Below are 60,948 nucleotides of genomic sequence, written 5' to 3'. Positions count from 1 at the left end.
TTATATATAGTGATCATATCCTCTTATATATTTATATATAGTGATCATATCCCCCTTATATATTTATATATAGTGATCATATCCCCTTATATATTTATATATAGTGATCATATCCCCTTATATATTTATATATAGTGATCATATCCCCTTATATATTTATATATAGTGATCATATCCTCTTATATATTTATATATAGTGATCATATCCCCCTTATATATTTATATATAGTGATCATATCCCCTTATATATTTATATATAGAGATCATATCCCCTTATATATTTATATATAGTGATCATATCCCTTATATATTTATATATAGTGATCATATCCCCTTATATATTTATAAATAGTGATCATATCCCCTTATATATTTATATATAGTGATCATATCCCCTTATATATTTAAATATAGTGATCATATCCCCTTATATATTTATATATAGTGATCATATCCCCTTATATATTTATATATAGTGATCATATCTCCTTATATATTTATATATTGATCAGTTGCACCAAGATACCCCCTGAGTGGCACCAGGAAAGCCACTTGCCCAATCACATGGCAGTTTAGGTGAGTGACAGTTGCTAAGTGGTTACTCATGTGTCTGTGGCTCTGTAGCTGGTCAATTAGAAGAAGAAGTTTGGGGAGACTGTATGTTCTGAGCTCCACCCAATAAATGATAAGTAGGCGGGGAAGTGGAAATGCAATATCCCAGCAGCAGTACAACGCATGTATTTACCCTGCAGCTTCCCACACACCCAACCGACCAGACGTAGCAAGTGTATCCCCCAGTTATGGGCAGCCCTGCACCCCTCAATTCACTTTCTCCCACTCCCCACCTTCCCCTCAGCACCCAGGCCAAAGAAACAGTTAAGCGGATACAGCCGAGTAACCCTGACAAGACTTCCAAACTGCTCAAATCACATGCAGGACTCACTCGCAAGCAACTCCCAGCAACAACTCCCAGCAACAACTCCCAGCAGCAATGCTCCAACTTGTAGTGAGAACGTTCCCATAAGGGTAGGGGCAGTTAGAGGAGCAAGTGCATATGAGCCTCTTTGGTTTGACACAGGGAAAAGGATTGAGGAAAAGGTTAGTGTCACTAGTAGTGCCCCCCAGTAAGTAGCATGTGGTACCCCCATTTGGAGCCCAATGTTGCCAGTCATTGAGCCCAGTTTGCCTCCATGGGGCAGTTTCGATGTATTTCTACCTCTCTAGATTGGGAAACGAAGGCGTTGCCAGTGTATGAAGTGTTTGTGCCAGAGCCTGGTACTGACTGGAGTTCATCACAACACTTGGGAGAAAGGTGGGAGCAGCAGCTGGAGTGCAGTACACTAGAACATTGTATGAGACAGATATGAACCCAGCGTATCCCCCACTCTCATCAGCCCCCGCACTGTATTATACTGGTCATTATCCTTCCATGTGCCAGTGTGGGGGCTGAGGTCACTTACTCCATCAATACAGTCAATAATACAATATATAATACAATATATCATGTTCAGAGCTGCAGACAATTGCAGTAAATATTGAGTGACAGTTGTATAGATGTCCTGTGCAGTCAGCTAATAAAGCTTCTCGTGTCTCCCTCTTGTGGCTCTCGCAGGTACTGCAGTGTAAGAAGAGGAGGAAAGTTCTGTCTCACCTGCAGCTCCTGAGGCCTCATGTTCTCTGATCCACATCTCCAGGCTTTTCATCTGCTTCATTGATAATAGGGATTCCCCCATGACTTTCACTCAATTCCACAATTACTTGTGAGCCCCTGAAATGAAGGGATTGTGCTAAAGGGCCGGACTACATTGGGCGATTCAGCCGCGATACAACGAGTTGCACAAAATCGTAGACGTCACGTTGGATGCGACGGAAACAGGGGTAAGTAATTCAATTGTCGCATTGTGCGACGCTGCAACACTGCCGTTACTTACCCTTGTTTCCGTCGCATCCAACGTGACGTCTACGATTTTGTGCAACTCGTTGTATCGCGGCTGAATCGCCCAAAAGCTTTAGTTCATCACATGTTACACAATCTTTTTATTCAACCCACTGAATTAAAGCTGAAAGTCTGTAGTTCAACTGCATCTGAGTTGTTTCATTTCATTGTGCTCATGTACAGAACCAACATTAGACAAAACTCCCCAAATATTTATAGACCCGACTGTAAGTCATAGAGGCAACATATACCATCACTGAGTCTCCAGCACCCGCCCCTACTACTCTTCTCTCCCCACATCACTTCCCTCTATATACACATCATATACTTACTTAGTATTACAGGACTAGTATTACAGGACTAGTATTACAGGACTAGTATTACAGAACTAGTATTACAGGACTAGTATTACAGGACTAGTATTAGAGGACTAGTATTAGAGGATTAGTATTAGAGGACTAGTATTAGAGGATTAGTATTAGAGGATTAGTATTAGAGGGCTGGTATTAGAGGGCTAGTATTACAGGGCTAGTATTACAGGACTAGTATTAGAGGGCTAGTATTACAGGACTAGTATTAGAGGATTAGTATTAGAGGGCTAGTATTAGATGACTAGTATTACAGAACTAGTATTACAGGACTAGTATTAGAGGATTAGTATTAGAGGGCTAGTATTACAGGACTAGTATTACAGGACTAGTATTACAGGACTAGTATTAGAGGATTAGTATCAGAGGGCTAGTATTACAGGACTAGTATTACAGGACTAGTATTACAGGACAAGTATTACAGGACTAGTATTAGAGGGCTAGTATTACAGGACTAGTATTAGAGGATTAGTATTAGAGGGCTAGTATTAGATGACTAGTATTACAGAACTAGTATTACAGGACTAGTATTAGAGGATTAGTATTAGAGGGCTAGTATTACAGGACTAGTATTACAGGACTAGTATTACAGGACTAGTATTAGAGGATTAGTATCAGAAGGCTAGTATTACAGGACTAGTATTACAGGACTAGTATTACAGGACTAGTATTACAGGACTAGTATTAGAGGATTAGTATCAGAAGGCTAGTATTACAGGACTAGTATTAGAGGACTAGTATTACAGGACTAGTATTAGAGGGCTAGTATTACAGGACTAGTATTAGAGGATTAGTATTAGAGGGCTAGTATTAGATGACTAGTATTACAGAACTAGTATTACAGGACTAGTATTAGAGGATTAGTATTAGAGGGCTAGTATTACAGGACTAGTATTACAGGACTAGTATTAGAGGGCTAGTATTACAGGACTAGTATTAGAGGATTAGTATTAGAGGGCTAGTATTAGATGACTAGTATTACAGAACTAGTATTACAGGACTAGTATTAGAGGATTAGTATTAGAGGGCTAGTATTACAGGACTAGTATTACAGGACTAGTATTACAGGACTAGTATTAGAGGATTAGTATCAGAGGGCTAGTATTACAGGACTAGTATTACAGGACTAGTATTAGAGGATTAGTATCAGAGGGCTAGTATTACAGGACTAGTATTACAGGACTAGTATTAGAGGATTAGTATCAGAAGGCTAGTATTACAGGACTAGTATTACAGGACTAGTATTACAGGACTAGTATTACAGGACTAGTATTACAGGACTAGTATTAGAGGATTAGTATTAGAGGGCTAGTATTAGATGACTAGTATTACAGGACTAGTATTACAGGACTAGTATCAGAGGATTAGTATCAGAAGGCTAGTATTACAGGACTAGTATTACAGGACTAGTATTAGAGGATTAGTATTAGAGGACTAGTATTACAGGACTAGTATTAGAGGATTAGTATTAGAGGGCTAGTATTAGATGACTAGTATTACAGAACTAGTATTACAGGACTAGTATTAGAGGATTAGTATTAGAGGGCTAGTATTACAGGGCTAGTATTACAGGACTAGTATTAGAGGATTAGTATCAGAGGGCTAGTATTACAGGACTAGTATTACAGGACTAGTATTACAGGACTAGTATTACAGGACTAGTATTAGAGGATTAGTATCAGAAGGCTAGTATTACAGGACTAGTATTACAGGACTAGTATTAGAGGACTAGTATTACAGGACTAGTATTACAGGACTAGTATTAGAGGATTAGTATTAGAGGGCTAGTATTAGATGACTAGTATTACAGGACTAGTATTACAGGACTAGTATCAGAGGATTAGTATCAGAAGGCTAGTATTACAGGACTAGTATTACAGGACTAGTATTAGAGGATTAGTATTAGAGGACTATACAGGACTAGTATTAGAGGATTAGTATTAGAGGGCTAGTATTAGATGACTAGTATTACAGAACTAGTATTACAGGACTAGTATTAGAGGATTAGTATTAGAGGGCTAGTATTACAGGACTAGTATTACAGGACTAGTATTACAGGACTAGTATTACAGGACTAGTATTACAGGACTAGTATTAGAGGATTAGTATCAGAGGGCTAGTATTACAGGACTAGTATTACAGGACTAGTATTACAGGACTAGGATTAGTATCAGAAGGCTAGTATTACAGGACTAGTATTACAGGACTAATATTACAGGACTAGTATTAGAGGACTAGTATTACAGGACTAGTATTACAGGACTAGTATTAGAGGGCTAGTATTACAGGACTAGTATTAGAGGATTAGTATTAGAGGGCTAGTATTACAGGACTAGTATTAGAGGGCTAGTATTACAGGACTAGTATTAGAGGATTAGTATCAGAGGGCTAGTATTACAGGACTAGTATTACAGGACTAGTATTACAGGACTAGTATTAGAGGATTAGTATCAGAAGGCTAGTATTACAGGACTAGTATTAGAGGGCTAGTATTACAGGACTAGTATTACAGGACTAGTATTAGAGGATTAGTATTAGAGGGCTAGTATTACAGGACTAGTATTAGAGGGCTAGTATTACAGGACTAGTATTAGAGGATTAGTATTAGAGGGCTAGTATTAGATGACTAGTATTACAGAACTAGTATTACAGGACTAGTATTAGAGGATTAGTATTAGAGGTACAGCGTACTAGTATTACAGGAACTAGTATTACAGGACTAGCTATTAGAGGAATTATTATCAGAGGGCTAGTATTACAAGGACTAGTATTACAGGACTAGTATTAGACTAGATTAGATTAGTATCAGTAAGGCTAGTATTACAGGACTAGTATTACAGACTAGTATTAGAGGACTAGTAATACAGGACTAGTATTACAGTACTTAGTACTTACTAGACTATTTAGAGGGCTATAGTAGTTAGATGAACTAGTATTACAGGACTAGTATTACAGGACTAGTATCAGAGGATTAGTATCAGAAGGCTAGTATTACAGGACTAGTATTACAGGACTAGTATTAGAGGATTAGTATTAGAGGACTAGTATTACAGGACTAGTATTAGAGGATTAGTATTACAGGACTAGTATTAGAGGATTAGTATTAGAGGGCTAGTATTAGATGACTAGTTTCATACCTCCCAACTGTCCCTTTTTCGGAGGGACAGTCCCTCTTTTGACAGCTCAACCCGCAGTCCCTCATTTGTACTGGAAAGTCCCTCTTTTCTCTGCACTGAACAGCCAGAAAAAGAAACAAAGTTTCTCACTTAATTGGCTTTTAGCAGAGAGACCAGAACAGCTAACAGGTGCAAATAAGATACTTTGTAACAATTTTGAGACACAAAAACACAGTTTAGATAAGGAGAAATATTTTCAAACTTTCATAACCTGACAAATTTTGTAAAACAAACATGGTAATTAGGGGGTGTGGTCACAGAAAGGGGTGTGGTCAACAAACTGCTGCGCTACATGTGGAAAAATTATTTTTGTCCCTCTTTTTACTTCCAAAATGTTGGGAGGTGTGTAGTATTACAGGACTAGTATTAGAGGACTAGTATTAGAGGATTAGTATTAGAGGACTAGTATTAGAGGGCTAGTATTAGAGGACTAGTATTACAGGACTAGTATTAGAGGATTAGTATTAGAGGACTAGTATTAGAGGGCTAGTATTAGAGGATTAGTATTAGAGGGCTAGTATTAGAGGACTAGTATTAGAGGACTAGTATTAGAGGACTAGTAAGTATTACAGGACTAGTATTATAGAGGGACACGGGTTGGTGGCTCCTCATGTATAACTGCCACACACTGAGCCTCACTCACAAGCACAAATGCTGTACAATTACCTCACACAAATAAATGTGACATCACATAGTAACTCAGCAATGACTGACAGTTGCCTCGGATACTAGCATGGCCGTCGGCTGTTTATAAAGAGGGCACGTGGGAAATGTAGCCGATACACGGCCAAGAAAGCTCCATCAGGCAGGAGTACTAACGTGGCCGGTTTCCGGGTGTACAAAGATGGCGTTGCAGCCGCTTCCAGATCGAGAAGATGGCGTCGTCCGTTGTTTGAGTGGTGCAGGAGTCCCAACATGGCTGCGCTTCCGGTTCGGAGGAGGTCTTACCAGAGCGATACGGTCTTTGGCCCCTTCCCCCACTCAGCCCGTTCACCCGTCAGCGCGCCGCGCGTGACGTCACCTACCCGCGACGAGCTCCCTACAGACGCTGAACATAGAAAAGCGCGAGTCCCGGAGCCTGGGAAGGGGATGAGAGGGCACGGGAGAGGCTACGGCTGTTATTATCCGGACATGTGCGGGCTTTGTACTTCTGTGGGACCCGGGCCCTCCTGTGGCCCCTCATTGTTTGTGTGTGTGGCCCCTGATAAACCTCTCTGTCCCCTCACTGTCTCTCATTCCTCTGTATCCCATGATTCTCTCTCTCTCTCATTCCCCTGTATCCCATGATTCTCTCTGTCTCTCATTCCTCTGTATCCCATGATTCATTCTGTCTCTCATTCCTCTGTATCCCATGATTCTCTCTGTCTCTCATTCCCCTGTATCCCATAATTCTCTCTCTCTCATTCCTCTGTATCCCATGATTCTCCCTGTCTCTCATTCCTCTGTATCCCATGATTCTCTCTCTCTCATTCCCCTGTATCCCATGATTCTCCCTGTCTCTCATTCCTCTGTATCCCATGATTCTCTCTCTCTCATTCCCCTGTATCCCATGATTCTCTCTCTCTCATTCCCCTGTATCCCATGATTCTCTCTCTCTCATTCCTCTGTATCCCATGATTCTCTCTCTCTCATTCCTCTGTATCCCATGATTCATTCTGTCTCTCATTCCCCTGTATCCCATGATTCTCTCTGTCTCTCATTCCCCTGTATCCCATGATTCTCTCTGTCTCTCATTCCTCTGTATCCCATGATTCTCTCTCTCTCATTCCCCTGTATCCCATGATTCTCTCTCTCTCATTCCTCTGTATCCCATGATTCTCTCTCTCTCATTCCTCTGTATCCCATGATTCTCCCTGTCTCTCATTCCTCTGTATCCCATGATTCTCTCTCTCTCATTCCCCTGTATCCCATGATTCTCTCTGTCTCTCATTCCCCTGTATCTCATGATTCTCCCTGTCTCTCATTCCTCTGTATCCCATGATTCTCTCTGTCTCTCATTCCTCTGTATCCCATGATTCTCTCTCTCTCATTCCCCTGTATCCCATGATTCTCTCTCTCTCATTCCTCTGTATCCCATGATTCATTCTGTCTCTCATTCCTCTGTATCCCATGATTCATTCTGTCTCTCATTCCCCTGTATCCCATGATTCTCTCTGTCTCTCATTCCTCTGTATCCCATGATTCTCCCTGTCTCTCATTCCTCTGTATCTCATGATTCTCTCTGTCTCTCATTCCCCTGTATCCCATGATTCTCTCTGTCTCTCATTCCTCTGTATCCCATGATTCTCTCTCTCTCATTCCCCTGTATCCCATGATTCTCTCTCTCTCATTCCTCTGTATCCCATGATTCTCTCTCTCTCATTCCTCTGTATCCCATGATTCTCCCTGTCTCTCATTCCTCTGTATCCCATGATTCTCTCTCTCTCATTCCCCTGTATCCCATGATTCTCTCTGTCTCTCATTCCCCTGTATCTCATGATTCTCCCTGTCTCTCATTCCTCTGTATCCCATGATTCTCTCTGTCTCTCATTCCTCTGTATCCCATGATTCTCTCTCTCTCATTCCCCTGTATCCCATGATTCTCTCTCTCTCATTCCTCTGTATCCCATGATTCATTCTGTCTCTCATTCCTCTGTATCCCATGATTCATTCTGTCTCTCATTCCCCTGTATCCCATGATTCTCTCTCTCTCATTCCTCTGTATCCCATGATTCATTCTGTCTCTCATTCCCCTGTATCCCATGATTCTCTCTCTCTCATTCCTCTGTATCTCATGATTCTCCCTGTCTCTCATTCCTCTGTATCCCATGATTCTCTCTGTCTCTCATTCCCCTGTATCCCATGATTCTCTCTCTCTCATTCCTCTGTATCCCATGATTCATTCTGTCTCTCATTCCCCTGTATCCCATGATTCTCTCTGTCTCTCATTCCTCTGTATCCCATGATTCTCTCTGTCTCTCATTCCCCTGTATCTCATGATTCTCTCTGTCTCTCATTCCCCTGTATCCCATGATTCTCTCTGTCTCTCATTCCCCTGTATCCCATGATTCTCTCTCTCTCATTCCTCTGTATCCCATGATTCTCTGTCTCTCATTCCTCTGTATCCCATGATTCATTCTGTCTCTCATTCCTCTGTATCCCATGATTCATTCTGTCTCTCATTCCCCTGTATCCCATGATTCATTCTGTCTCTCATTCCTCTGTATCCCATGATTCTCTCTGTCTCTCATTCCCCTGTATCCCATGATTCTCTCTGTCTCTCATTCCCCTGTATCCCATGATTCTCCCTGTCTCTCATTCCTCTGTATCCCATGATTCTCTCTCTCTCATTCCCCTGTATCCCATGATTCTCTGTCTCTCATTCCTCTGTATCTCATGATTCTCTCTCTCTCATTCCCCTGTATCCCATGATTCATTCTGTCTCTCATTCCTCTGTATCCCATGATTCATTCTGTCTCTCATTCCTCTGTATCCCATGATTCTCTCTCTCTCATTCCTCTGTATCCCATGATTCTCTCTCTCTCATTCCTCTGTATCCCATGATTCATTCTGTCTCTCATTCCCCTGTATCCCATGATTCTCTCTGTCTCTCATTCCTCTGTATCCCATGATTCTCTCTGTCTCTCATTCCTCTGTATCCCATGATTCTCTCTGTCTCTCATTCCCCTGTATCCCATGATTCTCTCTGTCTCTCATTCCTCTGTATCCCATGATTCTCTCTCTCTCTCATTCCCCTGTATCTCATGATTCTCCCTGTCTCTCATTCCCCTGTATCCCATGATTCTCTCTGTCTCTCATTCCTCTGTATCTCATGATTCTCTCTGTCTCTCATTCCCCTGTATCTCATGATTCTCCCTGTCTCTCATTCCTCTGTATCCCATGATTCTCTCTGTCTCTCATTCCCCTGTATCCCATGATTCTCTCTCTCATTCCCCTGTATCCCATGATTCATTCTGTCTCTCATTCCTCTGTATCCCATGATTCTCTCTGTCTCTCATTCCCCTGTATCCCATGATTCTCCCTGTCTCTCATTCCTCTGTATCCCATGATTCTCTCTCTCTCATTCCTCTGTATCCCATGATTCTCTCTCTCATTCCTCTGTATCCCATGATTCTCCCTGTCTCTCATTCCTCTGTATCTCATGATTCTCTCTCATTCCCCTGTATCCCATAATGCTCCTGTGTGTTGATGTTTCTGCACCTGTATGAGAGGTAAGGGGGTAAGTTATTAATAGTTAGCTGTGAGTGTACCCCTCATATGTGCCCCCTCTGTCCCCCCAGATCCCTGCGATGAGGCACACCCCAGTCCAGCCCCAGCTGCCGCCTTTCTCCCCTCACTGTCTGACAGGAGCCCAGAATGACAAAGCGTTTTATAGAGGAGGGGATGACAGTTGGGATGAAGAGGAGGATGAAGGTCTCGGGAGAGCATGCACCCCCCCTCCCAGGCATCAGCGCAGGAGTCGGAGGCAGAGATTACGCGCCCTGCGTTCCCTATACCTGCGCCTGTACAAGCGCTCCCCCATGCTGCCCTTTCACTTGAAACTTTGGGGAGGCTTCGGGGGCAGAAGGAAACGATTTTGGAGGAAAGGGCGGGAAGGTGGTGGCTGTTCCGTGGGGGCGGAGCTGGACAAATCACATGGCAGGGGAGCTGAAGAGGTTTCCTCAGTGACCAATCACTTTGCAGAAGAGGAGACAGGTGATATATATAGTATAACCCTTTGTCCTGTGCCCCACTTTCCTTTGCTTAGTAACTCTTTCCCTCCCAGCCCCTCTAACCTGCCCCTCTCTGCTCAGATCCCCCCTACGGACTGCCAAATGGATTCTCCCCTCTACCGACCCCATCTGACCCCATCCTCATCACAAACGTGTGCAGCATCGGGAACCAGCACACTCCAACTACCAACGGGCCCCGTCCTCAGGAAGAACTAACCCCACCCCCGGAGAAGGAAGCTCCACCCACTATCACCCTGACGCAGGAGCACGTGACCTGTGTGCAAAGTGAGTGACAGTTTGGCCTGCCATGTTGTAAAGCCCCCATGTTTCCTTACACCCACCCAGTCCTGTCCAATCAGTGGCTGCCATGACCACTTCTGGGCCCCTGAGAGCCAACATGGAGATATTGCAAATGAAATGGTTAATTGTGACAGTAACAGCATGAGGCAGAATGATTAGGGGGTAATTAGGGGGTGCTGCACAATCCCACTGCTCAGTGTATCTGCCCCCCCAGGTATCCTGGACCAGTTCCTGCAGACGTACGGCAGCCTCATACCCCTGGGGACAGATGAGGTTTTGGAGAAGCTGGAGGACGTGTTCCAGGAGCCCTTTTCTACCCCGGCCAGGTAGGGAGCACAGCAAGGGCTTCTGGGTATTGGGGGGGGGTTGGTGGAGTGACGAGGGCTGCCCGTGGGTCTGGTGCAGGTACAGACCCATCCGCTCTCAGCTACAGGGTATATTTATGGCCACTGAGTTTCACATACAAACCCTTTGCCAGTCTATGGGGTCTCCCCCCTTCCTCATGCTGCACAGATATTGGGCCCTTTACTGTGACACTCCTGCCCAGAACTTAGTGCCCATTTGACTTCACTTAAGGACTGGCATGTGACCGTTGCACAGCAGGTTTTGTATATAGAATAGGACCCCTGACCGCTGCTGTTAGAGCCCACCTGGAACACGGATAAAAGGAAAGTAAAGCCATTGGAAGAGCTGCAGCCAATGGGCAGGTGCCTGGGTGCAGGAGCAGTCAGCAGACTTCAGGAACTGTATCTTTAATACAACACAAGGCTGCTGAGTGCTGATAAGGCAGCGTGTGGGTGTATCTGCAGACTGTCCTGGTTTCTATGCAGCCATGCACTGCCCATCTCTTTCATCTCGGCATTTTCACATCTCCCCTTTAATAATCTGTAAATTACTCACTATGTGATGAAATGTTCCCACTTGCAGTGCGGCATTACAGGGGTTCATTTAGTCTTGTTTCACCTGCTCATGCACCAAGTCTCTTTCTGCCCCGGGGGGGGGTTCATGGGTATAACATGGGGCTGTAACGCAGGGTGTCTGTTGGTCTGTAGGAGGACTGTGGTGCAACATGTGATCCAGTCATACCAGCGGCATCCTGGGAACGCCATGTTACGGGGATTCCGTGTGACCTACAAGCGCCATGTGTTAAGTATGGACGACCTGGGCACTCTCTATGGCCAGAACTGGCTCAATGACCAGGTACATACAGGCCAGAGGAAAATGGGAGGGGTCGGGGCAGTAACATTGGAGAGTGGGAGGAGTCAGGGCAGTAACACAGCTGAGAGTGGAGCAGAGCGGGATGTGGGAGGAGTCGGGGCAGTAGCAGAGCGGTGTGTGGGAGGAGTCGGGGCAGTAACAAAGCAGTGTATGGGAGGAGTCAGTGCAGAAACACAGCTCAGAGTAGGAGTTAGGGCAGTAGCAGAGTGGGGTGTGGGAGGAGTCAGGGCAGTAACAAAGCAGTGTATGGGAGGAGTCAGGGGAGAAACACAGTGGAGAGTGGGAGGAGTCAGGGCAGAAACAGCTGAGAGTAGCAGTTAGGGCAGTATCAGATTAAATATAAAATTGTCCTTATAGTAGTCATCCGTGTGTTCAGTGCTTCTCAACGAGCCGCAGTCCACGTGCCAAATTGCAAGGATTCCAAGTAAATCAAAAATAGCCAGACACTCCTGCACAGGAATGTCTGCGAAATAAAAATGAAAACCTTTTAAACATAAAGGTGTGCTCTCTGGCTATTTTTGAGTTAGGGCAGTAGCAGAGTGGGGTGTGGGAGGAGTCAGGGCAGTAACAAAGCAGTGTATGGGAGGAGTCCGGGGGAGAAACACAGTGGAGAGTGGGAGGAGTCAGGGCATGAGCGGAGTGTGGGAGGGGTCAGGGCAGTAACATTTGTGTGCATCTGTGAGAGAGCAGTTAGTAAGGGAAAATGAGGTAATAAATGTAGAAGTAAGGGGTCGGTCACCTTCTAACACTTTTTTCAGTTCAGTTGTTATCAGATTGTTCCCCAGAAATAAAGACTTTTTTTCAATTACTTTATATTTTTTTACCTTTTTTCCAAAATCTAAGTGTAAAGTGTAATGTCCCTGTCTCTGGTGTCGTGCAGAATATGAATTGTTACAACTTTACAACATTTAGTTGATCCATTTCTCAGCAGCATCTCTGGAGTATTGGCAACTATTGTATCAATTCTAACAGCTGCCTTTAAAGGGGAACTCCGCAAAAACATAACTTAAGCTTTTTGAAAATTAAACGTAATTTCAAGCAACTTTGCAATATACATCAATTAAAAAATATGCAGACTTTTCATGAGTTTTAATGGTTTCTGACAGTTCCCTAAGCCCAGCCCCCTGCTCTCCTGCTGATCTGTCTGACTACTTTGCTGACTGACTGACTACTGTTACTTTGTATCAACAGCCATCTGTCCTCAGCCTGCATCCTCCAAACCCCACAATGCCCTGCACATGTGATTTCAATAAGGAACATGCCAGTGCAATGCATTGTGGGTTATGTAGTTCCTGCATGCTGTAAGTACAATGTGTAACATCAGTGTTTAGTCCCTCCTTCCCTGCCAGGATTTCAAATGATGCAGAAAGAGAAGAACTGTTACACAGCTGGATTTCAGCAGAGAAAATGTCATTTATTCAGACTTTATGAAGAAACAGGTAACTGTGATGGGAATATTAGGGGTTTCTGTGTTATGGGGCCTCTTTATCACATTTTGGTTTGGAAGCTGGAGTTCCTCTTTAATAAAACTCAAGGATTCTGCTCCGCAAGGACAAACACATGGATCAACTAAATATCAATTTAGATCCGTTAGCGTCGGCGACCCCCTCCCCCATAGCTGCATTAGAAGGTGAAAAATGACACTTTACACTTTAATATTAGAAACACTGTCACACATAGAAAATAGAATGTAATTGGAAAAAGTCATTACTTCTGATGATCTGTCTGACAGCAACTGAACTGAAACAAGTGTTGGAAGCCCTTTAAGTAGAAGACTGAGGGGGCAATAATGGTGCTGTGTAGAGATTAGTATAAGAGTGAAGGTGGCACTGGGGGGGCAGTAGTTACTCATTGAAGTATCTCTTGCAGGTAATGAACATGTATGGAGATTTGGTTATGGATGCTGTACCAGACAAGGTAATGTGCCCCCAGTTCCACACCCATCTCTTTTGTCCTGTCGCCTGATTGGCTATATGGTACCTCTCGGGCCCAGTACAGAGAGTTCTGTGCACTGGCAATGTCACGAGGAGGCCCCTCATTGGATGCTGCTTAAACTGTTCCCCAAATGGTCTTTATAGTATACCTACTTGCCAGTATTCACAGAATGAGTCCTTCTGCATTGTCATTGGTTTATCAGTTGTCCATTATTGGACTAAAGACCACCCTAGTGGTACAGCCGGGGACCCTGCCAAGTCCCCGCCCCTTTTTCAGCTCTTCAATTAACTGGGGCGCATATACCCCTCCTCCCCGTACGCTGACAGTCTTTTACCCCGACTCTCTTCCAGGTTCATTTCTTCAACAGTTTCTTTTACGATAAACTGCGAACTAAAGGCTACGAAGGGGTTAAGAGGTGGACGAAAAACGTGAGCAGCTACACGCCATGCTTTCCGTTACTGAGCGTCCTATTCCTTTAAATCCCAACCACTCTGCATTGTGCTTGTTTTTAAATCTTTACTTTCATCTTCTACCCATCTGGCAGCCTCTTCCAAATATCTCTTGCTCCCCGCAACTCCCCGCAACCTTTTACTCTTGCCCCCTCTCCCCACCAGACATCCTTTCTCCTTCATTCCATAACCCAGCAGTCACATAATGGTGTCTGACAGTAGCAAACACGAGCTTAGCTTGGGTCTGCATTGTATTAACTATGGGCACCCCTTCTCTTCCTAAATGTACCTTGTGCTGCCCCTGCACTTACACCCCACATGTGCCGCTCCATTCCCTAGGTGGATATCTTTAACAAACAGTTGCTCCTTATCCCCATACATCTCGAGGTCCACTGGTCCCTTGTTTGTGTGGATGTACTGAACCGGACCATCACATACTTTGATTCCCAACGCACTCTCAACAGACGATGTCCCAAGGTAAGCCCACCTTCCTTTACCAATCTGTAATCACGTCCCGGCTATTAGTAAATTTTGAGTCTAGGAGGGTCCGACCTATAATCAAGTCCCTGCCATTAGTATATTTTGGGGTTGGCATTTTTCTTGTGCCCTTACAAGTCCTGATGAGCTGTTGTGTGGTTGTGTAGCACATAGCCAAATACCTCCAGGCCGAGGCAGTTAAGAAGGACCGACCGGAATACGTCAGCGGCTGGAAAGGCTTGTTCAAGATGGTGAGTGCTGAGGGGCTTCATACTGGCTGGGGTTTCCTGTAGGCAAGATGGCTGACTCAATGCGCCTGCATTTTGTGTCGTTACAGAATGTTGCGAGACAGAACAACGATAGCGACTGCGGGGCGTTTGTATTGCAGGTAAGATGGACGACTCTGCTTCTTTCAGGGGTGTGGGAATGGCAGTGGCCGACAGTCTGTTCTGACTAAAATCTTGTCTTTCATTTGCCTCCAATCGCTTCCCCCGTGCCAGTACTGTAAGTTCCTTGCCCTTGGACTCCCATTCACCTTCGGGCAGCACGACATGCCCAAACTCCGGCGGAAGATCTACAAGGAGCTGTGCCACTGCAAGCTGGCGGTGTGAGGCCACGCGTCTTCTAACGTGAGACAAACGTGTGCATCCAACGTGCGCCATTATTGTAGGGGACCCTGCGGAGACTTTTTACTTGCGGTGGTGGCCTCTCCGGGGGCTGCGCTGATCATCGTCTTTGCCCCTTCCCGGTGGACCGTACTACCTGTTTACCCCAGTGGGTGCCTCGCCCACCCGTACATTGAAGGATTCTGTGGATCAATTCCAGGGGGGAGTCCCTGCTGCGCCGTTTCGCTGGTGGATCGTCTTTCCTCGTCCTTCGTGTCCCGTGCCCTCTCCACAATCCCCCCCCAAACACTTTATTCTTTGCGTAACTTTTTTTTTTTTTTTACACAGTTCATTTCTTATTTAAATGTTTTCTGGGACAAATTTGTAGTTTTTTTTTTTTTTTTGTCAAAAAATAAAAAGGAGAAAAAAAAAACAGCTGAATAAAAAGTTGTATAGTAATGTGTGTGGTATACAACTTGTATTGTGTGTGTATATATTAAAGTTGTATTGGGATGCGTGGTGTAAAACTTGTATTGTGTGTGTATATTAAAGTTGTATTGGGGTGTGTGTATAAAAGTTGTATAGTAATGTGTGTGGTGTAAAACTTGTATTGTGTGTATATATTAAAGTTGTATTGGGATGCGTGGTGTAAAACTTGTATTGTGTGTGTGTGTGTATAAAAGTTGTATAGTAATGTGTGTGTGTGTGGTGTAAAACTTGTATATATTAAAGTTGTAATGGGATGCGTGGTGTAAAACTTGTAGTGTGTGTGTGTATAAAAGTTGTATAGTAATGTGTGTGTGTATAAAAGTTGTATAGTAATGTGTGTGGTATAAAACTTGTATAGTAATGTGTGTGGTGTAAAAGTTGTATTGTGTGTATATATTAAAGTTGTATTGGGATGCGTGGTGTAAAACTTGTATTGTGTGTGTGTGTATATTAAAGTTGTATTGGGGTGTGTGTATAAAAGTTGTATAGTAATGTGTGTGGTGTAAAACTTGTATTGTGTGTATATATTAAAGTTGTATTGGGATGCGTGGTGTAAAACTTGTATTGTGTGTGTGTGTATAAAAGTTGAATAGTAATGTGTGTGTGTGGTGTAAAACTTGTATTGTGTGTATATATTAAAGTTGTATTGGGATGCGTGGTGTAAAACTTGTAGTGTGTGTGTGTGTATAAAAGTTGTATAGTAATGTGTGTGTGTGGTGTAAAACTTGTATTGTGTGTATATATTAAAGTTGTATTGGGATGCGTGGTGTAAAACTTGTAGTGTGTGTGTGTGTATAAAAGTTGTATAGTAATGTGTGTGGTGTAAAACTTGTAGTGTGTGTGTGTGTGTGTATAAAAGTTGTATAGTAATGTGTGTGGTGTAAAACTTGTAGTGTGTGTGTGTGTGTATAAAAGTTGTATAGTAATGTGTGTGGTGTAAAACTTGTATTGTGTATATATTAAAGTTGTAATGGGATGCGTGGTGTAAAACTTGTAGTGTGTGTGTGTATAAAAGTTGTATAGTAATGTGTGTGTGTATAAAAGTTGTATAGTAATGTGTGTGGTGTAAAAGTTGTATTGTATGTGTATATATTAAAGTTGTATTGGGATGCGTGGTGTAAAACTTGTAGTGTGTGTGTGTGTATATTAAAGTTGTATTGGGGTGTGTGTATAAAAGTTGTATAGTAATGTGTGTGGTGTAAAACTTGTATTGTGTATATATTAAAGTTGTAATGGGATGCGTGGTGTAAAACTTGTAGTGTGTGTGTGTGTGTGTGTGTGTGTATAAAAGTTGCATAGTAATGTGTGTGGTGTAAAACTTGTATTGTGTGTGTATATATATTAAAGTTGTAATGGGATGCGTGGTGTAAAACTTGTATTGTGTGTGTGTATAAAAGTTGTATAGTAATGTGTGTGGTGTAAAACTTGTAGTGTGTGTGTGTGTGTGTGTGTATATTAAAGTTGTATTGGGGTGTGTGTATAAAAGTTGTATAGTAATGTGTGTGGTGTAAAACTTGTATTGTGTGTGTATATATTAAAGTTGTATATGGGGGTGTGTGAGTGAGTTTGTATCAAAGTTGTGAGGAGGGAGGGAGTAGGGGCTACAGGAAGACTAGGTTCTCTGACTGGGAATTTGTGTCATGGCGGCTGATTACACACACACACACACACAGCAGGCCCAGCCCTTATTGGCGCGTTTCCATATGTTACAGTGTGAGGAGAGCCGGGCTTACACGCAGCGACACAACCCACTCTCAGGCGCACACAAAACCCAAAGACACAATATTACTGACAGGAAATGGCGCTCACTTAATCTTTCACTATAAAATAAAGAAAAAAAAGAAAGTAAGGGAAGTGACGTCAATAGCACTTGGACAAAGGATGGCGTAAAATAATTGAATGTCAGGCCTACTGTCGAATTAGCGTAAGCAGAACTTGGCGGGACGGGGCATCACGTGAGGGTAGCAGTCCAATGGTAGGGGGTCATGGGAAGCTCTGCATGACAATGGGAGAGGTTGTAGTCATGAGTGGGCGGTGTTTGGCTCCCGCGAGAGCCAATCACGATCGAAGCCGGTCAGACAGGTCTTTAAGCTCCACCTCTATATTGCATATAAGTTGTGACAGCCAATCAACTTTAAGGCTTTCTAGAGCCGCCCTACCTGCTCAAAAAAAAAGTCCACCCAGCCTCCCTTTGCATTAACCAATCAGTAGCGTACGGGGCGGAGCCAGCAAGAGGCTATATAAGGGACGGTCACCGGCTTGTCAGAAGCTTCCGCTGTGAAGAATGTCTGCGAGCTACGAGAGCCGGTGAGTGTCAGGGAGCGGCCGGGAGGCCTCGGGATGGGATACGGTTAATACGGCAGTGGGTTTAAGGGCATCGCTGTTGTGTGAGTGTCGCTGAGTTGTGTCAGGCCGTTGTCTCTTATTCACGCACAGGCTCTAGTCGCACAGTCTTTAGTCGCTCTAGTCGCACAGTCTTTAGTCATAGTGTTGTTGTCAGGAGAGTCGTTGTAGCCTCCGAAGGCCCAGTCTTTCCTCTATGCCGGGGACCCCGTCGCCTTCCAGCTTTCCCCTTCTCCCCACCCACGTGGGAGGTGTCATGGCGGTCCTGTCGCTCTGGTGGGGGGAGGGAGGTGAGGACAAGATGGCGGCGGAGGGGGATGGCTTTCTGCTAAAATGGCGGCTGTTTCCGGCTGTGCACGTGGCTGGGGGATGGGGGTGAGGGGAAGGAATGAGGGGCTATTGCCTGTGTGATTAATGCTGAGTGTCTGTTACTGATCCCTCTGAGCTGACTCTTTAGTCCCAGTGCTGCTCTGTGTGTGACTGAGGCCTCTCTACACTTTCCATCTCGTCTGGAAAAAACACTGGGACCAACCAGCATTTTACTGCAAGGCCTTTATAATATCTGCCACGTGGCAACCCTAGTTCTCTCCCGGGCTGGATTTAGTTTCTCCCTCAGGACAGGGTCAGTGAGTGTCACCCCCGCACGTGTCTGATCTCATGACTCCTGTGTGACGTCACACTATGGCTCCCCCTGCTGATTCACTCCACTTCTTTCTATATGTGAGACCCCTGATGTAACTTGTGTGTAGTAGCAACTCCCGGCACAGCACTAGCCATTTATGGGTGTTGGCTATGGGCGCTTCCTGGTGCCCCTTCCAGAAGTCAACTTACTCTTCCCAGCATGCAGCACACAGGCGTATAGGTGGGCTAGAGTGTAAGCTTTGTGGGTCAGTGATCGTGTGGAGAGGTTATATACTATATAAAGGTTCCTGCTATTGGCGAGACATGATGGCGTCTCTCAGCAGTGAGTCTGCCCCAGGCATTGGGGGAGGGGCATAAGCTCAGGGTAATTGCTGCTAAGGGAGCGTGTGACTAAGCGCAGAGCAGGGCCCACGTTACATACAGACCCTTTGTGCTGAGCACCGACCCACCCAAAATCTGTCTCTGCGCATTACCTACTGCTGCCCCCGCTAGTCTGTTCCACGTCTCTAGCCCACGTGACCCCCCCCCCCCCGTTCTATTGCTGAGTGAACTTGCCTGCGCCAAGGGGTGCCACCTTTTTGGAAAAAATACCGGCCTTCCTTTATATTTATCTTTTTTCACTATTAATAACATTAGGTCAACCATCATTTTTACCAGCCAGACCTGTAAAATACCAGCCAGGTGGCAACCCTACCCGCGCCCCACCTTTCAACTGGTTTAACCCCTGCCTGGCCTAGATAGTACTCATGCCTTTCCTGCCCCACATAAAGGGTTAATACTGACCCATTTGGTTCCCCTCGGCTGGTATATGCCTTAAGTAGGGGTTTCTTATAATGGGGTGGTATTGGGCCTGTTAAAGAAGTGTGCTTTGAGGCCGCTGCACATACTGATTATACACCATTTCTATACATCTGATTGGCTGTTATTGCTTCTAGACTCACTCTGCCTCTGTTTTATTTCTAGACCCAGAGACAATGGACCCGAAGGCATGGAGCCTGATGGGATCATTGAGGTAATGTATCTAATATGATTATTTAGAAAGACAGACATATATGTGTATATATATTTAATAATAAACTCATCCCATATCTGGCCAGTCCTACACTCAATTTTCATCTGATTCATTAAGAATTCTATTGCTTCATTATACATTTTACACAGGGACTAAGTTTTACCTGCAACTTACTTGCTGCTTTCAAAGTAAAACTCCCAAACTTGGCTGCCCTTTTATTAGACACCAGTCTAATATAATGGGTGTGTCAATGCAGAGGATTAACCCTTCCTTTCTCTCTGCAGAGCAATTGGAATGAAATTGTGGATAGTTTTGATGATATGAGTCTATCAGAGTCCCTGCTCAGGGGTATATATGCCTATGGCTTTGAGAAACCCTCTGCCATCCAGCAGCGAGCTATTATGCCTTGTATCAAGGGTAAGTACTGACTGTTGCTATGGGACAAAGTCGTAACACTCCTGTTGCTATGGGACAAATTCGTAACACTCGGGAGCATGCTCAGTAGGGGCTCCTGGGAAATGTACCAATTTAGAGAGCCGAATTCATAGCATTTAGTAGGAAGCACTTGGGTGTTAGTTTTGTATTGGACACTAAGTATATGGTTTGTGCCTATCCTTAAATTGCTAGTTCTGAGCCTCATTACCAATCCTTTTTGTGCAATTTGGGGTGAGTGATGTCATACCTGTTGCCCTTGTAGGTTATGATGTCATTGCTCAGGCTCAGTCTGGAACTGGGAAGACAGCCACGTTTGCCATCTCCATTCTCCAACAGATAGAGCTGGATATGAAAGCCACACAGGCCCTGGTGTTGGCACCAACTCGTGAGCTGGCCCAGCAGGTAAGACACTATGTCTGCTGTCTGCATCACCTGGGCATCAGTCTGTAAGCTCCCCGGTCACTGGGCAAGGGCATGTCGCATGGCATTGTTTCTTATATCTGGCGGGGGTAAAGAAATCACCCATATTCATCCCAGCCCTGTGCCTCCATGCCTGAGAGCTGGTTCATGCTGTGGGGACAGACACCTGTATGGTTCCTTCTCTGTAGATAGGCTTGTCTGCCCAGATCCTTCTCTGTAGATAGAGGCCTGTCTGCCCAGATCCTTCTCTGTAGGTAGAGGCCTGTCTGCCCAGATCCTTCTCTGTAGGTAGAGGCCTGTCTGCCCAGATCCTTCTCTGTAGGTAGAGGCCTGTCTGCCCAGATCCTTCTCTGTAGGTAGAGGCCTGTCTGCCCAGATCCTTCTCTGTAGGTAGAGGCCTGTCTGCCCAGATCCTTCTCTGTAGGTAGAGGCTTGTCTGCCCAGATCCTTCCTTCCCTGTGAGACTCCTGCCTCGGCCATACTACCATTAATACTAAGCTGATCCTCTGCTTGTGTCTCCTTCCTCAGATCCAGAAAGTAGTTATGGCCCTGGGAGATTATATGGGTGCCTCGTGCCATGCTTGCATCGGGGGCACCAACGTGAGGGCTGAAGTACAGAAGCTGCAGTCGGAAGCTCCTCACATAATTGTGGGCACCCCGGGCAGAGTGTTCGACATGTTGAACAGGCGGTACCTCTGTGAGTATCCTGGCAAGATGACTGGAAATGGTTGGAGGTGTGCTGCTACACTTCACTTGGGTGCTGGTACTAGAGGGTAATGGGTGCTTGGCATGAGGCCATGTGTGGTGATACCAGTGCAGTTGGACAGAACACTCCCTAAACTAAATGCTGGTGCCACTTTAACTATCCAATTAAGCACTGGACTCAGCTGTCAATATCCAGATGTCATTGTGCCTTTAATTGTAAGCTCTATTGGCCAGAGATCTTGTGCAGGCTTAATATACCCTGTATGTGTAAGATCTGAAGCACCTCTAATCTGACACTACAGCTGCTGTCTGGCATCACCTGGGCATTAGTCTGTAAGCTCCCCAGCCACTGGGCAAGGGCATGTCGCATGGCATTGCTTCTTATATCTGGCGGGGGTAAAGAAATCACCCATATTCATCCCAGCCCTGTGCCTCCATGCCTGAGAGCTGGTTCATGCTGTGGGGACAGATCAGCTGTGAATGGAGCAGCACTGTTCACTACAGATTAGGAGCAAATGCTCAGTATCACAGGGGGGTATTTGTGGAGATTGCCCACTGCATTGTGTGAAGAGAATACACTGGGTATGGGGTCGGCACTCACCCTCTTTGTATCCGCAGCCCCCAAATACATAAAGATGTTTGTGCTGGATGAAGCAGATGAGATGTTGAGTAGAGGCTTCAAGGATCAAATCTATGATATATTCCAGAAGCTCAGCAGTAATGCCCAGGTAAGTGCACCCTATCCCTAAATTCCTCATGGATATTAGATCCTGCTTCTCCAGCCAATAAGACTGTACAACCCTCTTACAATCGGGGTGTTTAGTGATGATATCCCATGCGTGTCATCTGATGCCCACGTCTCTCTGCTTCTGGCCTGCACTGCCTGCGTCCTGCGGGTTGGGTTTGGCTGGAGCAGAGGATTCTGGGAGATGATCTGACCTGTTTGTCTGAAAACTCCACCCTTTCGTCAGGAAGCACTTACCTGTGAGCTGATCTCTCCTATGCAGCAGTTACACAATTCTTTTCTCCCCACAGGTGGTCCTGCTCTCAGCCACCATGCCTGCCGACGTGCTGGAGGTGACCAAGAAGTTCATGCGGGACCCTATCCGAATCCTGGTCAAAAAGGAAGAACTGACCCTGGAGGGTATTAGGCAGTTCTACATTAATGTTGAGCGAGAGGTAAGTGTTCCTGTGGGGGCCAATTCACTCTGGTGGGTGGAGCATAGCTGACCTTTAGTGGCTGTCCATTCTTCAGTTCTGCTCCGAGCCAAGTGCTCAAGTCAGCAAAGGCTAGCCAATAGGAGTACTGCAAAGCTTTAATATGCGGGATAAGTCTTGGTCAATGGAAGGAATTTGTCCCCATCACTGGGCAAGGACTAGTCTGTCTGTGACTCTGCTTCTTATATCTGATGGGGCTAGAGGAATTCACCCATATTCATCCCAGCGCAGTGACTCTGTGCCTGACTGCTGGTTCATGCTGTGGGGACACGTATACTGGAGGCTCCTGTCTGTGCTGCCCTACTAAATGCAATCTTCATTCCCAATGCAGGAGTGGAAGCTGGACACGCTCTGTGACCTGTACGAGACCCTGACAATCACACAGGCCGTTATCTTTATAAACACTCGCCGGAAGGTGGACTGGCTAACGGAGAAGATGCACGCGAGGGACTTCACTGTCTCTGCCCTGGTGAGTCCCGCCATAGCAACCACACATAGCAACCCCCCGTCACTGGGCAAGGACCTGTCTTGTGACTCGGTTTCTTATATCTGGCGGGGGCAGAGGAAAAGTCCCATGTTCATCCCAGCGCAGCCCCCTGTGCTTGACGACTGGTTCATGCAATGGGGACATGACCCGTTGGGTTATTGAGGAGCTGTCTCACCCCTTGTTCTTCTTTCCCTCAGCACGGCGACATGGACCAGAAGGAGCGAGACGTCATTATGAGAGAGTTCCGATCTGGATCCAGTCGTGTTCTGATTACCACAGATTTGCTGGTGAGTCCAATGGCTGCTTCCTAGAAAGATTTAATGGGCCTGGTTGTGGGGGATGGTCCTGCTCACATTCTGTTCTATCCGCAGGCCCGAGGCATTGATGTCCAGCAGGTCTCACTGGTCATTAACTATGACTTGCCGACCAACAGAGAGAACTACATTCACAGGTAAGTGTAATGGCTGGGGCTCGGGTTCTGACGGGCCACGGGTTCCCTCTCTGGCCAGTTCTCTGTGCTGGTATCAGATTGTAGACCCTTGGTATAATAAGCGTCCATGCTCCACCGCGGTTAATGCTGCCTCACTGTGTTCCGCAACTTAAACATGGCCGACACGTCTCCCAACAGCAGCACCTGCTTGTGAATCCCAATGGTGCGGTGCATCTAACATGTCCTGTTCCCCCTAGGATTGGCCGAGGGGGCCGTTTCGGTAGGAAAGGAGTTGCCATCAACATGGTTACAGAAGATGACAAGCGCACACTGAAAGACATAGAGACTTTCTACAACACCACAGTTGAGGAGATGCCCATGAACGTGGCAGACCTTATCTAAACCTCCCGCCGGAGGGGCAGAAAAAAATGAAAAAAAAAACAGAAAAAAGCATAAAATGAAAATAAAAAAATGAGCCCAAGGTTTCTTTGGGGCATCAGCTGAATGGGGGTGTAGAGCATTTACCGCACAGCCCTGTAACGAGTGGGCGTGGCCTCCGCTCCCTGTGACATTAACTGATTCCAATAAATGTTATTTTGAGGTATTGTGGCCGTAATACGCATTCGTGGTTTCTTTCTGAAGTTAACACTAACGGCACTTTTCCCACCAAATCAGTGGACCAAAGTCCCCAGCTCATCCCTTTAAGATCTGGCAGCTCAATGTGGTTTTTTTTTCTTTTTTCTTTTTTTTTACAAAACTCCCCAAAATTTAAACATTTTATTTGCTTTTTCTGTATAGTATTTATTGAATAAAAATTTTTCAACATAGTATTGTCTCTTGTCTTAAGGTTTCACTTCTTTCCCCCCAATTAAAGGCTCTGCTGGAGGAGCACTGCTCATATTGTCCACCCACCCTGTCAGTGCTGTTTTTGGTGGGAAAGGATTTTAGGATTCTGCCTTTTATTTCCCTTCCAAGACTTTGTTGCTTTATATCGGAAGTGTAGGTTGCACAGGGCTGTCGTCGGATAGATTCTGAGTTCAGGTTCTGGCATGTCTGTGGCACTTGCTAATATGGCAGGTGGAATGGAGGTTGGACCAGGATCTCCTAGGAATAAACACTGAGCTGTAGTTGATCAGTTTCTGGACCTGGTGTAGACAGCCTTTCTCCATGAGCAACTGCTCCTTTGTGTTGGCCTGTTGGGCAACTTGTAGCCAGGGCAAAATGAATTTGAGATGTACCTTATGGGGGTTCTGTAGGTTGGGATAGTATGGTTATGTGCAGAACATCTGGAGACCAGTTAAGAGTGGGGAAAGCATAAGTTATAGGCTTATGGAAAGGTGGTATTTGAGTGACAGGTGGGGTGAGTTCAGAGGATGGGGGACAGCCTGAGGAGTGCTGAAGCTGGGGGTGCATTCAGAGGATGAGGGTTCTGGGGCTGAGAGAACAGAAGATGGGGACAGCATGAGTCCTGGGAGTGACTAGAAGGAACCCCTGTGGTAATAGAGTATGTATGGGGGTGGGACAGTGGTGTGTAAGTAGAATTGAGTGAGCTCTGAGTGACATGGGGGGTGGCACTTGTAAGTAGAGTTGTGAATCTGGCAGTTGTGTTTGGAGTAAAGTCAGGTTATTTCAGAGCATGGAGTTACAAGGGTCTATATGGGCTATGACTAGGGCATGGGTGAGGATTTTGACCAAGTGAGGTAGTATATGGGAAATGTTCCTGAGGTGGAAGCAGCATTATCAGCTGGTATGATGGTGAGCATATGACCCAGCCAGTTTTGTTTATTGTGGTTCTGTAGGCAAGACCCAGCATGTATTGATGGTTGAGGGTCTGGAGAGGTAGATTTCAGTAACCTCCACATAGAATGTGAACCATGAGGCACCCATCTGAGTGGGTGAAGGCTTGGAGTTGGCATGGGAGACATTGCACAATGTTGGTTCTCTTCCTACACAATCCTTCAGTCAACTGGGTCCTCAATGCATACAGAATATGGAGCAACAAGAAGTGGTGTAGGCAGGTTGGGCAAAATTGAGTGGCCTTTGGATTTAGCAGTGGCCAGATCATTGACTACTTTAAGAGGGTGAGGAATGGAGATATTGGAGTTGGATTGTGGGATCCAGATAAGGTACTATAAGGACATGTTTTGATGGAGTTGTGGGTAAATAAGTGTAAAGAGAAAGTTGGGTAAAACTTTAGCAGGCCCGGACTGGCAATCTGTGGGTTCTGGCAAATGCTTGAGGGGATGCCATAGAATGTCACTATTTAGGGGGCTGGTGGGGAGCTGATTGGGCCTTTGTGTACTTGAAATGCCTGGGTCTATTTTGACTCCCAGACCTGGACAGGAGGAATGAGAAAGCAGTGAATAGGATCCACAGAGCAGGAGATAACATGGGCTTAGAGAGGAGAACAGAGACCTCAGTGAGTGTGGAGAAGGGTGCGAGTGAAGCAGCAGCTGAGAGGATAGGGTATTGGCTTCAGCATTTTTTCCATTTGTGAGCCTATAGGAGGAGGGATGCTTGGGGCAGGTAGCCCATGACTATTAATGGAAATGTTGAGGTTGCAGGGATCTCTGATGAAAGGAAGGACTGCAGTCAGTCCATACAACAAAAGGGAAGTAGATCCAAGTTCTGTGGCCTTCAAAATGGGGAAAGGTGTTCAGTTAATGGACTGGAAGGAACACTAGCCAGATGGCAATATATAGAGATACACACTTGGCTTAAGCCCTGCTTTAAGGACTGTGTGCACAAAGGCAGACAATTGTATTGATAAAACTATAAAATGAGGAGCACACAGCTGTCCCGATCTTCTCCTGGAGCCCTGGCATGGAAAGGCCCAGGATGCGGCCCTTGTAGAGTGAGCATTGAAATGCAACAGGTACTGCCTGAACACCTCTATCAACTTATCCACTCTACCCGTTGAAATTTTGTTCATACAATTGATGAAGAGGGCATAGGATTTCCTGAATTCTTGCATTGTACCCAAGTATATCCTGAGTGCCCCCCCAACATCCAGAAAACCCAGTTTTCTCTAGAACGGCCCTTCCTGTCAGTGCAGCAACCTTGGGGATAAGTATCCACCTCCAGAGGCCGGACGGAAGAAAAAAATAGAATCTTGACTCTGCCCTCTTCATATAAACTCTTGCCCCTCAGTTGTTTTATTCTGTCCTGCTTGGAGGTTAGGACAGTACACATTTTTTTATTTACTTATTATTGTTCTTGGTTTTGTTTAATCTACTTCTTTTCAGGTTTTTTATTTTACTAAATCAGAAGCTTACTATGAGCAGGAGCCATCCTAGCTCTAGAGACACATTCTGTGTTTAATCCCCAGCCCTACACCACTCCTCAGGACTGGCAAGCTGAGGAGGATCGCTATTTACTGGGCACAGCCACCCGCTTTTAGAGCCTGGTGTTGCTGTTTGCGCGCACCTTATGGAACGCTTAACTCTCAGGGGCAACTCCAGACACGCCGAGTCCTGCGCGCACTTCCGGGGTTCGGAGGATAAGGTGCCAAAACGTAACGATTATGCCGAGGCGCCTAACTGTGGTGCGAATTATCATCCATGGCACAGCACAGAAGTAATGGGGATCTGTACCAGGGTCTACTATGTGAGGGGCTCCAGGATTAGATCTTCCCTGCCCATCCTGCCTTCCTTTCACTTCCCATTTTGTAAAAAGGAAGTTTGTGTCACGGAGACGAATGACAAGGGATGAGAATGAGACAGTGTAAGACAGTCGGGCAGGAGTCAGTGTGCCAGTGAGAGGGTCGCTTACCTTCCCATCACGAGCTTCCCCTGGGAGACAGGAGAGGGACAGAGCTCAGGTCCCATTACACAGGGATATACATATTGATGGCCATGTGCCTGACTAGAGAGGAGACAGGAGAGGGACAGAACCCCCATACAGGTCCCATTACACAGGGATATACGATCTCAATGGCCATGTGCCGGACTAGAAGGGAGACAGGAGAGGGACAGAGCTCCCATTCAGGTCCCGTTACACAGGGATATACATCTTGATGGTCATGTGCCAGACTAGAGGGGAGACAGGAGAAGGTCAAAAAAGAATAAATAATAGCAATAACACTTGTGTGGCATTCAGTCTTCATAATTTGTGTAGTAATGGATATATTTAAGTGACAGAGATCTCCTGTAAGAGACACTAGGACACCACCATGCACTTGCCTCCCATCTCTCAGGGGCTGATTTATCAATGCTCAGTGCAACATTCCCAAGGGTTTCAGATTCAACAATGTCATTTTCTTTTCATTGCAAATTTCCAATGGTTTTATATTATTTGTAAATATACTCACTCTTCAACTCACAGTCACTCACTGCTCATTGTGACTGCTGAAACAATGCCTGGCTGATGACTTGCTTTTTCTCTGTAATGATAAGATCTTGTACTTGAGGGTAACACTGTATAAATCCACGGCAATGGCAAAACAATCTTATTTTATAGGAAGACTGTTTCAGTCATTTCCTTTATAAAAGTAGCCTCTTCCAAGCCAAACAAACTTACTTTACTTCACTCATTAACTCCCTTTTTAAAAAATCAGCACAACTTTTCTCCACCTTTAACACTCTCCTTTCCCCTTCTCCACCCCCTCCATGCACATCTGTCTCTGCTCAAGATATTGCTGAGCACTTCAAAAACAAAACTGACACTATCAGAAGGGACATTCCACTAATCAACCCCCCTAGACTTCCACCACCCTCCCTCCACACTCCCCAGTCTCTCCTGTGCTCCTTCACCCCTGTCACTGATGAGGAATCTCAAAGCTTCTGGCCTCTTCTCACCTTACCACCTGCCCGCTTGATCCAATTCCCTCAAAACTTCTCCCCAATACCAATCCTTGTCTAATCAAAGCCTTAACTCACCTATTTAATCTTTCCCTCTCAACTGGACTGTTTCCTTCTCAACTAAACATGCTCTTGTCACCCCCATTCTGAAAAAAACCCTCTCTTGATCCCTCCAATCTTGACAACCTCCAACCTATCTCTGCTACCTTTCATCTCTAAACTACTTGAGCGCCTAGTCTACAACCGACTTACCTCATTCCTCTCTGACAATAACCTGCTGGACCCCCTACAATCTGGTTTTAAGCCACAACACTCCACAGAAACTGCCCTGACTCAACTAACTAATGACCTTTTAACCGCTAAAGCCAACAATCATTTGTCACTACTAATACTGCTTGATCTCTCAGCCGCATTTGACACTGTAGATCACCCTCTCCTCCTCCAGTCCCTCCATTCACTTGGCCTTCGTGACACAGCCCTGTCCTGGTTCTCTTCTTACATCACCAATCGTTCCTTCAGTGTCTCCTACAATGGAGTATCATCTTCTCCCCTACCTCTTTCTGTTGGAGTTTCTCAAGGCTCTGTCCTGAGACCATTACTATTCTCCCTCTATATTTCCTCCCTCGGCAAATTAATAAATTCGTATGGTTTCCACTACCACCTCTATGCTGACGATACTCAGATCTATCTCTCATCTCCTGATCTCAACCCAGAACTCCTAACTCGCGTCTCCTCCTGCCTGTCCGCTATCTCTACCTGGATGTCACAACGCTACCTTAAATTAAACCTCTCTAAAACTGAAATGGTTCTCTTTCCTCCAAGAAACACCAGTAGCATCCCGGAAGTATCCATCATAGTTAACAATTCCACTATCACCCCCTCTCCCCAGGCCCGGTGCCTTGGGGTTATCCTAGATTCTGCCCTGTCATTCACTCCTCATATCCAGTCACTTATTAAATCTTGTCACTTCCACCTAAGGAATATATCCAAAATATGATCATTTGTCACCCAAGATGCTGCCAAAATTCTTATTCACTCTCTCATCATATCATGTCTAGACTACTGTAACTCTCTATTAATTGGCCTTCCCCTCCAGAGACTGTCAGCTCTCCAGTCCATAATGAACACTGCTGCGAGGCTCATACACCTCAGCAACCGCTCCTCCTCTGCCTCGCCATTCTGTCAATCCCTGCACTGGCTTCCGTTACCTTTCAGAATCAAATTCAAATTAATGACCCTGACATTCAAAGCACTTCATAACTCTGCCCCACCCTACATCTCTGAACTCATCTCTATATACTCACCCACTCGCTTATTACGCTCCTCTACTGACCTGCTACTCAACTCTTCTCTCATTACCTCCTCACATGCTCACATTCAAGACTTTGCAAGGGCTGCACCCCTCCTCTGGAACTCTCTCCCACGGTCTGTCCCACTTTCTCCCAACCTTTCTGCTTTCAAGAAATCTCTGAAAACGCACTTCTTTCGAGAAGCCTACCCTCACTCTGCTTAACTACCAAACGCAACACCACATACAGTACCACATTTCTCACCCACTTAATTCGATCTTGCCCACTCCCACACCTTGTGTATTACTCCCTTCCCTTTAGAGTGTAAGCCTTTGCATAGAGCCTTCCTCACCTTTTGTACTGGTATTGATTGTGATGTATGTAACTCCATATGTTCTATGTATAGAATTCATGTGATTTAGTTGTATAATCAGATTTACTTTACAGTGTTACACAATATGTTGGCGCTATATAAATACATGTTAATAATAATAAATAACAATGTAATGCATTTATTGGATAATATTTGACCTGCTGTCAGTATTGAGATATGGGCTCCCTGTGCTCACTATGAAACCAAACAGAATCCTTAGAAGCCTGCCCTCCAGTGGTGGAATAATGAATTACTCCTGCAGACCCATTGCCCATATATAGACATACCTAAACTGACCTATCTATACATATATATAACTATATATATATACAGTATATATATATATATATATATATATCTCACTGTCTACACTAAGAGTAGCTTTTAGTATCACAATAGCCTTGGATATTCTGCTTGTCCAAGAAATCATCCAAGTCACTCTTAAAGGCATTAAAAGAGTCGGCAATCACAACTTCATCAGGCAGTGCATTCCCCAGCCTCACTGTGATGAACTTCCTACTCTGCTTCAACTGAAAGTTATATCCTCTAGTCTCAAGGGGGAGCTCTGGTACAGTGTTCTTATTTATGGGGGGAAAAAAGATCCCCCGCTATCTATGGTGTTAATGTTACCATTTAAGGCAGAGACACATGCTGCGATTTGGGGAGATTAGTCGCCCATCGACAAATCTCTTCTTTCCCCAAATTGCCTCCCCTGCCTTCCCGCTGGCTAGAATGTAAATCAACGGCGGGATGGAACTCAGAGCACTTCGTTTTCGTACGTCTCATCGTGAGGCAACTTCAGAAAACAAAGCGATCTGAGCCGCCATGTGACTAATTTCCCCGAATTGCAGCGGGTGTCTCTGCCCTTAGAGTGAAGAGCAATTCGCTTTTAGAAAACCAGGACTAGATCATTATTTCCCTCATCACATGGGTTAGTTAAATGACATTCAGATTTAGGTGCAACTTAATGGAACCATAATTAGGTCTTTTGAAACTTTGCAAGAGCAGCTTGAATAGCTTTTAATATCCTTTCTCCTTCTTGCTCTTCTTTATTGTCTTCTTCATCAGATTCACTTGGCTGCTTCAGCTCTTCCTCAGCTGCAACCTCCAACCAGTGTTCCTCAAAGGGGTCTCCACAATGTTCACATATGTTGTGAAGTGTACAACAAGCTGTAATCAAGGTGGGTAGAATGTCAAAATCATTGCACTTTAGAAGGCAGCACCAGTGTCCTTTAAAGTGCTCAAAAACCGTGTCTGTCACACAAAGAGCAGACGAAAACGGTCTGTTCAATTCTCCACACTCTCGACCAGTGTCCTCTGTAAATGGAGTCATCAGCCAAGGCAGAAGTGGGTAAGATTGTGGTCCCAGTAAATTCATGGGCACCTCAAACCCATTAAAATTCCTAAAGGAGCTAGGGAAAGAGTAGCCCCACTAGCCATCTTATATAGCTCTGAGATCACCAGGACCTGTGAATCTGACAGGTTTCCGGGGCCGCCAGTGTTCAGATCCCAAAAACAAAGATCAGCATTTACCACAGCTTGACTACTGAATGCCAACCTTTGTTGTTGAATTATTGACCAGATCTCTCAACCGGGGCTTGAATGGCGACATGTAAAGTACTGACTACACCAGCTAGCTGTGACAAACCATGATGTGCCTCAAAACTCCTAAACGTGTCCTGCAGCATGTTTCCCAGAGGAATATTAATAAACCTGGGTGTAAGAATAGAAACTATTGCCTCACACACATCACAATACTGAGAAGAGGAGCCCAAATGGCAGAGCTTTATTGCCAGTCTCACCTGTACTGGAATGGACTGATCCATTTTGGTTTTCTGGAGGGCAGAGCGTAGCTGGTCACACAAATGATCGAACATGGACTTTGTCATTCGGGAACTCTCTAGCCAATCAAAACTGGAGAAGGCTTTATCGATTACTGTGTCCCACGCAGCAGAAGAATGTTCTTTGCTAGAAATTTGATGTTCAAACCTTTGGCATGGCTGGCATAACCCTAATGCAGAAAGGGTAGGGTTGCCACCTTTCGTTGAAAAAATACTGCCCCTCATTTACTTTTATGGATATTGCCTATTAAAAACATTGGGACCAAGCTTTATTTTTACCGGCCTGGCAAGTAAAATACCGGGCAGACGGCAACAGTAGTCGCAGGTGAGAATGGCCACTGGCTCGGCTGACAGTTGTATGACTTGCTGTTAGGCCTATTGTGTAGATTTCCCCTCAGAGATTCCTGCATGTTTGCTATGAGCACCTTTCCACTGTACAGCACCCTACTTGCCAGTAACAGTAATGTCTGTCTCCTCATACACTCATAGTCACGTGATCCCAGGTACAATGTTCAGCCACTCAGCCTCCTCCAGTCATCATAAGTAACACCACGTGCCCTGTTTTCTTTACACAGCCTTTTATGCAACGCAAAGGATTGTGGGTAAAGTTTACAGCCCCAGTCAGTCAGAGTCCAACTACAGCACCTCAGAAGGACCCTAATGCCTCACCAAACATGGCTTTGCTCCTTGCACTTACTGCTGACAGCATGAACCTTCCCGCCCCAACTAAGATGGCCGCGCGAAGCTAAGAAACTCGCCCGCACTTCTCGCGAGAAGCCGGTACAAAACCCGGAACTGACCGTCACATCGTATTGTTTCTAGTATTTTTCAATCATGGAGGCGGCGCGGGGGTGGCTGGTGCCGGGCGTCTTACCGGAGCTCTGCTTCGATGAGTTCTTCTTAAAATTCAACTTGTTAGATGGTGAGTCACCAGAAAAGACTCCCCCCGTCATCCCAATGGTTCGTTCCCACTTACCCACAATCCCCTACTCGTGCTGCGGTCAGTTACCCATAATTCCCTGCCTTATACCTACACTATTGTCTGTTGTCTCCTCAGCCCATAGGCCTCATGTCTTTCCTCGTCTTCTTTTACTCACTCACGACTCTCATCAATCCCCCAACTGTCTCCCGCGACTCTGAGTATCACTCATGTGTTATACTGGAGAATGTACCCCCTACTGTAAATGATAAGGATATTAGAAGTCACTGAGGGGTTGTTCTGTGACCATATAAAGGCACAAGGCTGCAGGCTGAGTTATACAGGGAACTCTGAGTATCACTCATGTATTATAAGGGATAATGTACCCCCTACTGTAAATGATAAGGATATTAGAAGTCACTGAGGGGTTGTTCTGTGACCATATAAAGACACAAGGCTGCAGGCTGAGTTATACAGGGAACTCTGAGTATCACTCATGTATTATAAGGGATAATGTACCCCCTACTGTAAATGATAAGGATATTAGAAGTCACTGAGGGGTTGTTCTGTGACCATATAAAGGCACAAGGCTGCAGGCTGAGTTATACAGGGAACTCTGAGTATCACTCATGTATTATAAGGGATAATGTACCCCCTACTGTAAATGATAAGGATATTAGAAGTCACTGAGGGGTTGTTCTGTGACCATATAAAGGCACAAGGCTGCAGGCTGAGTTATACAGGGAGCTCTGAGTATCACTCATGTATTATAAGGGATAATGTACCCCCTACTGTAAATGATAAGGATATTAGAAGTCCCTGAGGGTTGTTCTGTGCCCATATAAAGGCACAAGGCTGCAGGCTGAGTTATACAGGGAACTCTGAGTATCACTCATGTATTATAAGGGATAATGTACCCCCTACTGTAAATGATAAGGATATTAGAAGTCACTGAGGGGTTGTTCTGTGACCATATAAAGGCACAAGGCTGCAGGCTGAGTTATACAGGGAACTCTGAGTATCACTCATGTATTATAAGGGATAATGTACCCCCTACTGTAAATGATAAGGATATTAGAAGTCACTGAGGGGTTGTTCTGTGACCATATAAAGACACAAGGCTACAGGCTGAGTTATACAGGGAACTCTGAGTATCACTCATGTATTATAAGGGATAATGTACCCCCTACTGTAAATGATAAGGATATTAGAAGTCACTGAGGGGTTGTTCTGTGACCATATAAAGGCACAAGGCTGCAGGCTGAGTTATACAGGGAACTCTGAGTATCACTCATGTATTATAAGGGATAATGTACCCCCTACTGTAAATGATAAGGATATTAGAAGTCACTGAGGGGTTGTTCTGTGCCCATATAAAGGCACAAGGCTGCAGGCTGAGTTATACAGGGAACTCTGAGTATCACTCATGTATTATAAGGGATAATGTACCCCCTACTGTAAATGATAAGGATATTAGATTGTGTCCAGCATGTCACCCCAGAAATAACAAGTGTAACCCCATCTCCCAACCTGCTTGGCCTGTCTCTTGTGTTTTATTTGTAATCTGAATTCCACCCAACTGCCACATTGTCTCACTGTCATCTTGTACCCAACTGATCTTCCCATGCAACTGTCACTTGATTCCCATCATCCTCTCATTTTGTCTGTATCTCTCCCCCAGTTCCCTGCCTGAAGTTGGCGCTGAGTAAGGCCCTGGGCTTCGGAATCATCGCCGGCTCTGTGATGGGTGAGTACAAGAAACTGTCACATATTCACCAAAGTACTGACACTTAATCAGTTTGCTCTCTTGCTCCTGAGCTGCTCTCTTCCCACTGTCCAACGTGAGGGTCATAACCCTAATACACTGAATGGGAACATGTTGGAAGGTTTGGTCAGTAGAGTTCAGGCTCAAACTGCTTTGCCTGAGATGTGTGCAAAACCCCAGTGTGCTCTTTCACTTTACTTTACCATGGGAGAGAGAACAGCCCCGACACAAGAAGTACAGGGAATCAGAGCTCTGTCATTGATTAATTGCCAGGGGGAGGTTACAGTCTGACCGTGGGAGAGAGAACAGCCCCGGTGCCGTGTGTCTGGGGTACAAGTTAGTAAGAGCAGGAGCAATTGCTTATTGGTCAGTGTTTTTATTGGTTAATAAAGGAGTCACCTGCAGTGGTGGAACTACCGGGGGGGGGGTGATTGCCCCTCGGGGCCTGATGTGCCATGTGAATCCGCTGCAAACAGCCCTTCTGGGGGGGGGGGGTAATACCGTTACTGGTCACATGATGTTCCCCAGTGGGTTGTACAGTGTGGGGTGGGATTATATACAATAAATCTATTGCCTCTCTCCAGTGAAGCTCCCACAGATAGTGAAGTTGGTGAGGGCTGGCAGTGCTGAGGGGCTCAGTTTCAAGTCCATTCTGCTGGAGATGTTGGCACTGACGGGCACCATGGTGTACAGCATCACCCACGGCTTTCCATTCAGGTGAGGGCAATTAGTATGGCAGCTCCACCCAGTGACTGGGAGACATCTCTTTAGTCTTCATATACTGCTCTATGTGTCTTACAGCACCTGGGGGGAAGTCCTGTTTCTCATGTTACAGACTCTCACCATCGGATTCCTTATCCAGCACCTTGGGGGCAGCACAGCTATGGGTAATGGCTCATTCAGCCTCTTCTGCATGTTTCCTCTATGGAGGCTGTACTGTGTGCCTTCCTTCCTTTTCCTGCATTTTGTCTTCCTCCTCCTTTCCCCCTCAGGACTCTCCTCTGCCTCCTTTCCTCCTCAGGACTCTCCCCTGCCTCATTTCCTCCTCAGGACTCTCCCCTGTCCCCTTTCCTTCAGGGGAGAGTCCTCAGGACTCTCCTCTGCCTCCTTTCCTCCTCAGGACTCTCCTCTGCCTCCTTTCCTCCTCAGGACTCTTCCCCGTCTCCTTTCCCTCTCATGACTCTTCCCTGCCTCCTTTCCTCATCTAACCTCTCCCCTGCCTCCTTTCCCCCTCAGGACTCTCCTCTGCCTCCTTTCTTCCTCAGGACTCTCCTCTGCCTCCTTTCCTCCTCAGGACTCTCCACTGCCTCCTTTCCTCCTCCGGACTGTTTACTGCCTCCTTTCCTCCTCAGGACTATTCCCTATCTCCTTTCCCCATCAGGACTCTTCCCTGCCTCCTTTCCCCCTCAGGACTCTCCCCTGCCTCCTTTCCTCGTCTGGACTCTCCCCTGCCTCCTTTCCCCCTCTGGACTCTTCCCTGTCTCCTTTCCTCCTCTGGACTCTTCCCTGCCTCCTTTCCTCCTCTGGACTCTTCCCTGCCTCCTTTCCTCCTCTGGACTCTTCCCTGCCTCCTTTCCTCCTCTGGACTGTCCCTGCCTCCTTTCCTCCTCTGGACTCTCCCCTGCCTCCTTTCCTCCTCTGGACTCTCCCCTGCCTCCTTTCCTCCCCTGGACTCTTCCCTGCCCCCTTTCGTCCTCTGGACTGTTACCTGCCTCCTTTCCCTCTCAGGACTCTTCCCTGCCTCCTTTCCTCGTCTGGACTCTCCCCTGCCTCCTTTCCCCCTCAGGACTCTTCCCTGCCTCCTTTCCGCCTCTGGACTCTTCCCTGCCTCCTTTCCTCCTCTGGACTGCCCCTGCCTGCTTTCCGCCTCTGGACTCTTCCCTGCCTCCTTTCCTCCTCTGGACTGCCCCTGCCTCCTTTCCTCCTCTGGACTCTCCCCTGCCTCCTTTCCTCCTCTGGACTCTTCCCTGCCTCCTTTCCTCCTCTGGACTGCCCCTGCCTCCTTTCCGCCTCTGGACTCTTCCCTGCCTCCTTTCCTCCTCTGGACTGCCCCTGCCTCCTTTCCTCCTCTGGACTCTCCCCTGCCTCCTTTCCTCCTCTGGACTCTTCCCTGCCTCCTTTCCTCCTCTGGACTGTTACCTGCCTCCTTTCCTCTTCTGGACTGTTACCTGCCTCCTTTCCCCCTCAGGACTCTTCCCTGCCTCCTTTCCTCCTCAGGACTCTTCCCTGCCTCCTTTCCCCCTCAGGACTCTTCCCTGCCTCCTTTCCTCCTCTAGACTCTCCTCTGCCTCCTTTCCTCCTCCGGACTGTTCCTCCTTTCCTCTGAGTCCTCCTCTGGACTCTTCCCTGCCTCCTTTCCCCCTGGGTCCCACTGTACCTAATCTGCTGTTTTCTCCCCCTCCAGGTTTTTTGTTCCTTGGAGGCTTCTTCTCGCTCTTGGCCATTTCTCTGTCTCCTGTGGTCCCCATGGCTATGATTACGGCTATGCAGGCCACTAATGTACCAGCCATTGTTATCAGCAGGGTAAGTGCTGTTGTTGTGTCTGTGCCACTGTGCTGGGGGATGGGCAGATTTGTGTCCCCCCCTGTCCGACTGAAAGTGTTCCCTTTGTCCCGCAGTTAATTCAGGCCACCACAAACTACAGGAACGGCCATACTGGGCAGCTGTCTGCCATCACGGTGGGGCTCCTGTTTCTGGGCTCACTGGCGAGGATATACACCTGTGTGCAGGTAAGTGTGTATAGACAACTGCTGTTGCCTGGGTGGACTTTGCTTGTGACCTGCTCTAGAGACTCCTTCCCATCTGACCAACCTTGTTCTGCAGGAGACCAACGACTCTCTCATGATGGTCACATACGTGGTGTCCTCTGCCTGCAACGGGCTCATTGTGGCCCAACTGCTCTACTACTGGAACGCCCGGCCCACCGGGAAGCCCCCGCAGCAGCACAAACAGCAGCAGCAGAAGAAGAAAAAGAACTAAGGGGAAATAAACCCCCCCAACAGCAAATTCTCCATGTTCTCATTCCGTCCTTCTGGGACTTGGTACTGGGCTGCTCTCAGTCCATGGGCCTCCGTCTGCACAGAACCAACATTAGTTCTACGTGTAATTAGTAAAAGTTTTTTAATAATCGTTCCTGTTTGTCTTTCTATGAGAGACCAGCCGTTTCCATCACTGCAACACTGAGGCCCATTTAGTAACGTAGGAGCCCCAGTATGTGTGCCCAGGGTAGGGTCACATGTTTCTCGCCCTCCCTGGTTCCACCTCCTCTGGCCTCCATTTTGCTGCTCCCTCTCACCTGTCCTCTCCTCTCTATTTCCCACTGGTCTGTGCTCCATCTGCTCCATGTACTTCTTTCCCTGACCAACTCTCCATAACGGTCTTGGTCCTCACTATAGTGTTGCCACTAGGGCCTCTGGTGTTTTTTCTTCTTTTGGAGGTCACTGCCTCACCCCTCTGCAACTCTTCTTTCCCCTTTCATGCTTTGAGCTCTTTCTGTTCCACCACCTTCTCCTTCAGTTGCTTCAGTTTTACCTAAGGATCTTTCCGACCCATCATTTTGGGTTTGGACTTTAAGGGCCAGAGTTGGACTGGGGTCCATTGGGTACACAACTCCATAGCCTACCACATAGGCCCATCTCCTGCTCCCCCTCTGCCCCCAGACAGAGCTGTTTCCACTCCCAGCGTTACTTATGTTGTTGTTAAAAGTAAAAGATGGTGTGCATTCCACAGTGGCTTATCGGCAGGGCCGGGGCCAACTTTACCCGGTGACCCGGTGGACCAGTCCAACCCTGTTAATGGGTTATATTCAGTTTGGCCCAAACACTTAGAGTTTGGCAGAATCTCATTCCTATGGTTCCCTTGGATCCTGAATTGGGTGTACCCCCAGTTGTCTCTTCATGGACAAGGCTTTGGGTGCAATGGAACAGGATCTGTGGGAGACCTTCAAGAAGGAACTGACACTCGGAACTACAGCTGGGGAAGTGTTTCAGTAGTGACCCAAATGCTATTGTTATAGGAAAGTAGCTCTTGGCCTGAAGATCTCGTAGGGGCCAAACTACTTAGTCAATATTCCCCCATTGGGTTTATTCATTTCATCTAAACGTTACTAAACTACAATTGCAGAACCTGCCTCAAGAACCCTATTCTTCTTGTGCTGAATGGAATGTGGAGGACAGAAGAAAGTGGAAGCTGAGAGCTTCTATTGGACAAGCAATGAGCATCGTGGGAATGTTGTAGGTGCTGGTGTATCCTTGGAGCACTGGGATCGTGAATGCGGAGAGGTTCTGTAGGAACCCAGTGCTCCCACTATGAAGTAGCCCCACTCTCTTATCTCTGAAGAACCCCACTCTCTTATCTCTGAAGAACCCCACTCTCTTATCTCTGAAGAACCCCACTTTCTTATCTCTGAAGAACCCCACTCTCATCTCAGAAGAATCCCACTCTCTTATATTTAAAGAACCCCTCAATTATCTCTGAAGAACCCCTCTCTTATCTCTGAAGATCCCCACTCTCTTATCTCTGAAGAACTCCACTCTCATCACTAAAGAATCCCACTCTCTTATCTCTGAAGAACCCCACTCTCTTATCTCTGAAGAACCCCTCACTTATCTCTGTAGAACCCCTCACTTATATCTGAAGAACCCTTCTCTTATTTCTGAAGAACCCCACTCTCTTATCTCTGAAGAACCCCTCACTTATCTCTGAAGAACCCCACTATCTTATCTCTGAAGAGCCCAACTCTCTTATCTCTGAAAACCCCCACACTTATCTCTGAAGAACCCCACACTCATCTCTGAAGAACCCCACTCTTATCTCTGAAGAACCCCTCGCTTATCTCTGAAGATCCCCTCACTTATCTCTGAAGATCCCCTCACTTATCTCTGAAGATCCCCTCACTTATCTCTGAAGATCCCCTCACTTATCTCTGAAGAACCCCTCACTTATCTCTGAAGGTCCCCACTCTCTTATCTCTGAAGAACTCCACTCTCTTATCACTGAAGAACTCCACTCTCATCACTGAAGAACCCCACTCTCTTATCTCTGGAGAACCCCTCACTTATCTCTGAAGAACCCCACTCTCATCACTGAAGAACCCCACTTTCTTATCTCTGAAGAACCCCACTTTCTTATCTCTGAAGAACCCCTCACTTATCTCTGAAGAACCCCTCACTTATCTCTGAAGAACCCCTCACTTATCTCTGAAGAACCCCACTCTCTTAATAGGAAGAGAATCCTGTTCACTTTGTATCTGCAATTCTCCTCATGAAAAGGCACAGGCACCCACCTTTAGTAGCACAACAAACCCAGTAGCACCGGAGAGGGGGGCCTTCTGTCGGAACCAAACTCACACTGAAGGGGGCACTTGAAAGGAGATTGTCAGTCTGGTGACAAAATATCATGTTGCTAGGTAACCTTTCATGGAAACAATGGATGGTACATCTAATCGGATGTAGGACCTGGACCCCCTGACTCATCCATTCAGTTCGCCCTGATAGGTCAGTAGGTACTTGGAATGCTAATTAGCAGCCCAATTCTTCTCCATAACCCAAAACCGACTCAGCAGCCATCTACTTTGTACATTTATTTAGTGACGTTACAACATTGGATTTTACATTTGTGTTCTTCAGGAAAATTCTCTTCCTTCTTCCATCTTGTGTCCTTGTTTTATTAGCGATCAAACGCCCCCCCCCCAAAATCCCATCAATTAATACTTTTCTACCAGAGAAAACTCTGAAACCTCTCTCTGTTCACTTCAATCTGAATTTAAATGAAACCAGAGAACCAGAAAAAGTCTCAAATTAAAATGAAAAAACAAAACAAAATCCTCAATCAAAATTAAAGAAAAACTTCAAAGTAAAAAAATAAAAAAGACCTTCACTAAAATACAAATATTAAATGAAAAATATTTAAAAATTCTAAAAAAATTGAGACTTAAAACCTCAACGGAAATAAACCAAACAAATGAAAATCTCAGTGAGGAATTAAAACTTTAAATTACGAATTGAAAGAAATATTGGGAAAATGTCACGGGAAGTGGAAAAATAACATGAAATTTAATAAAAACAAAAAAAGAGCAGAATTTGGAGAAACTAACAGGTAAATATTTTGTACAAAGACCAAACAGATTTGGAACAAGAGGAGGAAGTGATGGAAATGACGGGGAAATGAAGATATTTTTGGGGAGTCGATGGCGGGGTTGGAAATATCTGAGAAACTCAGGAATGGGGTTGGGCAGAGACACATTGAGAGAGAAAGGAACAAGTGCTGGTTCCACCACAAGGACAGGAGCAAATGGGATCGTTAATGGGGGGAGGGGAAGGAAAGTGGGGACGTGTCTCCCATACGTTAGACCTGCTTTGGGGGAACAGCCTTAATTTGGTCACAAAAAAGTCTTTTCTTGCAGTGAAACGTTACAAAGTGGCTTTGGGAAGAGCCCAAATAGTCGGGATTGTTTCCTTCATCACAGTCCGAGGAGACCGATGTCTTCAGGTTGGGGGCAGGGGAGGTTCATCCCAAGGCGGGAGTCGTTATTTGGGGATATGCACCTGAAACAGAATAAAAGGGGGTGAAATCAGATTGCAAGCTCTCTGGAGCAGCTGAATAGCAGGTGGTGAACCTGAGAGCTTGTAAATTCCTAGGTGGCATCAGTTATGAGATGCCCTGGAGTTGGGGGTCACCAGGCTAAGGATGTTCTGCCAGTCACTGAGTAGGTCAGTTGGGCAAATAACACACTGGGCACGGGGCGTCGGCACAGAAATGGGGGGCACATGAAGACGAGAGCTGAAGGTTCCAACTCACCAGAGTGTCAGCATCCCAGGCCACTGACGGCTCCAATTCTCTCCAGTTTCATCCCAAAGCAGCCACGGGACACCCCAGTTTTCTTTGTACGCCCCCGAAATTTCTTTTGATTGCTCATGAAGTCGCCAAAGAGCCGGAGCCAGGCACGACTGGGGGGCAGCTGGGCAGAATCCAGAGGCAGCGGGGAGTCACGGGGTCGGGGGCCAGAGGGGATCTCCAGATCTTCTAGGTTGTCCCAGAAAGTGAGTTCCTCAGAAGAGGAGAGGTCCCTGGATAGGAGATCGGCCAGAGTCTGTGCAGAGAGAGACTGGATTTCACTGGGGTGTATGTTGGGGTACTGTCAGTGGGCAGCATGTTTTATAGGTAAGGAATCAATTGGGTCACTACATAGACTCCTGCTTAGTAGCCCAGGCTGATATGGGTCAGTACATAGAGTTCTGCTTAGAGCCCAGCAGATATGGGTCAGTACATAGAGTCAGTACAGGCAGATATGGGTCAGTACATAGAGTCAGTACAGGCAGATATGGGTCAGTACATAGAGTCAGTACAAACAGATATGGGTCAGTACATAGAGTCAGTACAAACAGATATGGGTCAGTACATAGAGTCAGTACAAACAGATATGGGTCAGTACATAGAGTCAGTACAAACAGATATGGGTCAGTACATAGAGTCAGTACAAACAGATATGGGTCAGTACATAGAGTCAGTACAGGCAGATATGGGTCAGTACATAGAGTCAGTACAGGCAGATATGGGTCAGTACATAGAGTCAGTACAAACAGATATGGGTCAGTACATAGAGTCAGTACAAACAGATATGGGTCAGTACATAGAGTCAGTACAGGCAGATATGGGTCAGTACATAGAGTCAGTACAGGCAGATATGGGTCAGTACATAGAGTCAGTACAAACAGATATGGGTCAGTACATAGAGTCAGTACAGGCAGATATGGGTCAGTACATAGAGTCAGTACAGGCAGATATGGGTCAGTACATAGAGTCAGTACAGGCAGATATGGGTCAGTACATAGAGTCAGTACAAACAGATATGGGTCAGTACATAGAGTCAGTACAGGCAGATATGGGTCAGTACATAGAGTCAGTACAAACAGATATGGGTCAGTACATAGAGTCAGTACAAACAGATATGGGTCAGTACATAGAGTCAGTACAGGCAGATATGGGTCAGTACATAGAGTCAGTACAGGCAGATATGGGTCAGTACATAGAGTCAGTACAGGCAGATATGGGTCAGTACATAGAGTCAGTACAGGCAGATATGGGTCAGTAAATAGAATCTTTACACAAACACACATTGAGGGGTAACTCACCTTTAAGTGCCTGAGCTGAGGAGAAGGTCGGCCAGACACCCCAATAATTATCAGGGTCACCATCACAGCAGAGAGAGCTCTCATTGTGCTACAGGGAAGATTCTTGTCCACAGGGGGAGGCTAAAAGTTCTGGGGTCTATTAATACACAGAGGGTCCCTGTGCTCAGAAAATGAATAGGAAGGTTCCTATTTTGTCAATAAGTGTCAGCTCTTGGGCTCAGCCTGGAGCTTTCCTTTAGTTTCTCGTTACAGTCGCTAGTAGGGTTCCTTGTTTTGGGGGTGTCTGTCCTGCTGCTTCAGGACTGGTCAGTTCTGGTGAGAGAGGGAGAGTGGAGGGATTTATATACTCTGGGGGGAGACGGGAGATGCTTTATTATAGGGTGAGGGGGGGAGTGCGTAACCCAGGGAGATCCTTTACCCCAGTACAGGGGGCTGAAGAATTCCTCTCCCCCCCCCATCCCTCTGACACACACACTGACATACACATTATGCAGCCTATTCCCCAAATGTGTGATACCATAGACAGCTTAGAGTGTGAGCTCCCTGGTCCAGCCTTATTCACTTGCAGCGTATTGGCTGTATTTCCTGCTGTTTATATACATGTATAAATATACGTTGCTGCAGTGCTGTACAGACATTATAATCAGTCCCTGTCCCAGTGAGCTTACAATCAAAGGCCCATATCACATTCCCATCAGTCCATGCCCCAGTAAGCTTACAATCTAAGGTCCCTATCACATTCCCATCAGTCCCTGCCCCAGTGAGCTTACAATCTAAGGTCCCTATCACATTCCCATCAGTCCATGCCCCAGTGAGCTTACAATCTAAGGTCCCTATCACATTCCCATCAGTCCCTGCCCCAGTGAGCTTACAATCTAAGGTCCCTATCACATTCCCATCAGTCCCTGTCCCAGAGAGCTTACAATCTAAGGTCCCTATCACATTCCCATAAGTCCCTGTCCCAGTGAGCTTACAATCTAAGGTCCCTATCACATTCCCATCAATCCCTGTCCCAGTGATCTTACAATCTAAGGTCCCTATCACATTCCCATCAGTCCCTGTCCCAGTGAGCTTACAATCTAAGGTCCCTATCACATTCCCATCAGTCCCTGTCCCAGAGAGCTTACAATCTAAGGTCCCTATCACATTCCCATCAGTCCCTGTCCCAGTGAGCTTACAATCTAAGGTCCCTATCACATTCCCATCAGTCCCTGTCCCAGTGAGTTTACAATCTAAGGTCCCTATCACATTCCCATCAGTCCCTGTCCCAGTGAGCTTACAATCTAAGGTCCCTATCACATTCCCATCAGTCCCTGTCCCAGAGAGCTTACAATCTAAGGTCCCTATCACATTCCCATCAGTCCCTGTCCCAGTGAGCTTACAATCTAAGGTCCCTATCACATTCCCATCAGTCCCTGTTCCAGTGAGCTTACAATCTAAGGTCCCTATCACATTCCCATCAGTCCCTGCCCCAGTGAGCTTACAATCTAAGGTCCCTATCACATTCCCATCAGTCCCTGTCCCAGTGAGCTTACAATCTAAGGTCCCTATCACATTTACAGACCCAACGGTCAGCCGGATAGACAGAGATGAGGGAGGACGAAGCAGGGAATGGGAATTGGGGAGACCTCAGGTAGAGAGAGGTAAGTGATCAGGTAGAAATGATTACGGAGCTGAGGATGAAGGGCCGGTGTATTTAGTAGGGGCAATAACAGGAGGGTGGGCAGTTGTTTGTGGCTAATATTTCTGATATTGAGACATAACCAGACAGAGAGGCTCATTATACAAATGAGAGTGTGGGTGCCCCCCCTGCGCCCCTGGATATGAGATCATGTGTGGGGGGGCAGTTCTTTATAACAGGATTATCCCTTGCCGCCCCCACACCCTCCCATTGTCTCCGGTTGCCATTAATTAGTGACTTTATTAACGAGGGACATTTAATGGGAGTCCTGGTGAGAGTTAATCCTCATGGTCACCGGGGAGATGGGACAGTGGGGGGCAGCGGGGGCTGAGCAGGTAGAGGGGGGGATGAGATGAATCAGTGCCCCCCTATGTATAGTACATGGCACATGGGGGGGCACCTGCTCTCAGACTGTTGGGGTATCGGGGGGGAGACACTGGGGGAAGTTTGAGAGCAGAACCCCAGTAACAAGAGAATGTGCTGAGGGGGGGGGTGATGTCTCCCTATTATAAAGCCCCCACGTCAACTGTGACGCTCACTCAGGAATGTGCTGGGAATAAAGCCCCCGGGACAATGGAGACCCCATAAATTCCAGCCTGTTAGTCAGGGGGATAAAGGGAGACTTTATGGGGACAAAGGAGGGGTCTGGCCCATTGTCTCTGACCTAAATGTAATGGTGTCCCAGTGATGGATGAGGGGCCCAGCGCATAATAGAGACCCCCAAACTGACGTCATTGCAAGGGGGGAATGTTTAATGGGAAGGAAAGAAGTGGAGTAGGACACCGCCAGGAAAGGGTTAAATGAGCTCTGATTAAATGGCCCTGGGCACAGCTCTCTGGCGTGTGAGGGGTTAAAACAAACAGATTTGTGCAAGTGTCAGGAAGGGGTTAATGGGCAGAGAGCAGCACGGGCACAACTGGGGGGGTTAAACTGAGAGACGGGTCCACGGCTGAGGAAGGGGTTAAATGGAGATTGTGGCCCCAGCATTATATATGACATAGGAACTGTGCCCCTGGGATACAGAAATATAGAGTGGGGGGGGGCACCCCTTAACATCGCTCCCCACTTTAAGCTTTGGGCACAGGTGAGAATTGTGCAGATACTGGAGCCAGATCCACCCCCACATGGATAATTGTGCCGCTATTTGGCCCAGAAATAGATCAGGATAAGGGCCATTTCCCTGGGCACAAGGGTTAATTTGAGAATTATTACTGATGTGCCTGAATAAACAGGGGTTAAACGTTACTTAGAGGAATCATTTGTGCCCCCCCTTTATTACTTCCTTTTCCCTTTGCCCATTGTCCCTCTTTTCACATTTCCTTATATATTTATATATAGTGATCATATCCCCCTTATATATTTATATATAGTGATCATATCCCCTTATATATTTATATATAGTGATCATATCCCCCTTATATATTTATATATAGTGATCATATCCCCTTATATATTTATATATAGTGATCATATCCCCCTTATATATTTATATATAGTGATCATATCCCCCTTATATATTTATATATAGTGATCATATCCCCTTATATATTTATATATAGTGATCATATCGCCTTATATATTTATATATAGTGATCATATCCCCTTATATATTTATATATAGTGATCATATCCCCTTATATATTTATATATAGTGATCATATCCCCTTATATATTTATATATAGTGATCATATCCCCTTATATATTTATATATAGTGATCATATCCCCTTATATATTTATATATAGTGATCATATCCCCCTTATATATTTATATATAGTGATCATATCCCCTTATATATTTATATATAGTGATCATATCCCCCTTATATATTTATATATAGTTTTCATATCCCCCTTATATATTTATATATAGTGATCATATCCCTTATATATTTATATATAGTGATCATATCCCCTTATATATTTATATATAGTGATCATATCCCCTTATATATTTATATATAGTGATCATATCCCCTTATATATTTATATATAGTGATCATATCCCCCTTATATATTTATATATAGTGATCATATCCCCTTATATATTTATATATAGTGATCATATCCCCTTATATATTTATATATAGTGATCATATCCCCTTATATATTTATATATAGTGATCATATCCCCTTATATATTTATATATAGTGATCATATCCCCTTATATATTTATATATAGTGATCATATCCCCTTATATATTTATATATAGTGATCATATCCCCTTATATATTTATATATATTATTCTGGGTTAGACGTAAGTATCAGAGAGTTGGGGGGCTCCCATGCGGGGGGATAAGGATTATAATTATAATATTTGCAGTGTCCGTGTGTCAGGGAATTGCTGGGGGGGGCACGTCAGAATGAGAGGAATGTTCCGGATGAGATCACGGGGTTAATGTCATTGTCTGGTCCCTCCTGATAATTCTCTGAGCACTAAATCTAAAGGTTATTGTTCTGGTGACACATGAATAAGCCCCCACCTTGTCTCTTCCACTTTCCTTGTGATGCAGCATTGCCCCCCCCCATACACACAATATCCGTATGTGGCCTATAGAGTGCAGCAAACACAACTGCTCTACATCCCTATTGTACTGACACTTTTAGTTTTAATTCCTGGGCTGTTTCTGACTTAAATCAGACCCCACACCTGCTCCTGTGACACAAATATTTCTTTATATTTCTATTTATTTCTATTAAGATCTGAGTGGAATTATTGGGCTGTGATAGATCAGCGTCTCGACCACACGAGGAGCTGCTGGAAGAACATGAAGAGCAAAGATTTCCTGGAATGAGAAGGGGGATCCAAGGCCTTTCATGGGGGCCCATTGTGACATCATCCTGAGCCAGTGAGAGTTTAATTGCACCTCAATGAGGGCCCATTGTCCTCCCTCTCTTATCAACAATACAGGGCTGGATCATTAGCTCACAATGGGCTCCCGGCCCTGCAATTGGGCTGTAAACGGCCGGGAATGGGCACTTAGATAAGTCAGGACAATGGCCGCTCCCCGGCACAGACAAAGGAATTTACACAGTGAGGCACAATGGCACTTCTGAAAGGGTTAAATAACGGCCTGAATGGACCCCCCCCCCCCCAATAATTTACAGCTTCTCATGTCCTCTCCCTTATCTGGGCCCCCGCACCTGTGGCCCTAAACTGTAGTGACATGTTTTCCTTTACATTTTACTTCTTATATTATCTCTGCTCATCTGTTTAACTGCAACTCCCAGCACCCCTCTGATAAACCCCCTGCCTCAGCCTAAATCGCTTGCAGCACACGGGCAGCCTGAGGGATTGGAATCTGCACCAAGGAATTGTGGGGTACACTGTGCAAAAACTCAATTTGTGTCGTATCCAGGGAAACCATCAGGATCTGGAATATCAGTCAATCACAGCGCCCCCTGCTGGACTGTTCCTTCCTCTTCTACTCACTGCAACTCTGACCCAACGAATCCGTCTCCTCTGCAGAGTTTACACCTTGCACCCCATTATTTTTATAATTCTGCATTTATACAGCGTTAACATGTCCCCCAACCTCTACAGACTTTATTTATCAAACATCCCTGTCACAGGCACTCACCCCCAGTCTCCCCATAACTGACCTTCAGACTGGGCCCCCTTAGCTCATAGTTACAGATATATAGAAACATTGGGGTGTCACCCTGCTATAGTTCCAGGGGTACCCAGGGTACAAATAAACACTCACCCCAAATCTCCCCCTAACTGACCTTCAGACTGGGCCCCTTAGCTCATAACAAGGTTACAGATATGTAGAAACATTGGGGTAACAGTCACCCTCGTATAGTTCCAGGGGTACCCAGGGTACAAATAAACACTCACCCCAAATCTCCCCCTAACTGACCTTCAGACTGGGCCCCCTTAGCTCATAACAAGGTTACAGATATGTAGAAACATTGGGGTAACAGTCACCCTCGTATAGTTCCAGGGGTACCCAGGGTACAAATAAACACTCACCCCAAATCTCCCCCTAACTAACCTTCAGACTGGGCCCCCTTAGCTCATAACAAGGTTACAGATATATAGAAACATTGGGGTGTCACCCTGCTATAGTTCCAGGGGTACCCAGGGTACAAATAAGCACTCACCCCAAATCTCCCCCTAACTAACCTTCAGACTGGGCCCCCTTAGCTCATAACAAGGTTACAGATATATAGAAACATTGGGGTGTCACCCTGCTATAGTTCCAGGGGTACCCAGGGTACAAATAAACACTCACCCCAAATCTCCCCCTAACTGACCTTCAGACTGGGCCCCCTTAGCTCATAACAAGGTTACAGATATATAGAAACATTGGGGTGTCACCCTGCTATAGTTCCTGGGGTACCCAGGGCACAAATAAGCAAGTTAGATTGTAAGCTCTGTGGGTGAGGCAGAGAATGAAGTTGTTCTGAGCTGTGAAGCCAATTAGGGGATGATAGAGAAGTGGGGAGCTCTGGAGTCTTGCAAAGTCCCCACAGGTAGAAGTGGTCTATGACATCACTGGGGAAAAGAAAAGACCAAGCGCAAGGAAGACCACAATGAGTTGTGTAGGAGCAGCAGGTAAACAACTCTCTTTAGTTAAAGAACAAAAGCCCCATCATGCATTGTGCTGTTTAGTCCACAGGTTACACAGTCACTTGCAAGTGTATAGAGAGAATGGGCCCCCCTGCAGTCTCTCCTCAGGTCGGGGGCTTTTATTCCTTTGCACTTCTTGTTTCCTCTAATGAGCAGGTTGTCATGTGATAGGCAGGGAGTTGTGTTGTCACACTAATTGCCTCCCCACCCGCGAAACAAAACTGCTCACTCCTGGGCACCCTGGAAACTCATCTCATAATCCCTGGAAATGTTGCACAGCACAAAGGCTTCATGTGCATTTCTTGCTAACTTGCCCTTTAAATCGAAATACAAATCCAGTGCTGTACAGTTTCCTTCCCCTCCTTCCCTATAGATATATAGATACACTGTAACACACCTGAGCTGCTAACAACCCCCTCATAATCATGTTAGGACTCCTCTTCCTCAGCAATATGGCAGCTCCCACCTTAGTTAAAAATATAGATACACTTCCTTTCCATTGGGAGAGTATTTCCTCATACTCACATGATTCTGACAACTTCATCATGACTTCCTCACTGCTTCCTTGAGTCTTCCTCATGACTTCCTTACTGCTTCCTTGAGTCTTCCTCATGACTTCCTTACTGCTTCCTTGAGTCTTCCTCATGACTTCCTCACTGCTTCCTTGAGACTTCCTCATAACTTCCTCACTGCTTTCTTGAGACTTCCTCATTACTTCCTCATTGCTTCCTTGAGACTTCCTCATGACTTCCTTACTGCTTCCTTGAGACTTCCTCATTACTTCCTCATTGCTTCCTTGAGACTTCCTCATGATTTCCTTACTGCTTCGTTGAGACTTTCTTATGACTTCCTTACTGCTTCCTTGAGACTTCCTCACTGCTTCCTTCAGACTTCCTCACTGCTTCCTTGAGACTTCCTCATAACTTCCTCACTGCTTTCTTGAGACTTCCTCATGACTTCATCACAACATCCTCATTACTTCGTCTCTACTTTTCATGACTTGAAAGGGAGGGACCAGTGAGTGGAGGGGTCAGTGAGTGAAGGGATCAGTGAGTGGAGGGGTCAGTGAGTGGAGGGACCAGTGAGTGGAGGGGTCAGTGAGTGGAGGGACCAGTGAGTGGAGGGGTCAGTGAGTGGAGGGACCAGTGAGTGGAGGGACCAGTGAATGGAGGGACCAGTGAATGGAGGGACCAGTGAGTGGAGGGGTCAGTGAGTGGAGGGACCAGTGAGTGGAGGGGTCTGTGACTGAAGGGTTCAGTGAGTGGAGGGGCCCAGAGTGGAACCTGTCAGTGAGTTCTAGGTTTGGTGGAGCCGCTAGTGAATGTAACAGAGGCAAAGTGTCAGCTCATAGGCACAGTCATAATAATAATAACCCTCAGCTTCCACTCCCTTCCCCACACAGCATCCCATGACTCACACTCACATCACTTACTCACACTCACTCACACTGACACTCTCAGCAGCACATGGGGGGAGGGGAGAGACAGTTGCTGAAATCAACTCCCACTCCCCAAATCTCCAACACAAAGACTGAAGGCAGAGCTGAGAGGGAGGGGGAGTGGGGCCCTCGGGGGTCACTGTGTGTCTGTGTCTCACCCCAATTGCTCAGCATGTGTGTGTGTGTTAGTATCAGTGTTTATGAGTGGATCCAGTGAGTGTGAGTGGATTAGGTGAGTGGATCAGGTGAGTGTGAGTGGATTGAGTTAGTGAATCTGGTGAGTGTGAGTGAATCAGGTGAGTGCAAGTGGGTTGAGTGAGTGTGAATTGATTGAGTGTGAGTTGATTGAGTGAGTGTGAGTGAATCAGGTGAGTGTGAGTGTGAGTGAATCAGGTGAGTGAATCAGGTGAGTGAATCAGGTGAGTGAATCAGGTGAGTGAATCAGGTGAGTGTGAGTGGATCCAGTTAGTGTGAGTGGATCAGATGAGTGTGAGTGGATTTCTGTGTGTAAGTGATGGAGAGTAGACACACAGGGTTTGTATCCCCTGTATAGAGCTGGTACTTACCTGCCCATGTGTCTGAATAAAGTCCCTGGTACAGAATATAAAATATAGTCCCGGATTATATTGTGTCTGGGAACAGAGAAGTATTGTCTGTGGCACCTGTATAAATACCTGGTTGAGGTGGGCGTGTCCTTAGAGGCAGGGGTTAATGAGGGGGCAGAGTTTGGAGATGAGGCTGCGCTGTGATTGGCCCCTGGGGCAGGAAAGAGGGGGAGGGGAGACAGGAGCTGCTGGAGTTTGGGGGGAGTCACCTGCCATGAACCCCCCCGGCCCAGGACTCGGCAGGTGCCCCCAAAATGTCTAGAGATTGTCCTGTTTTACCAATATTTACTGAAACTGAATTAGGATCTCAGGGGCCCCTATACTTCCTGGGCCCCCTGTAGCCCCAGGGTCTGCTTCTTCTGTACTTACCCCCCCCTGTCTGCCGTGATGATTCCCCCCCGGGGACCCCCCAAGGAGAGTGGCCCATGAACCCCTTTATATTCTGCTCCGGTGGCAAATGTCCTGCCCCCCAACTTGTACAACTGCCACATTAGTCGCCGACTCGGGGGGGAAGAGCGACTTCCTGGGGTACCGACCCCCAAACTGCCTCCTCCTCCCACCCGACTGTGTCTGCCCCCAGCTCAGAACTGCCCCAACCTCCTCACTAGCCCAGATGAGTGTGAGTGTGGCCTCAGGACAGTGCGTGTATATGAGTGTGAGTGTGAGTGTTTAGAAAGAGGGAGTAGTGGGTACAGGGCAGGGGCACAGGGTGGGGCAGTTCTTGTATTAATCCCTCCCCTTTTGTTCTTTCTCTGCTCCTCCCTCTGACAAGTGGCTCCTCTCAATCAACTGCCCATTGTCTTCCCCCACTCACATCCCCGAGTCACCTTGTGGCCCCTAGGGGCCCCCCACTCACACACAATCCTCGGCCTGTGTGTTTTCCCTGTCCCTTTGTGGCTTTTCTCTATGTCCCCCCCCCCCCAAATACACACAGGGTAACTGGCTCCTTACAGGACTGGCCTTAGTGTGTGTGTCTGTTACAGGAAGTCCTTCCCTTCCTCTCCAGCTGTCCAATGGGAACTGCTTCCTCTTCTCCAGCTGCCCAATGGGAAGTGCTTCCCCACCCTCTCCATCTGTCCAACAGGAAGTGCTTCCCCTCCCTCTCCATCTATCCAACAGGAAGCTCTTCCCCTCCTTCTCCAGATGTCCAATGGGAACTGCTTCCTCTTCTCCAGCTGCCCAATGGGAAGTGCTTCCCCACCCTCTTCATCTCTCCAACAGGAAGTGCTTCCCCACCCTCTCCATCTGTCCAACAGTACAATATAATCAATTGTTTCCCCAACTGATCCTCCAAAAGACTCGTAGTCGGGCTCTCAGCAGTTTAGTAGAGTAGCCAACTCCACAGCAGTATCATATATAATGAAAGGGACTTCCAGTGTAAATAAATACAGTTCCTATTGAAGAACTACATGTCTCAGACCTCACGGCTCCTTCCTCTGGTGCAAGTTACAAACAATGTTGACACAGAGAACTTTTAAACAATGATTTACCCATAAGCCCCAAGTGATTCCTCAGCTTCATCCAGTGGCCGGAGGAGACATCAGCACATTCTATGGAACCAGTGGATATTAAATTGTAATCTATGCTAAGAATACACCAATCCTTTGTTTAGTAGTGTTACACGTTAGCAATAGAAGTAATAACGTTTATTTCTCACCAAATCAAGTCCATAAGTCTCAGAGTCTTCCAGTGGAAATCAATGAAGGTGGAGGTCCTACAGCTGGTGAATTCAGCCCCTAGAGGAGGTGACTACAATCATTTATGATTTCAGGAAGAAATCATGTGGATTCACAGGCTGAACACCTTGATGGGACTTAATGAACATTTGAATTATTCAGACTGTTACTGAGATACTGATGACTTTGCCTTGATCTTATTTGGATATTTGGTGACTTGCATTGACCCCTAGTGGTGAAAATTCAGTAAACATTCTTTGTTTTTATTTTATTTTTATTTTACAGTAAATTAGAAAACAATATATCTAAGTCATTGATAATGATGGACAATTCACCTTTATTATTAAAGGTTGGACACAAGTAATAAGCACATCTTGTCACTATACAGATATTATAATGGAATATTAATACACAATGTATCACAGTCTTTTATTGTTTCGTTTGTATTTACACTTTGTGATGTCACCAGTGGCGTAACTAGATGTTACTGGGCCCCACAGCAAATTAATTTTAGGGCCCCCAACATATTGAGAGGTTGCCCTGTTTTACCAATATATATTGTAATGGTTTATTAATTAGGGCCTGATGGGGCCCCTTATACCTTCTGGGCCCCCCTACAGGCGCAGGGTCTGCTTCCTCTGTAGTTACGCCCCTGGATGTCACTTCATTAGAGAGGAGGGGTGAGACTCCATTGTATTATTATATCCCTGGCAACTAAATTACACTGATGAGAACACTTGAGAAACGAGTTGTGTGGAGATCTCAATAAATTGCAAATATTTCGAATGATTGATGGAGTGTCTGACATCTGATTTTATACATTCCATGGAACCAAGGTTTGCTGCAAGGGCTCCAGATTGAGCCCACAGGAAAATATACACAGAATTGTCTACTACTATATATATTGGACATCACCTACGTATCTAATGAATCTGCCAGTACATATTTATATATAGTGATCATACCCCCTTATATATTTATATATAGTGATCATATCCCTCTTATATATTTATATATAGTGATCATACCCCCTTATATATTTATATATAGTGATCATATCCCCTTATATATTTATATATAGTGATCATATCCCCTTATATATTTATATATAGTGATCATATCCCCTTATATATATATATATATATATATATATATATATATATATATATATATATATATATATATATATATATATATATAGTGATCATATCCCCCTTCTATATTTATATATAGTGATCATATCCCCTTATATATTTATATATAGTGATCATATCCCCTTATATATTTATATATAGTGATCATATCCCCTTATATATTTATATATAGTGATCATATCCCCTTATATATTTATATATAGTGATAATATCCCCTTATATATTTATATATTTAGTGATCATATCCCCCTTATATATTTATATATAGTGATCATATCCCCCTTATATATTTATATATAGTGATCATATCCCCCTTATATATTTATATATAGTGATCATACCCCCTTATATATTTATATATAGTGATCATATCCCCTTATATATTTATATATAGTGATCATACCCCCTTATATATTTATATATAGTGATCATACCCCCTTATATATATATATATAGTGATCATATCCCCCTTATATATTTATATATAGTGATCATATCCCCTTATATATTTATATATAGTGATCATATCCCCTTATATATTTATATATAGTGATCATATCCCCTTATATATTTATATATAGTGATCATACCCCCTTATATATTTATATATAGTGATCATACCCCCTTATATATTATATATAGTGATCATATCCCCTTATATATTTATATATAGTGATCATATCCCCTTATATATTTATATATAGTGATCATATCCCCCTTATATATTTATATATAGTGATCATATCCCCCTTATATATTTATATATAGTGATCATATCCCCTTATATATTTATATATAGTGATCATATCCCCTTATATATTTATATATAGTGATCATATCCCCCTTATATATTTATATATAGTGATCATATCCCCCTTATATATTTATATATAGTGATCATATCCCCCTTATATATTTATATATAGTGATCATATCCCCTTATATATTTATATATAGTGATCATACCCCCTTATATATTTATATATAGTGATCATACCCCTTATATATATATATATAGTGATCATATCCCCCTTATATATTTATATATAGTGATCATATCCCCTTATATATTTATATATAGTGATCATATCCCCTTATATATTTATATATAGTGATCATATCCCCTTATATATTTATATATAGTGATCATATCCCCTTATATATTTATATATAGTGATCATATCCCCTTATATATTTATATATAGTGATCATATCCCCCTTATATATTTATATATAGTGATCATATCCCCTTATATATTTATATATATTATTCTGGGTTAGACGTAAGTATCAGAGAGTTGGGGGGCTCCCATGCGGGGGGATAAGGATTATAATTATAATATTTGCAGTGTCCGTGTGTCAGGGAATTGCTGGGGGGGCACGTCAGAATGAGAGGAATGTTCCGGATGAGATCACGGGGTTAATGTCATTGTCTGGTCCCTCCTGATAATTCTCTGAGCACTAAATCTAAAGGTTATTGTTCTGGTGACACATGAATAAGCCCCCACCTTGTCTCTTCCACTTTCCTTGTGATGCAGCATTGCCCCCCCCCATACACACAATATCCGTATGTGGCCTATAGAGTGCAGCAAACACAACTGCTCTACATCCCTATTGTACTGACACTTTTAGTTTTAATTCCTGGGCTGTTTCTGACTTAAATCAGACCCCACACCTGCTCCTGTGACACAAATATTTCTTTATATTTCTATTTATTTCTATTAAGATCTGAGTGGAATTATTGGGCTGTGATAGATCAGCGTCTCGACCACACGAGGAGCTGCTGGAAGAACATGAAGAGCAAAGATTTCCTGGAATGAGAAGGGGGATCCAAGGCCTTTCATGGGGGCCCATTGTGACATCATCCTGAGCCAGTGAGAGTTTAATTGCACCTCAATGAGGGCCCATTGTCCTCCCTCTCTTATCAACAATACAGGGCTGGATCATTAGCTCACAATGGGCTCCCGGCCCTGCAATTGGGCTGTAAACGGCCGGGAATGGGCACTTAGATAAGTCAGGACAATGGCCGCTCCCCGGCACAGACAAAGGAATTTACACAGTGAGGCACAATGGCACTTCTGAAAGGGTTAAATAACGGCCTGAATGGACCCCCCCCCCCCAATAATTTACAGCTTCTCATGTCCTCTCCCTTATCTGGGCCCCGCACCTGTGGCCCTAAACTGTAGTGACATGTTTTCCTTTACATTTTACTTCTTATATTATCTCTGCTCATCTGTTTAACTGCAACTCCCAGCACCCCTCTGATAAACCCCCTGCCTCAGCCTAAATCGCTTGCAGCACACGGGCAGCCTGAGGGATTGGAATCTGCACCAAGGAATTGTGGGGTACACTGTGCAAAAACTCAATTTGTGTCGTATCCAGGGAAACCATCAGGATCTGGAATATCAGTCAATCACAGCGCCCCCTGCTGGACTGTTCCTTCCTCTTCTACTCACTGCAACTCTGACCCAACGAATCCGTCTCCTCTGCAGAGTTTACACCTTGCACCCCATTATTTTTATAATTCTGCATTTATACAGCGTTAACATGTCCCCCAACCTCTACAGACTTTATTTATCAAACATCCCTGTCACAGGCACTCACCCCCAGTCTCCCCATAACTGACCTTCAGACTGGGCCCCCTTAGCTCATAGTTACAGATATATAGAAACATTGGGGTGTCACCCTGCTATAGTTCCAGGGGTACCCAGGGTACAAATAAACACTCACCCCAAATCTCCCCCTAACTGACCTTCAGACTGGGCCCCCTTAGCTCATAACAAGGTTACAGATATGTAGAAACATTGGGGTAACAGTCACCCTCGTATAGTTCCAGGGGTACCCAGGGTACAAATAAACACTCACCCCAAATCTCCCCCTAACTGACCTTCAGACTGGGCCCCCTTAGCTCATAACAAGGTTACAGATATGTAGAAACATTGGGGTAACAGTCACCCTCGTATAGTTCCAGGGGTACCCAGGGTACAAATAATCACTCACCCCAAATCTCCCCCTAACTGACCTTCAGACTGGGCCCCCTTAGCTCATAACAAGGTTACAGATATATAGAAACATTGGGGTGTCACCCTGCTATAGTTCCAGGGGTACCCAGGGTACAAATAAACACTCACCCCAAATCTCCCCCTAACTAACCTTCAGACTGGGCCCCCTTAGCTCATAACAAGGTTACAGATATATAGAAACATTGGGGTGTCACCCTGCTATAGTTCCAGGGGTACCCAGGGTACAAATAAGCACTCACCCCAAATCTCCCCCTAACTAACCTTCAGACTGGGCCCCCTTAGCTCATAACAAGGTTACAGATATATAGAAACATTGGGGTGTCACCCTGCTATAGTTCCAGGGGTACCCAGGGTACAAATAAGCACTCACCCCAAATCTCCCCCTAACTAACCTTCAGACTGGGCCCCCTTAGCTCATAACAAGGTTACAGATATATAGAAACATTGGGGTGTCACCCTGCTATAGTTCCAGGGGTACCCAGGGTACAAATAAGCACTCACCCCAAATCTCCCCCTAACTAACCTTCAGACTGGGCCCCCTTAGCTCATAACAAGGTTACAGATATATAGAAACATTGGGGTGTCACCCTGCTATAGTTCCAGGGGTACCCAGGGTACAAATAAACACTCACCCCAAATCTCCCCCTAACTGACCTTCAGACTGGGCCCCCTTAGCTCATAACAAGGTTACAGATATATAGAAACATTGGGGTGTCACCCTGCTATAGTTCCTGGGGTACCCAGGGCACAAATAAGCAAGTTAGATTGTAAGCTCTGTGGGTGAGGCAGAGAATGAAGTTGTTCTGAGCTGTGAAGCCAATTAGGGGATGATAGAGAAGTGGGGAGCTCTGGAGTCTTGCAAAGTCCCCACAGGTAGAAGTGGTCTATGACATCACTGGGGAAAAGAAAAGACCAAGCGCAAGGAAGACCACAATGAGTTGTGTAGGAGCAGCAGGTAAACAACTCTCTTTAGTTAAAGAACAAAAGCCCCATCATGCATTGTGCTGTTTAGTCCACAGGTTACACAGTCACTTGCAAGTGTATAGAGAGAATGGGCCCCCCTGCAGTCTCTCCTCAGGTCGGGGGCTTTTATTCCTTTGCACTTCTTGTTTCCTCTAATGAGCAGGTTGTCATGTGATAGGCAGGGAGTTGTGTTGTCACACTAATTGCCTCCCCACCCGCGAAACAAAACTGCTCACTCCTGGGCACCCTGGAAACTCATCTCATAATCCCTGGAAATGTTGCACAGCACAAAGGCTTCATGTGCATTTCTTGCTAACTTGCCCTTTAAATCGAAATACAAATCCAGTGCTGTACAGTTTCCTTCCCCTCCTTCCCTATAGATATATAGATACACTGTAACACACCTGAGCTGCTAACAACCCCCTCATAATCATGTTAGGACTCCTCTTCCTCAGCAATATGGCAGCTCCCACCTTAGTTAAAAATATAGATACACTTCCTTTCCATTGGGAGAGTATTTCCTCATACTCACATGATTCTGACAACTTCATCATGACTTCCTCACTGCTTCCTTGAGTCTTCCTCATGACTTCCTTACTGCTTCCTTGAGTCTTCCTCATGACTTCCTTACTGCTTCCTTGAGTCTTCCTCATGACTTCCTCACTGCTTCCTTGAGACTTCCTCATAACTTCCTCACTGCTTTCTTGAGACTTCCTCATTACTTCCTCATTGCTTCCTTGAGACTTCCTCATGACTTCCTTACTGCTTCCTTGAGACTTCCTCATTACTTCCTCATTGCTTCCTTGAGACTTCCTCATGATTTCCTTACTGCTTCGTTGAGACTTTCTTATGACTTCCTTACTGCTTCCTTGAGACTTCCTCACTGCTTCCTTCAGACTTCCTCACTGCTTCCTTGAGACTTCCTCATAACTTCCTCACTGCTTTCTTGAGACTTCCTCATGACTTCATCACAACATCCTCATTACTTCGTCTCTACTTTTCATGACTTGAAAGGGAGGGACCAGTGAGTGGAGGGGTCAGTGAGTGAAGGGATCAGTGAGTGGAGGGGTCAGTGAGTGGAGGGACCAGTGAGTGGAGGGGTCAGTGAGTGGAGGGACCAGTGAGTGGAGGGGTCAGTGAGTGGAGGGACCAGTGAGTGGAGGGACCAGTGAATGGAGGGACCAGTGAATGGAGGGACCAGTGAGTGGAGGGGTCAGTGAGTGGAGGGACCAGTGAGTGGAGGGGTCTGTGACTGAAGGGTTCAGTGAGTGGAGGGGCCCAGAGTGGAACCTGTCAGTGAGTTCTAGGTTTGGTGGAGCCGCTAGTGAATGTAACAGAGGCAAAGTGTCAGCTCATAGGCACAGTCATAATAATAATAACCCTCAGCTTCCACTCCCTTCCCCACACAGCATCCCATGACTCACACTCACATCACTTACTCACACTCACTCACACTGACACTCTCAGCAGCACATGGGGGGAGGGGAGAGACAGTTGCTGAAATCAACTCCCACTCCCCAAATCTCCAACACAAAGACTGAAGGCAGAGCTGAGAGGGAGGGGGAGTGGGGCCCTCGGGGGTCACTGTGTGTCTGTGTCTCACCCCAATTGCTCAGCATGTGTGTGTGTGTTAGTATCAGTGTTTATGAGTGGATCCAGTGAGTGTGAGTGGATTAGGTGAGTGGATCAGGTGAGTGTGAGTGGATTGAGTTAGTGAATCTGGTGAGTGTGAGTGAATCAGGTGAGTGCAAGTGGGTTGAGTGAGTGTGAATTGATTGAGTGTGAGTTGATTGAGTGAGTGTGAGTGAATCAGGTGAGTGTGAGTGTGAGTGAATCAGGTGAGTGAATCAGGTGAGTGAATCAGGTGAGTGAATCAGGTGAGTGAATCAGGTGAGTGTGAGTGGATCCAGTTAGTGTGAGTGGATCAGATGAGTGTGAGTGGATTTCTGTGTGTAAGTGATGGAGAGTAGACACACAGGGTTTGTATCCCCTGTATAGAGCTGGTACTTACCTGCCCATGTGTCTGAATAAAGTCCCTGGTACAGAATATAAAATATAGTCCCGGATTATATTGTGTCTGGGAACAGAGAAGTATTGTCTGTGGCACCTGTATAAATACCTGGTTGAGGTGGGCGTGTCCTTAGAGGCAGGGGTTAATGAGGGGGCAGAGTTTGGAGATGAGGCTGCGCTGTGATTGGCCCCTGGGGCAGGAAAGAGGGGGAGGGGAGACAGGAGCTGCTGGAGTTTGGGGGGAGTCACCTGCCATGAACCCCCCCGGCCCAGGACTCGGCAGGTGCCCCCAAAATGTCTAGAGATTGTCCTGTTTTACCAATATTTACTGAAACTGAATTAGGATCTCAGGGGCCCCTATACTTCCTGGGCCCCCTGTAGCCCCAGGGTCTGCTTCTTCTGTACTTACCCCCCCCTGTCTGCCGTGATGATTCCCCCCCGGGGACCCCCCAAGGAGAGTGGCCCATGAACCCCTTTATATTCTGCTCCGGTGGCAAATGTCCTGCCCCCCAACTTGTACAACTGCCACATTAGTCGCCGACTCGGGGGGGAAGAGCGACTTCCTGGGGTACCGACCCCCAAACTGCCTCCTCCTCCCACCCGACTGTGTCTGCCCCCAGCTCAGAACTGCCCCAAACTCCTCACTAGCCCAGATGAGTGTGAGTGTGGCCTCAGGACAGTGCGTGTATATGAGTGTGAGTGTGAGTGTTTAGAAAGAGGGAGTAGTGGGTACAGGGCAGGGGCACAGGGTGGGGCAGTTCTTGTATTAATCCCTCCCCTTTTGTTCTTTCTCTGCTCCTCCCTCTGACAAGTGGCTCCTCTCAATCAACTGCCCATTGTCTTCCTCCACTCACATCCCCGAGTCACCTTGTGGCCCCTAGGGGCCCCCCACTCACACACAATCCTCGGCCTGTGTGTTTTCCCTGTCCCTTTGTGGCTTTTCTCTATGTCCCCCCCCCCCAAATACACACAGGGTAACTGGCTCCTTACAGGACTGGCCTTAGTGTGTGTGTCTGTTACAGGAAGTCCTTCCCTTCCTCTCCAGATGTCCAATGGGAACTGCTTCCTCTTCTCCAGCTGCCCAATGGGAAGTGCTTCCCCACCCTCTCCATCTGTCCAACAGGAAGTGCTTCCCCTCCCTCTCCATCTATCCAACAGGAAGCTCTTCCCCTCCTTCTCCAGATGTCCAATGGGAACTGCTTCCTCTTCTCCAGCTGCCCAATGGGAAGTGCTTCCCCACCCTCTTCATCTCTCCAACAGGAAGTGCTTCCCCACCCTCTCCATCTGTCCAACAGGAAGTACAATATAATCAATTGTTTCCCCAACTGATCCTCCAAAAGACTCG

The 60,948-nt window shown here is 45.7% G+C and overlaps 4 protein-coding genes, 1 long non-coding RNA gene and 1 other non-coding gene across 7 annotated transcripts; 4 read left to right on the top strand and 2 right to left on the bottom strand.

Annotated features, from left to right (window-relative positions):
* Positions 1-1,489: 1,489 nt before the first annotated feature.
* On the bottom strand, positions 1,490-6,273 carry LOC121402292. Its single transcript, XR_005966724.1, has 2 exons — positions 6,147-6,273; positions 1,490-1,768 (listed from the first exon to the last, which is right to left on the bottom strand). It is a non-coding gene; the product is annotated as an uncharacterized LOC121402292 (long non-coding RNA).
* Positions 6,274-6,459: 186 nt separating this feature from the next.
* Positions 6,460-17,246, top strand: senp3.S (SUMO specific peptidase 3 S homeolog). 2 transcript variants are annotated; one of them, XM_018239783.2, is made up of 11 exons: positions 6,460-6,613; positions 9,761-10,175; positions 10,274-10,477; positions 10,707-10,818; positions 11,545-11,692; positions 13,580-13,627; positions 13,996-14,073; positions 14,434-14,571; positions 14,739-14,822; positions 14,909-14,959; positions 15,072-17,246. In XM_018239783.2, the coding sequence occupies exons 2-11, from the start codon at positions 9,770-9,772 to the stop codon at positions 15,180-15,182; spliced, it is 1,380 nt and encodes a 459-aa protein (XP_018095272.1). In that variant the 5' UTR covers positions 6,460-6,613; positions 9,761-9,769; the 3' UTR covers positions 15,183-17,246. The 2 variants fall into 2 exon arrangements, with proteins under 2 accessions (XP_018095272.1, XP_018095274.1); XM_018239785.2 differs by lacking the exon at positions 13,996-14,073.
* A 700-nt stretch (positions 17,247-17,946) lies between these two features.
* Positions 17,947-23,786, top strand: eif4a1.S (eukaryotic translation initiation factor 4A1 S homeolog). The gene is given in 11 exon segments (NM_001092944.1): positions 17,947-17,972; positions 19,614-19,662; positions 19,947-20,079; positions 20,360-20,499; positions 21,046-21,214; positions 21,841-21,950; positions 22,258-22,401; positions 22,772-22,909; positions 23,125-23,214; positions 23,299-23,378; positions 23,615-23,786. Coding segments are annotated over 11 exon segments (1,221 nt in total). The 5' UTR covers positions 17,947-17,949; the 3' UTR covers positions 23,760-23,786.
* Positions 22,040-22,177, top strand: LOC121402333. Its single transcript, XR_005966764.1, has one exon. It is a non-coding gene; the product is annotated as a small nucleolar RNA SNORD10 (small nucleolar RNA).
* Positions 23,787-32,345: 8,559 nt separating the features above from the next.
* Positions 32,346-37,472, top strand: mpdu1.S (mannose-P-dolichol utilization defect 1 S homeolog). The gene is made up of 7 exons (XM_018239780.2): positions 32,346-32,581; positions 34,260-34,325; positions 34,928-35,060; positions 35,145-35,230; positions 36,748-36,866; positions 36,962-37,072; positions 37,167-37,472. The coding sequence occupies exons 1-7, from the start codon at positions 32,494-32,496 to the stop codon at positions 37,320-37,322; spliced, it is 759 nt and encodes a 252-aa protein (XP_018095269.1). The 5' UTR covers positions 32,346-32,493; the 3' UTR covers positions 37,323-37,472.
* Positions 37,473-39,907: 2,435 nt separating this feature from the next.
* Positions 39,908-43,136, bottom strand: LOC108703573 (C-type natriuretic peptide-like). Its single transcript, XM_041589007.1, has 3 exons — positions 42,476-43,136; positions 41,142-41,433; positions 39,908-40,888 (listed from the first exon to the last, which is right to left on the bottom strand). Exons 1-2 carry the CDS (start codon positions 42,557-42,559, stop codon positions 41,149-41,151), a joined length of 369 nt encoding a protein of 122 aa, XP_041444941.1. The 5' UTR covers positions 42,560-43,136; the 3' UTR covers positions 39,908-40,888; positions 41,142-41,148.
* Between the last annotated feature and the right edge of the window lie 17,812 nt (positions 43,137-60,948).

This window comes from Xenopus laevis, chromosome 3S, assembly GCF_017654675.1.
Source record: "Xenopus laevis strain J_2021 chromosome 3S, Xenopus_laevis_v10.1, whole genome shotgun sequence".
NCBI lineage: Eukaryota > Metazoa > Chordata > Amphibia > Anura > Pipidae > Xenopus > Xenopus laevis.
Note: the sequence above shows the minus strand (reverse complement) of the source record. Positions and strands in the feature narration are given on the sequence as shown.

Bases quoted from the DNA above. Each gene is read 5' to 3' on its own strand.
- senp3.S (XM_018239783.2), top strand. From the start codon at position 9,770: ATGAGGCACACCCCAGTCCAGCCCCAGCTGCCGCCTTTCTCCCCTCAC. The intron at 10,478-10,706 runs GTGAGTGACAGT...CTGCCCCCCCAG, and splicing joins GCACGTGACCTGTGTGCAAA to GTATCCTGGACCAGTTCCTG. The intron at 14,074-14,433 runs GTGAGCAGCTAC...TCCATTCCCTAG, and splicing joins TTAAGAGGTGGACGAAAAAC to GTGGATATCTTTAACAAACA.
- mpdu1.S (XM_018239780.2), top strand. From the start codon at position 32,494: ATGGAGGCGGCGCGGGGGTGGCTGGTGCCGGGCGTCTTACCGGAGCTC. The intron at 36,867-36,961 runs GTAAGTGCTGTT...TTTGTCCCGCAG, and splicing joins CAGCCATTGTTATCAGCAGG to TTAATTCAGGCCACCACAAA. The intron at 37,073-37,166 runs GTAAGTGTGTAT...CTTGTTCTGCAG, and splicing joins GGATATACACCTGTGTGCAG to GAGACCAACGACTCTCTCAT.
- LOC108703573 (XM_041589007.1), bottom strand. From the start codon at position 42,559: ATGAGAGCTCTCTCTGCTGTGATGGTGACCCTGATAATTATTGGGGTG. The intron at 41,434-42,475 runs GTGAGTTACCCC...CTCTCTGCACAG, and splicing joins CTCAGCTCAGGCACTTAAAG to ACTCTGGCCGATCTCCTATC.